This window comes from Toxorhynchites rutilus, chromosome 2 (assembly GCF_029784135.1).
Source record: "Toxorhynchites rutilus septentrionalis strain SRP chromosome 2, ASM2978413v1, whole genome shotgun sequence".
NCBI lineage: Eukaryota > Metazoa > Arthropoda > Insecta > Diptera > Culicidae > Toxorhynchites > Toxorhynchites rutilus.
The window spans coordinates 317830941-317903029 of NC_073745.1; the positions used below are offsets into that span (position 1 = coordinate 317830941).

Genomic DNA, 72089 nt, shown 5'->3' on the forward strand with positions numbered 1-72089 from the left:
ACCTTCTAACAACCACATTTTAGCATCAACATCATGTTGAAGCATGTTGATATAATCATCATAGTTAAGTTTACAGGTGATGCAAGATTGGTTGAATTATAATGAAAACTCGCTTCACAGGAGTTGTACAAAAATTGGCCCAATGTCACCCCTTAAGGGGGGTGTCATTGGGCCAGGTATCAAACTTATGAGAAAGGTTATCTAAAATGTGTAAATATCATATAACTATCATTCGTACACGTGAGTAAACTCACAACGTAGCCTCTATTCGTAAAATATGTGGAGAATTCCACCTCTATCCACATAGCAATGCGTTAGCTTGTGATAACCAATAGAAAATACAGATTTATATGAAAAGCAAAGCTGAAAGCTTTACAAAAGTACTAATTGGGAGAAGCCATTCGGAGCAGAGACCAAACAGCAACTTACAACGCTTTTTTTTCAATATGATGCATCGCATTTTTTTCTGGACAACGCGTTCTAACGTACTTTTATGTGAATGGGCGTGGAAACCCCCTGCGTAGAATTGAATGCCCCATTGATCACCCCACCCTACCTGCTGGAATGTCCTAAAATAAGGAAAAATGCCACAAAAATTATCCTTTATTCGATATCTTACTTACCATGCTGTTCAGTTCGCGAGCCAAGAATGATGAAATCAAATCTGTCACCAAACATGCGGAGTTTGATACAGTGATAGACATTCGTTTAGCCGCACTTGAAAAAAAAAACTTGAAACACTTACAAAATGTTCTTTTATGTTCTTATTATCGGGATACTTATTTGCTGTAGTGATAGTATATTTAAGTCACTTTTATTGAAAGAAGTGCGTCACAATCACACACACACAAGGCGGCATCGGTGGATATAAACATTCAAACATCGTTCTTTTCCCGAGACATACGTTTAGCCGCAGGGCATAAAAATCGAGTTTTCGTATATTCACCAAGCCTTTATCTGTGTTTTTTGAAAAAATACTTGAGAATGTTCAATTTGCAAGATAAATATTAGATGTGCAACGTGAGAAGTTGGTCAGATTAGTGATTTACGTAGAATTTAAAGGAATGGCGAAAGATTCCTTTAAATTCTACTATTGATGGAAGAGGGGCGGAAAATAATAAAGATATTCAGTGAACAAAAGTTTTCTAATCGCTCGATCGTAACAAAAATTGGTCTATCTGAGAAAGTGGTACGGAATTTCATCAAATAGTGCAAGAAATATGGAATACAACGACCAACAAATCATCTTAAAGGTCGAATAAGACACGAAGCAACCAGGAAACGATGTCCTGCTCATACATTAAGGCAGAATCGGTTGTTCCAGTAACGAAGGGGCATATTGCGCGCATCTTGAATGAGTCACCAAACATCATGTGAAAGAAACCTCAAGGGAAGTCAAAACTGACCGCCACCCATAAGCAGAACCATCTCATTTTCGCCCGGCAATACATGGAATGGAAACTAGAATAGATTTTCCGACGAAAAAAGTTCAATTTGGATGGTCCGGACTGTTACAGTTGCTATTGGTACAATTTAAGTCGACGGAATGTCGTGAGATCGAAGTGAAACTTTGGGGGCGGAAGTTTGACAGTGTGGGAGCCGTTTCTTATCACAGCAAGCTTCTCATTTGTTTCATTTTCATCCGAATGAACTCCGAAAAGTATCTTCAATTACTGGAGGACGTTTTGATTGGCCATATTGAGTATAACGCTACCAGGATGTCGTTTTTTTCAGCAGGACTATACATAGATCCACGTTTCCAAGCAATCGAAGGCATAGTTGGTCGAGAAGGACATTCCGCTTCTTGAATGACCTGCTGGCAGTCGATTGCAATCCTATAGAGAACCTATGGAGAATCTTGGCCGAGATGGTCTATGCAAACAATGACAACAATTTGACAACATTTCAAGTCTCAGGGCTATATGAATGTGGGCTATAATCAATATGGCAATCCTTCAAAAGTTGTATGACGCTATGCCAAATCGAGTTTTCAAAGTGATCCGAAATGGAGGTGGACATACTAAATATAAGTTACTAATTGGACTCGAAATTTGCCGCACAAATTTTCTTTCATTGAAATTTTAGGATGCGGCTGAACGAATGTCCACCCTGATTCCACATATTTGAATTACTTAGAAAACATAAAGTGAATTTATACTTTTTTTTTAGAATGAATTCGATGAAAATAAACAATAATCTTTCTTATGAGCAAAACTGTACAAAAAATTTACTTATTTTAAAAATATTGAGGAAAATAGGGTGCGGCTAAACGAATGTCTACCACTGTAGTGTACATGGTGAGTGTGTTGGTACTTACTGATAATTATTCGTGTGTTGGTGGAATCTCCACACTGAACCGATCGTTTTAGTTTGGCCCAAAGTCACCCCAATCAAGCTCAAAAATTACAGCATTCGGAAAAACAGCACAACTTCAAATAAAGGGTGTGTCACATCAAATTGCATCACGGAAAAAACGCTGTAGAAATTTAATTTTTAGGAATTATATCTTCAGCTTTCGCTTATAATCAGATAAGAGTGTATAGATCACGTTGGCCATGCTTCACTGTCAATTTTTCGTAAATTTAGAAAAATGTCGTCGAACGAAAAAGAGCGTCATGAATTAATCCTGCGCACTCATTTCGAGAATCCGGAGTTGTCACATCGGAACATCGGTAATGCGGGCGCTACACGATTCGTCCAACGTTTCACTCGAATGTTAGACTCAAACATTTGGCTCGATGAATCGACAAATGTTGTGACGAATGTTCTGCTACACGGTGAAGCGAATGTTCGATTCAATGCACTCGGTCCAAACATTCGGCGAGTATATGGATCGAATGTTTATTGTTTTTATTTACCATCAAAAACGTTAGGAAACTGGATGACGATGCGAGTATTGAAATTGCTGCCGTCGCAATTGTACTGATATCGAGCTGTAAATTAAAAATGCTTGAAATCAACATTATTAAACTGCAATATTTTGCCGAATATTTTGAATTTTATGAATCAATTTCATAGTTCCTTCATCTAAAACTTGTAAACAAACCAATCTGTCAAAGATAGATTCGGACGAATCGTGTAGCGGTGTATCGAATGTCATCGAGTGCCGAATCAACGAATGACAAAAATCCTTTGACTCGTGCCACTCCCGTTGGAAGGTAATCCACAACGAACGGATTACCTTCCAACGCGAATATTCGACACTCGACATTGGAGGTTCGTAGCTCGTCAGTCGACTACACGATGCGTCGAATCATCGAGCGTCCAGCATTCGAGGGTGTTCGTAGCATCGTGTAGCGCTGGCTTAAGATGCTGGGAATCGTCCAATCCACGGTCAGCAGAGTACTAAAACGATACTTCGAGAACCTAACTATCGACCGGAAAGTGAAGAACGGCAAAAATGGATGCTCCGTCAGTGAAAAAGATCACAAGCGCGTAGTTAAGCAGTTTAGAAGTGATCCGAGAAGTTCGGTCCGGGATGTCGCCAATAAGCTGAATTTGTCAAGTTCATTCGTCCAGCGGACCAAGCATCGGGAGGGCCTGCGTACATACAAGGTTCAGAAGGCTCCTAACCGCGACGAAAGGCAAAACATGGTGGGGAAGACGCGAGCCCGGAAGCTGTACACCGAAATGCTGACGAAGCCGCATTGCCTGGTAATGGACGACGAAACCTACGTCAAAGCGGACTTTCGTCAGCTGCCGGGTCTGTTGTTCTTCTCCGCAGAGGACAAATTCAGCGTTCCGGAGGAGATTCGCAAGCAGAAACTATCCAAGTTTGCCAAAAAGTACAAGGAGTGGCAAGAGATCTGCTCTTGCGGAAAGCGGAGCGCCCCCTTCGTGATGACCGGCACGGTAAACGGGCAGGTTTACCTTAAGGAGTGCCTACAGAAGCGCTTACTACCACTATTGAAGCAGCACGAGGGCCCGACCATCTTCTGGCCGGATCTCGCTTCGTGCCACTATTCAAAGGACGTGTTGGAGTGGTACGGAGCCAACGGGGTCACCTTCGTGCCAAAGGAAATGAACCCGCCCAACGCGCCGGTGCTTCGCCCAATAGAGAAATATTGGGCGATTATGAAGCAGGCCCTCCGGAAGAACCCAAAAGTTGTCAAATCGGAGGCGGACTTCAAGAGAAAATGGATTTCTGTTCAAAAAAAAACTACAACCTGACGTTGTACAGAACCTTATGGACGGGGTAAAGAGGAAGGTGCGAGCATACGGGCTTGGGCTCGAAGTATGAATAAAAAGAAAATGCCAAAAGTTGTTTAATAGTTTTTATTCTACTGTCTAAAATTTTCAAAAGGATCGGTCTACTGGGCGAATTTCTACAGCGTTTTTTCCGTGATGCAATTTGATGTGACACACCCTTTAGTTTGCTAAAACATTGTCGAAACATATCTACCTATATCTGTAAAGATGACAAAGTTAGATTTTTGATTTCACCGAAAATTTCGGTAACCTTATTCTTGACAGCATCAAAATGAGAGCTTTATCATATTTGTCGCTTTATCATATATTTTGAGAATAACTGTCGAGCTCTAGATGCTAATTTCCACTTAAATGCACTTCCTGGACCATTGTACATTAATGGATGGCTTCATTGTGTACTCACCGTGAACTCCAACATCGATACATGTATACGTGATACATGAGAGAGAGAAACAAATTCAGTCTGTGGGAGCCACTTCAATATGCGATGAAGTCCATTTGACAGGGAGAAATAAAATGAGATAGTCGAGTCGTAGAGGGAGATAGCAACTAAACGCCCGAATGACTGTTGAGTCATGTTGACGCAGAAACTGCTGGAAGAAGCAAAAACTCATTTCCAATTTAATACAAAGACGGATTTCTTTATAGTCCCCTGACTATCCTCAGTTGAACATGGCCTTGCCGAGCCCTGGTTCTACGTATTCAGCATCAAGTGACAAATTTCATTCAAATTAAAATATATTAAAACTGCCTTCATGTATGACCAAACCGGTAGAGTAAATCTATTTACAAATACGAAATCTTACCAAGTTTTATATCCGATCGGGTTCAGAAGTATGGTTGTATGATTTTATTTTATAATCACGAGGTTTTAGTAACAATTACTAATGGTACACCCAAAGTTAATTTTTAGCACATGTTTTGGCATTTTGTAATAATTAAATGAGCCAAAAAATAACAGAAAATTCTCTACTCCCCAATACGTGTATATTATTTGTGTAATATATATGCTAGAGTCAATATGAGCTAATATGAGCGAGCGAAACTGGAGACACATTGAATTGAAAGCATATGAAAATTTCTCGTATAGTTTGTCAAATACACGGCCCAGACAGAGAAATATATTAGGCTGTCAAAAAAGTCCTGCGGTATTTTTTTTTAATTTTCATTTGTTCATAAAATTAGTTACAATCATCTGTTTTAAGTCAAATATGCGCCGTTTTGTTCGATGACTTGTTCCCAACGAGATGCCAACTTCATAATACCCCTGTTATAGAAGCTCGCTTCCTTATTGGCAAAAAACTCGGATAGCCAATTTTCACAGGCCTCTTTTGTGGCTAACTTCTGACTACCTAGCTCGTTCGCCATGGACAAAAACAGGTGGTAGTCACTTGGTGCAAGGTCCGGACTATACGGCGGATGCAAAAGAACCTCCCATCCGAGCTCCCGGAGCTTCTGGCGCGTCACCAAAGAAGTGTGTGGCCTGGCGTTGTCCTGATGGAAGACAATGCGGCCTCTGTTTATCAAAGATGGCCTCTTCTTCATGAGTGCTACCTTCAAGCGGTCCAGTTGTTGACTGTTCAGGTCCGAATTGAGCGTTTGGCCATAGGGAAGCAGCTCATAATAGATTATTCCTTGACAATCCCACCAAACACACAGCAGAACCTTCCTGGCCGTTAATGAGGGCTTGGCCACCGTCTGAGCCGCTTCAGCGGGCTTCGACCACGACCGTTTGCGCTTCACGTTGTCGTAAGTGACCCACTTTTCATCGCCAGTCACCATCCGCTTCAGAAACGGGTCGATTTTGTTGCGATTCAGCAGCGATTCACATGCGTCGATACGGTCAAAGATGTTTTTTTGCGTTAACGTGTGTGGCACCCATACATCGAGCTTCTTTGTGAATCTTCAAATTTGTGCTTCTTCAAATGGTTAATAATGGTTTGATGACTTATCCCCAGCTCTTGGCCGATGCTACGGCTGCTACTATGCCGGTCTTTCTCGGTTAATTCAGCGATTTTGTTGCAATTTTCGACGACAGGCCTTCCGGAGCGTAGCGCATCTTTGACGACCTCTAAACCAGAACGAAAACGTTGAAACCATCGTTGTGCGGTGAAATGGAAACTGTATCGGGTCCATAAACTGCACAAATTTTATTGGCAGCTTGAGATGCATTTTTGCCTTTGTCATAGTAGTACTGTAAAATATGTCGGATTTTCTCTTTATTTTGCTTCATATTTGCGACACTATAACTCACGAACGACTTAACCAAACAAAACACGCAAAAATACCGTTCCAAAAAGCTATAGTATGACTCGATACAATGAATACAACTAGAACTACGCGCTTACAACGACAACTCGCGGAAATACCGCAGGACTTTTTTGACAGCCTAATATATATATTCTCGTTTATGCTCTTCTTTTTCCTCTTAGAAAACACTTTCCAACTTCATTTTATAATAAGGTGTAATATTATCACACTTTCATACAACAGCACTAGTAGCTATATGGATAGCGTGGTCGTGTGAAACAGCTTTGCATTCCAGCCGGCCTTGGTTCGATCCCCATTGACATCATTTAAACTTTTTTTTTGGTACAATCCCCAATGAAATAAAAAAAGAAAAGGAAGAGATGTCTGCTCCCATACGTACAAACCATTTTTAAGCTTTTAAAACAGCTCATTATTTGCGCACTTGACCCTCCAGCACACGAAAAAGCATTATTTCTGCCGAAGATTAAATGTTTTCTGCCAATGATCATTTGCAAACCGCGAGTAATCGGTTCTCTACTTCATTAACATTAGAATTAATGAAAAATGTTTTTAGATACTTGTAACAATACATATAGGAGTTTGGCTCTTTTAAACTTATGTAACTGAGCATGTAAAAATAAACGATTTAATAAAAAAAAAGAATGATTTTCTTTTCGACATCAAAGATACAATGTTGACATCTAAATATAATTATCTGTTTACTGTTTCTGTTATTATTTTTCTCATAAATGTTAGCTAAATTTTCAAACAATTTGCACTTATAACTCGTATCGTGACACAGTCTTCAGCATGAGGATTACGCGCATTGATAGACAAAGCAAAGGGGTCTAAAGGGGAAATTGGATTTAATTTGTTCAAGCAAATGTAAAACATCACTTCAGATATTTTATGTGGAATTTGAAAAGAAGCTTGAGATAGTCCAACCGGAATATTTGTAAAAAAAAATCTGTTCTCTAGATAATGATATTTTCCTAAACATTAGTAGAACTGATTATGAGCTCCAATGGACAATTGTTCAAACCTCGATTATGGACGAACTGAATTATAGGCCTTGTTTTAGGCTTGTGATTAGTTAGATGTCTGGACTCCAGAATGATGTCGGAATGTGAAAGAAATAAATAACGTACAGAAATAGGACAATATTGTTTTGTTTCTTGGTATTATTGATCACTATTGACGTATTTCATGTAATTCAGACATCCATCCTTCGACTTTGTGATGATCAGGAAAGTTTCTGGCCAGCATATAAATAACACTAACGTTTTATCGTGGGAGATGAAAATATATCAATAAATTCAGTTATTATACGTTATCATGAAAGTTCACTAAGCGATAACGTATTCAATCACTGTATTGGATGTAAAGAAGATCTTGCTAACTTAGAAAACTTTTTCAGATATCAGTGATCACTTAACAGATGATTGACCAAGAAAATTGTACAGACAGATAAATAAATCAACTGTTCGCCTAGGTTTTGAATGATTTTGTTTATGCAAACAATGAATTCAAAGGGTGTCCAAAATCAAATTGCATCACGGGAAAACGCTGTAGAAAATTACCCATTGGGTATTTTCTCTTTGAGTTCGAGTAGAAGTAGTTCAGAGTGTATTGTTCACACTGTATTTTTATCGCTGTCAGTTTTTCGAAAATTGGAAAATAATGGCGTCACCCGAAAAGCAACGTCGCGAATTGATTTCGCGCACGCACCTGGAAACACGTCGACTCTCTCATCGGGACATTGGAAAACCAGTCGGAATCGTGCAGTCGACGGTGAGTCGTGTGATTAAACGTTACTACAAAACTCTGAGCATCGAACGGAAGGAGAAATGTTGTCAGAATGGATGTTCTATTAGTGATCAGGATTACAAGTGTGTCCTGAAAGTGTTCAAGCGGAATCCCAACGCTTCGGTCAGGGATGTGGTCAAAAAGTTGAATCTGTCCACGTGTTTTGTTCGGAGAGCCAAGGACGGAGAGGGACTGCATACGTACTAAGTGGAGAAGGCTCAAAAGCGTGATGAACGGCAAAATACGGTGGGAAAGTCGTGGGCTACGAAACGGTACACCCAGATGCTGATGAAGCCTCATTGTTTCATCATCCGGGGCTTCTGTTCTTTACCGCCCAGCACAAGTTTGATGTTCCGGAGGAAATGAGGAAGCAGAAACTGTCAAAGTTTGTCAAGAAATACATGATTTGGCAAACGATCTGCTCATGTGACAAATGCAGTGCACCGTTCGTGACTACCGGAACTGTAAACAGGCAGATCTATCTCAAGGAGTGTCTACAGATGCATCTGCTCTCTCTGTTGAAGCAACACTAGAGCCCTGCGATCTTCTGGCCGGACCTAGATTCGTGCCACTATTCTAAGGATGTCCTGGTGTGGTATGAAGCTAACGGGGTCACTTTAGTACCCAAGGACAAAATTTCCACCATCACTGGAACATCTTCGTTATCCACTGACCCCAAAGCCAGATACAGTTCAGTAAGAGTAGATAATTTCCTCGTCAGATACCGTCTAAATTGCGAATAAACAAGTATAGTTCTCGGACAGACTATATGAACATTGAAATCTTTTTGTTAGACTAACTCCTACTCCCTGTAAACGTTATGAAAATTTAAGTTCACTTTAAAAATATATATTATGGATGAAAATTGAGATTGAACATAGCCCAACGTGAGCTGCTTTTCAAACGAAATGAACTTCATTCTCAAAGATGAAAAGAGGACAATTAGATTTAATCTATTCCCAGTCAAGCGGAATACTCGGAATGATCCTTTCAATACATAGTTTGAACGAGATATTCTTGGTTTGCAGCGAATCTGATTGCGATTTCCAATAGACAAGGTTCATACCCCGAGAATGTACGACCTGAAGACTCGGGGGAGGTGGTGTCCCGTAATTTCACGGTTAGTGCGGATGTAGGTGTTAGGATGATTTAATTGGTCAAAGATTTTCCGGGTTGGGAATTTCATGACCTGCGATATATTATGTTGGCTCATTTTGTTTTTTTTGTGTCTTGCTTATTAGTTCAGTAATAATTCTACGAATGAGATTTCTAACAAGTAATTATGTTAAAAAAATCATTCTCCTCATACCTCTATAACGAAGTGAGATTAGATACATAATTTAATCAGAAAAAAAAACAAATTTATGTACATATTGATTCCAGATAACTCACCTATCATCCAACCTCATTTTGCTAGAATGGTCAAGCAACTGTATTACTATAACTACACCTTTTCTTGCTCCTGGCGGCACAACTTAACTTTGAATTTTCACTGATCCTTCTTGGACCATAAAATATAAGGTAATCACAATCAATCATTCACGATAAGTCATGCTCGGCCACGAAAACTCATCGCTCACGACAATGAGAATAACACAACTCAAACCAAACCTAATCTATCCAATGACGAATTATTTCTCCCATTTATTTTTGTTCGGATTTTTTGTCAACAACTACAACATCCACAAACTAAGCAAGATTATCTCCGTTATTAATTGGCGCAGAGTTTTCTCCACAATTTCAATCATGCAGTCGCGGCCTCTCATTCATGCTGATTTCCGCGCGCTTGATTCCGCCACGATCTCTTCTCTAAATTGAAGGCACAGTTGCAGCATTGTCATAACCATACATCCCAAAGTTTCTGGAAGTATTCTTCAGACTTTGCTGTTCTCCCGTTTTCCGATTTCACGCAACTCTTAGTGGAACAGGAAACACATGCTGAAGGAACAGTTATGACAGTAATTCCTTGTCACCCGAAGATATTTGTTGTGCTTCGAACACTTTAAGTATGCACACAAAGTAGAAGTTTCGCTCGGCGCCTCCACTTGCGCACAAAAGTTTCGCGTATAGCCAGTAGCCAGCGGTAATAATTAAAACTCTTAATTTATTCACCATTCGCGTTGTTATATTTCACTAACTCGCCGAATGCTTCAACATCGTCGAAACGATTACACAATGGTCTTTGCACTACTGCGCTGCCTTAGAAGCAGCGTTAACTATTTTTTCCTTCTAATTTTCCGTAGAGTCTCGTTTGACCACAGCCACTCGTTGACTCGTCACTGTGGGGAGCCACCGAAGCGAGTATTTTCCAATCAAGAAACAGTTTTCCCGCTCAGCTCAGGAAAAACACATCCACCTTCGGTTCCAGTTACACGCAGACTGTTTCGATTCGCGGAACACCCTCGCTAAAGAAGCCACCCGCCAACGGATCGCAAGGTGAAGATCGTTCGCGGAGTTCTGAACGAAGTGCCTGCGTTAGGGAAAATCGCGAGCGGAGTAGGAAAATAAGCTGATCTCTCCGCGTTTTCGCTTCGTTTTCCTTCTCTCTGTCGTGAGTGGGTGGTAAGGCTTTGTTAGGTGAGCAGCAAGTTAGTATAAACAACCTTTTACACGTGTTCAGCGTGTATAGCACGTGTGATCAAGTCGTATCTGCTGGTGGTGTTTCTCACATGCGTCAAGTACCTGTACTTTGAATGTGTACGAGTATGATTGATTCCTTGATCGTTTATGTTTATGAATGAATTGATGTTTGGTGTACTTCTGTTGTGAACAACACTACCATTTTGCACTAGTTAGTTAGTTTGCTATGGAGAGAATATATAAAATCATCTCATTTGTCCCGGGGCAAATAGTAACAGAGTAACAGTTTTCAAATGAAGATATATCACGGTCGATATTTATAGCGCTTAGCGAATATGAGACACCCGTTTATGAGAGCCAATAACTTCACTCGACGAGTGAAAATGCAATAAAATTGTATGGTTTTATGTGTTAAAAGCTAGAAGACCTGAAATAAAATTATTTTTCACATGCATTAGTTTGGGCAATTGCAACCTCTGACGTAAGGGATCACCCTTGTAAGCTGGGAAAGACATGTTCATAGTAGGATTGGGGGATCTTAATAAAAAGATCGATCTTGTCGATTCGATTTTCGAAACGGCGTAATCGATCCACCGATTAAATCAGTACCAAAGAATCGATCTACGAAAAATCAATAGCTGGTTTCCAGATCTACTGCTTATTCTATAGAAGTGTCGTCTTTCCTTTAATTGAGCAATACCAATTTCATATTTCTTTTCATACATCAAAAGCATTTTGTTTTGTTCCTCAGCATTAAGGCCGCAACAAATTTCCAGATGTCGGAAAAAAAAACATTTTCCAGGACATTCATCTTGTGCCGTCAGCAAGTCAAGTGAATTAATTGAAGAAGCATTATTAGTAACTCAACAACTGGTATCTGGCCAGAACTCAGCTGACAACGATCCTATAATAGCGAATCATGCCATTCGCCTGTCATTTAGCTGAAGCTGATTCTTGATTATGGTGCCAGTTCTAAAAAAAACCTTTTGTCTGTAATAGTTGTCAACATTTAGTTCTGCTATCCTGTGAGCCACTGGTCACAGTACATCCCATCAGTAGCTGCCGCTAGTTCTGTCTTTGTCAGCATTTGTGTGGAAGTAACTCGTAAAAGGAGCGATTCAAATGTTGACATTAGGGTAGGTGGGGGTAGAACGGACATGTTAAGAAAAACTTCAATTATATCTTTTGAAACTCATGTTTCCCAAAACTTTGAAGCAGTTTCTTGCAATTCAATATATTGTTTTTCTACCTAATTGACCGAATATTTTACAAAAAAGTGTTTTTCAATGTTTTTTACTGAAACTAAAACAGACCGAGAAGTACAGCATTTTTATCGATGCCGGCAATATGGACATATAGTGGGGGTAATATGGACAGTTTTGTAATATACAGGCAAACCTGTTTTTGTGTGGGGGATAGGGATCGAACAAAAAAGTCGCATGAAAAAATCGTGCAAAACTTCACCAGCAGCTTTAAAAAATCACGTTCGGTACACATTTTGAAAAAAACTTTTTTTGTGCGGTAGATAGGGACCGCAAAAAAAAAGTTTCTCCCAAGAAAATAATTCCAATCCACGCCATTCAATTTCCTTTTGTTTCCCTGCTTAGCGATGGGACACTTTGCCTTTTCGGTTGCGCGTGGCTGTTTTGTGCTTTTAGTTACATGTCAAAACGTGTTGCTGTTAAAAATCATGTCATGCAAAAACTCAGAAAAATTTAGAGCATTTGATGAGAGGAAAGGAATGATTTCAGAAGTGGATGATTGAGACGCAAATATGCTTTTTTGGCACTGAAATGCATATAAACCATCGAAAAAAACTAAATGGACGATAACTTCGTCAAATATGCTTCTTTTCGTACACCGCAAAAAAAAACCGCACATGAACAGATAACCGCACATAAAAAAAATCGCACAAAAACAGGTTTTACTGTATGAAGCGTAGAGGTTTATCGATCGCGAGAGGAATAATGTTATTTAACCAAGAACTCATCCCGAATGTCCGTTAAATGATGGAAAAATCGATTAATGCACCTAGAAGTGATATCGTGCTTTTCAGCAGTATAAACGGACAGACCCTCAACTATTTTGCTTTTGGTTCCAGTCAGCTTCAAAACAGTCCAAAGTTGGCGATTTGATTTGCATTTATAGACGTAGGACATTGCTTAGGTATAGATTAAACAGACTTTTCACAGTCCATCTCACTCCAACTAGCAACTGTCCGTACAATTATTTCAATAATTTAAAATTTCTACTCAAAAATGAATTTACTTTTCCGTACATATCTAATATTGCTTCTCTGTTAACTCACAATCCGAAATATAACCATAGGCGAATTGAATGTTGATATTAAACGACTCAAAATGCTTAATATCGAAGCAGCTAAAAGTACTCACGTGGATTCATGTATGATTTTCGGTTTTTGGTTCCCTCTTCCACTTCTAATCAGTTTTCATTTCCATAGGGTGACTTAAATATTATAGAATAACATGTAGGAATTGTTCTCATTAACAGAAATCGGAAATTCAAAATGTAAATATAAAAATCAACCACGTCCGTATTACCCGCGGTTCCCCTATACTTAAAAAAAGTGGGCTGAGATTAAAATCAATGTAAACTGAAAAACAAATCTATAAAAAGTGTGCCTAAGATCGAAGAAATCGAAGCAAAAAAATCGATTTTCTCGAGTACAAAACAATCGATCCAAAAAATCGGAAATCGGAATAGAAAAGATCGATCTTCTAAAAATCGAGATCGCCCAATCCTAGTTCATAGGGGAGGCCGCCGTAATAAAGGTACACCAGGGCAAGTTGAAATACGGGGTAAGTTAAAACGGACGCCATAACTTTTACTAGGAATGATGGATTGACGTGATAAAAATATATATAGTAAACATTATCTTTCAACCCACCTTTTGACAACCATTATCAGAGTATTGGAATGCCTTAACGCAATTCGCGCCTTCGTTTACTTGTTCCATGAAATCAAAACAAACATTTTTGCGCGCAGACTCAATCGGTCCGAAAACACTGATTTTTTCAAAAATATCGCCAGAATTGCACGGCATGTAATCAAATAGGGATAATCAAGTGTAGTGGTTTTGAAAACTAAACTGTTTTTTTTCCGTATAGCTCTAATCATTTTAACTTACCCCATGTTTTTTTTCATAATTCGTTCCTCAGTATGTTCTACATAGTTTACAATACACTGACCTGATACAAGTCAAATTTGTTCATTTTGCAACTAGCGGTCGTTCAAATATTACGTAACGCAATTTGTTTACTATTTTATACTCCCTCTTCCCTACATAACGTGTAACAAATTGTCATTTGCATGAAAATGTTTAGACTTATTTGGATTTATTTCCAAACAGGTTTCCACAAGGCATCTCCTCCCTTCCCGAGTGTGTTACGCAATATATGAATATTTCAATGATCCCATAAACCTCATAAGTCGGCGTTTTGAAAGCGTCCTAAATAGATGTTTGCTTGTTATTGTTTTCTTATAATTATTCCTAGTATGTAGTGTCTATTTTGCGTGTATCAGATTACTTTCTCACATCTCACCTGTACCAAAACTCCTTTTTCCAATTGTTTATATGTAATTCCTTCAATTTAGTGTTTCATAAATTAGTTGTAGATGGTTCGAGAAGCAAAATCGCACATTAAACTCATGATCGTTCGCGTTTCAACTTACCCCACTCTACGGGACAAGTTGAAACAATGTATATGAAAACTACATTTATAAAATTCATATTTTTCGAAGTGTGAATCTCTTTTTTTTCGAAAGTCATCAGTCATACCTTGTATATGCTGCAAACAGATATCACTTTAATAATTTAGTGATTTTTCAAGATAACTTTCAAGTTGAACTTCGAAGAAACCGTTCAAATTGCCCCGGTGTACCTTAATTATTTTACTAGTAATTGCACTTTAGTTATTTTACTTATTATGTCTCGAATAATGTACGGTTTTTATCAGCGTAGGATCCTGTTTTTTGGAAGTCAATTTAAAGCAAACCCAAATCGGTACAATTGGTTAACTGTGAAGTCATGATAAAAGGTAATCAAAACGCATCAAGCGCGATTCACATACAACGTCTACGTCACGTTCACGTTCCGCCCCGTCACGTTGCGTCTGTTATTCTTCCAAGCAGTTCTTATGCAAACATTCACATACACCGTCAACGGCAACTTCGACTTGCCGTTGCTGGTTTGCTGGCAACAAAGTGTTTATTGTGACACGAAAATGAAAAATGAATTGCGCTCGAATAACAACTGTACTTGAATTTGGAAATGAATTTCGTCAGAGTTTATTTAATTCTTCCTAACGTTGAAGGGATGAATGCCCCTAGCACTGTGGATTGTAAGTAGGGTTCACAACAGACGACTTCAGCGGGCAATGATGAACGAATCAACATCACCGTTAGAATATGTTGCTACCGTGGGTTTATTGACTAACCCTTATTTGTTTCTGACCAGCTGATGTGAAGAGCTGAAGCCAAAGATTGACCAGGAATGCATCCACTCCATGGTCTGGATCTGGTACAAAGCACCCACCATATTTTTTGGCATTGGAAAAATTTCTATAGTTATTAGAAACTGCCACCGAGAAAAGATTGTAAGAAAATACGGATGGTTGTGTCCAGCACACGACCGCATTGTTGTAACAGAGCTATAAACTTATCATACTCAAAGCGTTTCTTTGTCAATTCGGATATTGTTTAGAATGTCTTGTAATGTTTGAATTAACTCTTTAATAGAATGTTTTAGTGGCCCTGAAAAGGGTCCATTATTTGTGTGGTTTCGTACAATCGGCAGAAGATGGTCATGATTATTCTTGACCTCGCAAGAACAATACATAAGCTGACCACTGAGACTGAGAGTGCGGTAAAAGTCACATGCTAGTTGAACTTGACCTAGGCGCATAGGTTGTGGCGGAGAGCAGCACCTCCAGTACACGGAACAAGGTCGACACACAAACGCACACCACCTTTGAGTGCTAGGTTTTCGTCCGCAGCTACTCTCGGAATCGTTGTTAGTCTTTTCCTCCCCTTATTTATATGCAGAAATTTAAGAGATAGCCACACATTATTTGAGGCCTATCAATCGACTTGTTCTCATATGATGGCACACACACGCTATAACTATCAAACTCTGACCAGCTGCTGATTGAACAATTTTTTTTTTTAATTAATCCGTTTATTTTTACAGGCTCAGTTACATAAGTTTAATGGAGCCAAACTCTTAACTATATTTCAACTAGCATATATCAACATGTTGTTTCCTTAATTCTATGGTTAATGAAATAGGAAACCGATTACTCGCGGTCGACTCGAGTTTAGAAGGGTGACACATTTTCATTAGGAAAAGGATGGGATGTAAGGAGATGTGTGTTTACACTCGCACTCACATTCACATTCACATTCCCATTCACACTGACACTTCACACTCAATTCTTAAAACTATCCTCACATCTAATATGTATTTACAATTTAACTTATTCTAATGTTAGTAGGAAGGGAACCGATAGCTCGCGAAGGACGAAAAGGAGGGGAAAAGGATGTATGAACAATCACACTCGAAGATCGATAGCTTTAAGGAAAACATATATTTGGGACATGTAATCAAGGTCTAACCGAGCCAACACATCTCTCACCGGCACATTGGACTGCTTTCCTCCAGTCCGAAGGGAGTTTTAGAAATTCGATCTGGCGACAAGATACAACTCGCACGACCAAACAACATGTTCGATGTCGTGGTAACCATGGCCACAACCGCAGAGATTGCTGTCGGCAAGATTAAAACGAAAAAGCAGCGCGTCTAACGAACAGTGATTGGACATGAGTCGGGAGAAGGTGCGAATAAAGTCCCGACTCAAGTCCAGACTTTTGAACCATGGATTGAGGCTAACCTTAGGGATAATTGAGTGGAGCCACCGGCCCAATTCATCTTCGTTCCATTTGCGTTGCCAGTTAACGATGGTATTTTTACGAACTAAAGAATAAAATTCATTTAAGGCGATTTGAAGCTGATAAATTTCGCCTCCAATTGCACCTACCTTTGCTAATGAGTCAGCCCTCTCATTACCCGGAATTGAGCAATGTGAAGGGACCCAGACAAAGGTAATGACATAACAGAGTCTGGATAAAGCACTCAAAATTTCTCGTATTCTCTCAAGGAAGTACGGCGAGTGCTTTTCCGGCCTCACTGAACGGATAGCTTCGACAGAGCTCAGACTATCCGTTACAATGTAATAGTGTTCAACAGGTCGTGAGGCGATGCTGTCCAGCGCCCAGTGTATTGCTGCCAATTCAGCAATATACACTGAGCTAAAAAATTTGTTGAACACTCCAAATCCTGTGGACTCATTCATAGAGGACCCATCAGTAAAGTACATATTATCACAATTGACACGCCCATACTTTGCTTCGAAAATCGTAGGAACGATCCCCGATCGATGATAATCTGGAATTCCATGGATATCCTGCTTCATGAACAGATCAAAATGCACAGAGGAATTGATGTAGTCAGGAAAACAAACACGGTTGGGAATATACGAAGAAGGATCAACCTGCATGGAGACGAATTCATGATATGAGCTCATGAATCCAGATTGAAAATTTAGCTCGATCAGCTGCTCAAAATTTCCGATCACCAATGGGTTCATAACCTTACACCGGATGAGGAACCGAAGAGATAATAAATTGAAGCGATCTTTTAGTGGGAGTACGCCTGCCAAAACCTCGAGACTCATGGTATGCGTTGAGGGCATACATCCCAACGCGATACGGAGACAAAGATACTGAATTCGCTCGAGTTTAATGAGGTGTGTTTTGGCAGCTGATTGAAAACAGAAACTGCCATACTCCATCACTGAGAGAATAGTTGTTCGATACAACATTATAAGATCTTCGGGATGGGCTCCCCACCAGGTGCCGGTAATTGTACGGAGAAAGTTTATTCTTTGTTGACATTTTTTACTCAGATACCTAATATGGGCCCCCAAGTACATTTGGAGTCGAACCAGACCCCAAGATACTTGAATGACATAGCATGAGTGATCGGTTTACCCAAAAGTTGAAGCTTTGGTTTTGCTGGTCTATGCTTCCTAGAAAAAACCACCAACTTTGAATAAGTTCAACAAGCGATGTTTCGCCACATCAGGGAGGTTTTTCAACAAGTTGAACTTAATTCGATCCGATCCCGGAGCAGAATTGTTACATGAAAGGAGAACAAGAGAGAATTCTACCATCGAAAACTCAGAATCAAGATCGCACCTATCTTGTGGTATATCTCGAACAATTTTTTGCACGGGAGTGGAATCGGGACAAACCTTTCGTGCAAAATTAAAAATCCATTGATGTGAATATTCTTCGCTTTCATTCGTTGAAGAGCGATTTCTCATGTTTCGAGCCACTTTCCATAATTTTTTCATTGACGTTTCTCGTGACAAACCTCCCACGAAATTTCGCCAATAAGCACGTTTTTTCCCTTTGATCAAATTTTTGAACTGATTCTCAAGGGCTAAATACGTTTGAAAATTTTCAGGAGTTCCACGTTTCCGAAAAGCTTTAAATGCATTCGATTTTTCTATATAAAGCTTGGAACATTGGCTATCCCACCATAGATTTAGAGGCCTTCGGGAAATGGTGGAAACTGGAATGGGTTTCGTTTGAGCGCGAACTGCGCTGTCATAGATTAAACGAGAAAGAAAGTTGTACTCCTCCAATGGAGGTAAACCATCTCTGGAATTGATGGCTAGAGAAACCGCGTCCGCATACTTTTTCCAGTCAATGTGTCTTGTGAGGTCATATGCCATGTTTATAGATTCAGAAGAATTCGACCCAATGGTGATGGAAATTTTGATTGGCAAGTGATCACTACCGTTGGGATCCTGGATTACATTCCACTTGCAATCTTCTTCTTCTTCTTCAATGGCACTAACGTTCCTAGAGGAACTTCGCCGTCTCAACGTAGTATTACTTGCGTCATTTTTTATTAGTACTTAGTTGAGATTTCTATGCCAAATAACACGCCTTGAATGCATTCTGAGTGGCAAGCTCTAGAATACGCGTGATCACAGTGCAAGTCGGAGGAAATTTCTTTGACGAAAAATTCCCCCGACCAGAACGGGAATCGAACACCCGGCATGTTAGTTATGACGCTAACCACTCGGCCACGGGAGCACACTTGCAATCTAACGATAGTGAATTCGAGCAAAGCGAAAGGTCAAAAGCACTTGGGTTAGCAGGAGGTTTAGGTACAGGTGTTGTTTCACCAGTGTTCAAAACGGTCATATTGAAGCTGTTACAAAGGTCATATATCAACACTGAACGATTGTCGTCGTACTGTCCCCCCCAGGCAGTTCCGTGAGAGTTGAAGTCTCCCAAGATCAATCGTGGCTCAGGAAGGAGTGAGCACATGTCAACAAGTTGCTTGCGGCTAACCGCAGCTCTCGGAGGCTAATACAAGCTGACAATACAGAGGTCTTTGCCTCTGATGTTTGCATGACAAGCAACAGCTTCAATCCCTCCAATAGGTGGAAGGTTAATTCGAAAAAATGAGTGGCACTTATTGATCCCCAATAGCACCCCTCCGTATCTGTCATCACGGTCCAAGCGTATAATATTGAAATCATGGAAAGAGAGATCATCTCGCGAAGAAAGCCAAGTTTCGGACAGAACAAAAACATCACAAATGAACTTATGAATTAAAAATTTGAATGTATCCAATTTAGGGATAATACTACGACAATTCCACTGTAAAACAGTGATATCTCCGACCTCCTATTTAAATTAGACATCAAGAGAGATAATCATTGCAAGGAGGGGCCATGTTTGCATCAATTGTTGCAAAATTATCTTTAATACTGGAAGCATTGAAATGACAATGGTTCTGATGGAGTCGGAAACGTTAAAACACTTGAAGATTTGATCCAAAAGGTCAGACAACTTTATAAATCCCGATTGGGAAGTTGAGCTGGATGGAAAAATAGGGACAGTTGGGGTTTTTGATGTCCCCTCGAGTGCTGGGTCGTTCGAAGGTGAACTATTCCCACGGAAGCCAGGAGGAACCTGATTTTGCTTGTCCGCTGCACTCGTTTTTTTAGGCAAGCTAACAGGGGATATCACCGGAGGGACTTCCCAGCAGTTAGTGAGGAGGAAACATCAGATTCAATGTCCATATCAAGAGGATCGCACTATGCCATTTTGGCAGATATACAATTATACTTTTTCTTTTTTTTTTAATCCTTAACCTAATATATATATATATATATATATATATATATATATATATATATATATATATATATATATATATATATATATATATATATATATATACATATATATATATATATATATATATATATATATATATATATATATATATATATATATATATATATATATATATATATATATATATATATATATATATATATATATATATATATATATACTAAAATACTTGAAGCGCACGGTGCGGATGATTTGTAACGGTGCTCCAACGAACCACGTGATGATCGCTTGGCACAACAGCAATGGTGCACCACAATACGATGACGATGGAACGGCACACGCTCACAGCGCCCGCAGTGGAGGACTTCTCCCTCCCGCTGGTTGTGATTACTTATCACTTCACTCTCGCAATAAAGGAAACACCGTTAGGGCGAAACAATCACTTCAGCGAAACCGATAACGGTATTGTTCAAACAGAATAACGGACACGAACAACTTTGCGTCCGGCGGCTTCGGACTGCGCGAGCTGACTGTGAACAATTTTAGAGGGTTACAATAATATTTAAAAATACACTTTTACTTTATGTACTCACGGTACATACTCTCGAAGTTTTGAAGATAAAGAATAACAGAAAAATATAATTTGTTACAAAACATGTAACAATTTAATACTGTATTAACCAAATGTGACTATTTAGAGAATATATGATACGAATAAAATATATTGCAGGTGTGAGAAAATAATATTAAGAAAACTGGCATTCCTGTTGTTCGATTTGGCCAAAAGAAGAGTAAGAAGCAAGTTGTCACATCTCAGCACTCAGTAACGCAAACGGTTTCTTCTTTTTTGTATTATAACTATCTTAGCGGCATTTTTTCAGTTGATACATCCTCGGTCACAAGCAATTAGGGGAAATCAGAGTAAAACCGACACCCTAAGGACCTCCGCATAGCGATACATACTACAAAATGGCGCAGCTTGGTCGAAAACATCCCGATTGGGTTATTTAAACTGATTGAGAACTAAAGATGACCTATGAATTAGAAACATATTGTAATTCATGTGAAATTGATGTTAATGTTGTAATCCTTCTCCATCTGGTTCTATAGTTATGAAATGCAGTGTATTAAGAGACTATGTACTATAAAGTGTCCACATAGACTTTAAGAGGGGAGAGGGGGGATAATTGCAAATTGTATGTGATTGGATTGCTCAGATTTTGAATGATAAAAAATCGAACAAATTCATGTAATACAACTGCAAGAAAAAGCTGTTCACTAATGGCTTTTTTTTGGCTAACATTTCTACTATTTTGTTATTTGTCAATAAGAACAAGAGATTCTATGGAGGAGGCATCCAAAATGTTCATTTATTTGAGCATTTTATATTCAAACGAAAGATTCGTTATTGTCTTCGAAACGTAGTCACTGACACAAACGAAAATGACGAGGTGAAAAAATGTGCAGATGACGGGTATTAGTAATCAACTGATATCTGTTATCTGTACCCTCCTATCCCTCCTTTGACTCCACTTTTTGGGTGATGGTACGGAACACTTAATTTTTGGTGGGATAAAAGGAATAATATTTTTAATTCAATTTTGCGAACGTCCTTGTGCTTGCCAAGGACCCATTCAAGTAATCTAGATATGTAAATTATGTAAATTCGTTGAATTTGGGGAAAATACTGCTATCAAAGAATGAGTTACATGTTAATTTGTTTTAAAAGTTTGTGTTTAAAAAGAAATAACGAAAACGTTACAGCGAGTCTACTATCAATAAACCAATATATGTACAGAACCAAGAGAACCAATCCACAACTTTTGTTGAGGTCTGAGTTTGCTGAAGCATTAAGATGAATTTAGTCAGTGCAATACATTTTAGATTTTCTGTCCATGTGTACATTTCGTGGTTTAATTTCAAAGTGACCAACAAAACCTTTTAAAAATTTGCAATGGTAACGCTCCTCTGCTTCAACATTCATTTCAGAATTAATACAATCGAAAAAAAATCCCTCGAACAGGACATACCCAAGGATTAAAACAGAGAGGATCAATTTACACACGTTTCAGCACGCCGTCATGAAGACGATTCGAAGGTTACGGCGCCTAGAGAAGTCAAGCTCAACTCGCATCTCAACACCGCGTGCTCTCCCATCCGAGAAACGTTTATCATAATTTATTTTCAATTTTCATCTGCGAATTAAAACTCCCCTCATTTTCAATTCTTCAATGAACATATCACAGCCGATGTTAGGGTTACAAAATACAACTCGCGAGCCATGCTCCGATTGCGGGCTGTGGTCCGTCTCGTGGTCGACATTGAAAAACGTGGTTTAAAATGAACGGAAGGATAGCACAAAATAAAAAAAAATATGAACGATGGCCACGATAGGCACCCTCACTTACATGCGACTACTAGTGCCTCAGATAAACATGGTTCGGGGCGAGGTGCAGCAAATGATTGATTTAGGCGATAAGAACCGTGAGACTTTCGCAATCATAGTTCAACCTCCATCAGCAACTGTGTCACACTTTTCCCCATATTGGAAATGAGATATCCACCGGAACCAATGTGGCTTTGAAACAACAGCGGATACGTCAATACGTTCATCGATTGCTAAATCTTGACCGCGGAATAAATCGTTCCCAAGTGTTGGGTATACCTATGAGCACGAATAATCAGAAACAGATGAAACTGTTACAAAAGAATCGTCAGATTGATCTTTTTTTTTACACCTACTCAGAAATCATAGTTTCTCATTGAGGAAAACGGACAATATCCATTTCCAACGGATAATGCAAGAAGGAATACTATCGTGTGAATCTCCCCGCTCGAAACGGTGATTATCATAGAGTTTATGATACCTTTTTTGCGCTTGCATAGCATGTAATGTACAGACTCACAATCTTATTAAAAGCCGACGCCACCGTGGAACTCAAGACTGCATTAAATGACACGGTGGCGTCGGCTTTTAATAAGATTGTTCTATCATAACCAAGTGTTTTTGCTCTATTTGACGACAAAAAGTGATAATAAATTTATTATATAATAAAGGAACACCGCATCCCGCTTATTTTCAATTATAGCCTTCTATCAATGGACGATTTTTATGGACAGCAGTGGTATAGCATCTTGTAACATTGTCTCTCCATTGTATGATCTTTCAGTATTGTTGAATTTATATGGCTCTACTCGAATAGCAGTCGCCTAGCGTGGTATTAGCGTGTCTGGGACATCAATTATTTAATTTTCATCTCTTCGTAAGGGTGGGTTTAGACTAGTATATTCATGTGAAGAAATATTATGAGATTTATAGAAATCGCATCAACCGTTTACTCTAGCGTGAACTTCTATAGTGAATATATTCATATTTAAGGTGAATTTATTCACCTGAAGTAGAACTGCATCCAACTTTAGTGATTTCTCACCAGTGAGAAATTCACAAGCGTGCTCATATGCTGAATTTATTCAAGTTATATATACCTCGAATAAGTATATCATATTTATTCTCACCCGTTTACATCTATTTTCACGTGAATAAATCCATCTATAGCTATAGATCTCTCTAATGTAAACCCGCCATAAGAGTAGTAATATTCTGGGACAGCATTTTGGAAAGATGTTTTTCAAACATTCAGCATTCCCATTAGGTTTCCTGGTTGATTTTGCGTAATCCTCTGTTCACAAAGCGAAAGTAACGCGAGAGTAAGGGCAGCAGAAACCATTTGCCATAGCAATTTACTCAGAAGGAGTCCTGTTATTCGTAAATTCAGCGCTAACCTTTCAATATATCCGGTGCTTAGAGTTGGTTTGAAACGATTTGTTTTCATTCACATTCTAAATTATATTTCTATATATAAAAATCTTGTGTCACGGTTTTTGTGGTCGAACAACTCCGAAACGGCACGACCGATTTTGATGATACAGTGATTTGCCTCTAAGTGGACATATCGAGACATCACTCAGTATCACATTAGAGGCGACTGTGACCTGTAAATGGACATATCAGCAAACACAACACAATGTGAGAAACAAATTAAAACAGAAAAATCATAGAAAATCTAACAAATAACAATTAGAAAAGAGTGCAAAATACATAATCTATTAAAACGGTTGTAAAATTGTTGGAAATACCCCCTAAAAATTTATTGTGTTGTAGGAACTTGCAGAGCTGAAATCCATCACCGTCAATGTCACAAAAAAGCTGACCATAGTCACTCAATTCCTCTCACGGCACGTGAGATCCAAAAATTTAGTAGTGATACTCACTCTTTTGTTTCTGACACCTAACCAAATGACGGTTGGTTCTAATGCCTCTCACTGCCGATCGCTCTGTTTACAACTTTACGTTACGAGAGCGGTGGTTGTGGCGTATGATGGTAGTAGAAATGTGAGTGATCAGACATTTCCAATCATTTTTGACAATCGCGACGGTTGTTTAAATTTGTTCGTTGAAGTAGAAGTTGTTGCTGTTGTTAGAGATGTCTAAATTTTTCGTTTATTTGATTATCGATTAATCGTGGGGCCAATATTCGATTCATTCGAACAATTGTCTTTCAGTATTCGATTAATCGAACGAGTATTTATTTCTTGTAGTTAGAATGAACAGACATTTATAATTAAAAATATTATGGTGTCATAATTTCAAAAATCACATAAAATATAATTTTAAAATAAACACGGTGCAGCATAATGGTTTTTGAATGAAATGGTATTTAAGTATATTGATAAAATTATCATTTCATGATTATATGCGGATCATGAAAACTATCCGGTTAAAAACCGACAAGGCGTGTTCTTTTTATTTAGAGTTAATCATTACCAGAACTATTGAAGTTTAGTTAATAAACGTGAGATGAACACACAAATTTAAAATTCAACTCGATGTGGTAATTACTGCTGATGGTCCTGATTTCCACCTTCCGGTTCGCGGGCGTTGTGAAGTTCATTATATCATTGCGTAGCCGTTTCGCGCCCGATTGGTAGTTTCCGCAGCAGACACATGATGCGAGTTTTCTTACTGGCCTGGAAGGACCGTATAACATGTGGGAAGTCTCCCTGGGAGCAAAGATTAATCAGATGCGTAACTTGCGTTTTGTGGCAGTCCAGTTTGGACAGCTGGCGCGGTCGGTAGCGGTCAACACAGAGAGACATAGTACACAAAACTATTTGATGTATAATGTATACAAAAATACTTGGTGACTTGTCATTTTCGTGTTGGCCTTTGTCAGAGTAAATGTCATCATCTCCAGAGATGCCAGATGATTTTTTGTGAAAGTCTTCGACAAAAAACTGAAATGTTGATGTGTATAAATGGCAGATATTTTTGTAACCGCGAAAATAGCAAAGTAATGTATGAAAAAAGGGGTTGTTAGCGCAGGGAATCAAGTCATAAAGAGTAGAAATACCATATCCCTGCAGTCTGCAACTGAAAATATAAGTCTGCAACAGAATAGACAGGACACTAAATATCAGTAAAATTGCGAACATGTCTGCTGATTTAGTATCCTTGCAATGATGAGAAACAAATTTGGTTAAAAAATCGAAGTCGAACGGGTTACAAAATGCATCATTTTGCTAATTTCAAACCCGATCGGGAGCCGGAATAGAGGGGATACGCAAGGCGTGTTATTCCACAAACTAAGCACTAATAAAAATGACACGTGTATTACTACGTATAGTCGGCGAAGTGCCGCTAAAAACGTTAAGGCCGTCTGAAAAGTTGAAAAGAAAATACATGCCTGAAAACACAATATTCTTCAAATTGTATTTAAAATGAAACTGTATATTCACATCTGGCATCCCTAGTCACGAAGAACGAACACAAAGAGGCGAATGTTGTGAATATCGCCAAACACCAAACCATCAACTAGACTTTTGAGTGTCGCACTATTCTGACATTTCAGCGACAGGACACTCACCAAGGAGCTCGGATTTCTACTGTCAAGTAGAAGCTCACCATGTGTTAGTGTTGTGATAATACTCTTCTCACACTATTGGACTGGCTTTGGGATGGTCACCAAAGATAATCGTAGCACAAAATTTGTTGATTATCTTTGTGTGAGTACCATCACTTGATTCTCACGACAAATCGCAGCTCTGGGAACTTGTACAAAGGACGTTTATAAAAACGTCCGAGTAGAGGATCAAATGTCCAATTATTCGTGTCGCATTACAGGTATATCTAATTAGCTAAATGTCCATTTAGAGGCGAATCATAGTATTATACACAAACAATTTAGTAGGAATGAGAATAGGTCATAAAATATATATTATACCGCTAGGGTACCGATTATCTAATAGTTAAAGTAAGGACAAAAACAAGGAAAAATAAAGTTAGGACAAAAACAAGTTAGGACAAAAACAACTACAGGGTGGGCCATTTAAAGTGGAAGGATTTGTTTTTGCAATAGCAAAGTAAAGAAGTGGAATTTTAAAATATTTTTTTTGAAATTCATTTATTTTGGTCCAAGGAGATTTGTTCTAACTACTTTTTGATTATGATATCTCGTAAATGACCACCTCTGGCCTTGACCGCAAAATGTGCCCTTTTTTCGGCATTTTCCATCACTTTGCCCAATGTTTCGGCCGATATGGCAGCAATTTCTTGTCGGATATTGTCTTTCAGCGCAGCCAGGGTCCTTGGTTTACCAGTGTATACCTTGGATTTTAAATATCCCCATAAAAAAAAGTCAGGAGGCGTCAAATCAGGTGATCTCGGTGGCCAGTCATAATCGCCGTTTTTCGATATTAATCTTCCGGGGAACATTTCGCGCAATAATTTGGTCGTGGCAGCCGCTGTATGGCATGTAGCGCCGTCCTGTTGGAACCAGTAATTGTCCAATTCATTTTCACGAACAAATGGTAATAAAAAATCGGTTATCATTGTCCGATAACGCTCCCCATTCGCGGTTACCGTTGCTCAATTTTCGTTTTCAAAGAAGTACGGGCCGATGACTATATCGGCATAAATGCCACACCACACAGTAACTTTTTGGTCGTAAAGAGGTTGCGTTTCGATGAATTGAGGGTTTTCAGTAGCATAAAACCGACAATTTTGTTTATTCACTCCTCCATTCAAGTTGAAATGCGCCTCATAAGACATTATGATTTTTTGCCAAAAGCCACGTTCATTTTTGGCCATTTCGATGGTCCATTTCGCAAAATCAAGTCGACGTGGTAAGTCAGATGGGTTAAGTTGTTGAGCCATTTGAATTTTATACGGAAACATTTTCAAATCAACACGAATTATGCGTCGGAGAGTGGTTCGAGCGATGCCTAACTCTTGCGAACGATGGCGACCTGATGTCGATGGAGTCTCTGCAACACTGGCTCGAATTGCATCAATATTCTCGTCGAAACGTCTTGGTCGTTGTCTGGACAGATGACTGGCATTACCAACACTACCAGACGATATAAATTTGGCATATAATCGACTTATAGTGTTGTCTCCAGGCGATGTTTTAACTTTATTTTTATTTTTCCACGCACGTTTAGTTAACACAATTGAGAAGTTATTTTGAATGTACAGCTGAACAATTTCAGCGCGTTGTTTAGGTGTGTATTGTTCCATGGTTAAAATTGTACTGAAATGACGCTTCCAACGCGGTATGACATTTGTTAATCTGACATCTCTGTCAAAAGTTATGGGGTTGCCAGATGCTTCCACTTTAAATGGCCCACCCTGTAGATGTGTTAATACAAAATAACTAACAATCTGAAAGAAAATATTAAAACGGAAACTTTAATGGAGAAATATCGACTCTTATAACTAATATGTTTAATTGAGGTTAGCATGATTACGGCAAAAGGTGGAGGAATATTTAATCCATTGCACAATGGTCCAGGAGATGCATTTATTTTATTATTTTATTGTCGAACTATGTTTACCTCTATCTCTAAAGATAAGAAAGTTATATATTTTATTTCATCGACAATTTTGGTCGCCCTATTTTTGATAACATAAAAATGAGCCTTGATAACATAAATTTTGTCTAGAGAATAACTGTCGAGTTCTAAATGCTAATTTCCACTTAAATGCATCTCCTGGAGCATTGTGCATTGCGTTTGTGGGTGACACTATCCTACCCCAGCTGGCGGGCGCCTAGGAATACCTACGCGGGCGACCGGTAGACCGCGGACTACCGTTTGGCCATCCCTGGTATAGACCATAGACTTGACGTAGCCCCACAGGAAATAGTCTAACGGCGTCAAATTGCCGAGGCCGAGGCGGTCAATTGACTGGGCCATTTCGTGAGATAACACACTCACCAAACTTGGTTTTCAATAAATCGACTGTTAAAAGCGCTGTGTTGCTTGTGGTGCCGTCCTGTTGATACCACATATTGTCCAATTCACAGTATTGGATTCGATTCCCATTCACAGTAACGTGCTGGTCTCGCGGTCTTCATCACGGAAGAAGTACGGCCCAATGACGCCGCCGGACCATAAACCGCACCAAACCTTATTTTATTCGGGATGGATTGCTGCCTGACCAATAACGAATATTTTGCTTATCGACGAAGCTATTAACACTTTCGTTGCCCAGTGCGATTTGGTCGAGTTTCTTGCGGGGGCCAAATTCAACTGGAAAATAAGAGAAATAAGCGAGCAACGATAATAATCAATTCGGGTTCGATTCAGGACTACTTTTCTGTTTAATCCGAATAAAATCAACCGACTGCTGATTAGAAAACTTATGCTTTCTATACTATAATCGATGACGATGAATAACTACAATTTTATTGGAGACAATGGAGTATTCTGTTTAATCGATTGCGAAGATTCGGTGAATATATCATACCAATAACATATGTCACTTTTGTGTGAAAATAATCGTCATAAACTATATCACATTTGGCAACTCCGACTTTTCACGTAATTCGTTTTCATTGTTCTTTACGCTCGGTAGATAAGCAGCTAAAAGAAGAGGCAAGCTGCAAGTTTTTTTTTCTGAGAATGATAATAATAATTGCGCCACTCGAATAGGCCCCTGTTTGTTCCAAAAAGTGTTTTTCTTAGATGCACATGTGTTTTTTTTCATCCTCAAAATGTTCACCGGACGGCATAATAGTAAATCTGCAAGACTGATTTGGGGTGGAATCGCTCTATACGGGAGTTGTAAAAATAAAAGTAATTGGCCATTTTGAACTTGGGTTCTTCATTATCTAATGTGTTCTACTTGTTAGACCTTTTCATTTGATATCCATATTGATTGGGTTTTGAAAAAAAAATATATCGCCATTTTGGATTTGCATTTTCACAAATAAGTATGTTCTACTAGTCCAGCCTTTTCGTTCGATACCCATATTGATGAACAGAAAAAAATGTCGCCATTTTGAATTTGCATTTTCATGAATAACTGTGTTCTACTAGTCAAGCCATTTCATTCAATACCCATATTGATGGGGTTTTGATAAAATATGTAGTCCGCCATTTTGTAGCGGCCGTCATCTTGGATTTTCGAGATCATGGAATACGCAGTTTTATAACGATAGCAGAGATTACGGCGTGTTTTAAATTTTAGATCAATCGATCATCAAAGGGATTTAAATTTCTATTGATGTGGTACAACCCTACAGATAAACATACAAACATATTTTCAATAGGTCATCATGCTAAAAACCGTTTAAAAGTATTGTATAGAAACTATATTTTTTTATGTTTTAGATTTTTTGATTATTCTACATATCCCATATTTACATTTAAGTGCCTATTCTATCAAATTCCGTTTGAAAATCCTATTCGAATTCAACGAGAAAAGTGTCACCCAGATCTGGGTGACGGGGCGTTTAAAATGTTAAGCCAGAAATGAGCCTCATCGCTGAAGATGATTTTTCGATGAAACCTCGACCATTTTCAAGTTGTTGCTCAGCCCAATTCACGAAAATACGACGCTTCTGGTGGTCAAGCGGCTTCACTTCTTGCGTCAATTTTATCTTGTAAATTCGCCACAACGACGTCACAGAGATGCTCAACGCTTGAGAAGACGTGTGAGAGACTGATTTGGGTCTCACTCAATTGATGCGCTAGCGGCAGCAATACTTTCGACACTAAGGGCACTTCTTTGTCTCACTGACACGGGAATTACAATTTTTTTTTCAAATTCAATTTTTTTCACTAGACGCTCGATTGTTGATCTGGCAGTACGATTATGACGACCATAAATTGGACGCAGCGCTCTTAAAGTTGAGGCCATTGACTCCGAATTGCGGTAGTAAATTTTAATAATTTCGACTCCGATGGATCGGTTGGATCGTATACCTTACCTTACTGAAGAGAAATGTCAAAAGAGCGGGAAAAAATATGGCGTCGTTTGCTGTCCCTATCGGTCTACTTTTGTAGCGTCTCTATTGAAATACCTTTCACAGCATTGAAGAGAGGATATATTGAGTATTTTTATTGAATTGTTTTTCACCTTAATTTAATTGTTTTCAATAGTTTGCTATCATGACGAAATATTGTACACCTGACATTGAAAAGCCTTAGGTCTTAAGTTGCACAATACAGAAATAAATGAAATAAAATGATTGCATTAAGTTGAGCACTTTGTAAACTATATATGGGTAGTAGGGCCAAATTGGTCATGGGGGGCAAAGTGGTCAACTGCTTGTTTGGTAGTATAACTATTGACTATGGATTTATCTATTTATTTACAATGATTCAACATCCAATTCAGAGATTAGGCATGGCTGCAGTTTTCCAACTCCCGGCTGCACCGATTCTTCCCAAGTCCTGCTCCACCTGGTCCAAACACCTCGCTCGCTGGGCTCCTCTCCTTCTTGTTCCTACCGGATTCGATGCGAACACCATTTTTGCAAGGCTGCTGTCCGACAATCTTGCAACATGCCCTGCACATCGCATTCATCCAACCTTGGCGACTTTCTGGATGTTGGGTTCGCCGTAGAGTTGCGCCAGTTCGTGGTTCATTCTCCTTCTCCATACTCCGTTTCCGTGTACACCACCGTATATTGTTCTGAGCACTCGGCGTTCGAAAACATCAAGCGCTTGTGAGTCCTCTTCAAGCATCGCCCATGCTTCGTGCCCGTAGAGAACAACCGGTCGAATTAGGGATTTGTACATGGTACATTTCGTACGGAGTCGGAGTTTGTTGGACCTCATGGATTTGCGGAGCCCATAGTAGGCACGACTTCCATTGACTATGCGTATTCGAATTTCACGACTGTTGTTGTTGTCAGTTGTTAGCAACGAGCCAAGGTAGACAATTTCCTCTACCACCTCGAGCTCGTCGCCGTCGATTACAACACTAGACCAAGAAGAAGAAAAATTCTGTTGCGATCAGTCCCTCCTGCTAGCATGTATTTAGTCTTAGACGCATTGATCCCAAGCCCAATCAGCCCTGCTTCGTGTTTCAATCGGGTATACAAGTCGGCTACCGTCGCTGGGTTCTTCCGATTATATCCACGTCGTCGGCGAAGCAGATAAATTGACTAGACTTGTTGAAAATTGTGCCCCGCATGATGAAGCCAGCTCTCCGCATAACACCTTCCAGCGCTACGTTGAAGAGCAAACAGGAGAGTCTATCGTCTTGTCGAAGTCCCCTGTGAGCAGACTTCCTGTGCGTGCGCTTTATTTTCAAGAGACGAGTATCGATTTTCTCTTCCTCACAACCCTAACATGTGCAAGCGGTGTGATCGGGCTATAGCACACGGGCTTGGGATTGACTCTTTCTCTTTTCTTTCGTAAAATATTAAGAGGTGTTCAGACTTCCTGTGCGCGCGCGCCTAAATTTCGAGAGACGTGTATTGATTTTTCCTTCTTCTTCATGAGCAAGCGATGAGACCGGGCTTTAGCACACGAGCCTGGGCTCGGTTCCTTTCGTTAAATATTGAGATGCGCTCAAGAATACCTCGTTGCACCTCACATGAGCGATGCACATGTGTTGGTTGGTGCTCGCGAGACTTTCTCGTGTACCTGCCTCAAAGTGACATTTGGTGCTGTCGGGGGGAAGTTGTGCTTCTGGTGTTAAAATTTTAATCGTCGTAATATGGGACGTAGAACAATTGTGATGAAGAACTGTTTCACATAAATATCGCTGCTAAAGTCATCCAATCAATTCATTCATTTGTTGCACACAGCGCGCAATCATTGTGTGAGATACGTGGCTGATTAGGGCATAGCACATTGTCTCATAACATAACACATGTGCATCGTTCGCATCGAAACATGACGAGGCATTCCTACCCGCATCACAAAATTTTACGTAAGAGAAGAGAAAGAGCCAATCCCAAGCTCGCGTGCTAAAGCCCGGTCTCATCGCTTGCACATGAAAGAGTTGTGAGGAAGAAAAAATCGATACCCGTCTCTAGAAATTTAAGCGCGCACTGGATGTCTGCTCTCTCAGTTGCGTTCTGCCTCGCTCATTTGTTGCAGACAGCTCCCAATGACTTTTTTGAGATGCGAGACTACATAACGCAAAGTGCATCTCTTTTGCATGCTGTGCGAGATCTCGGAAAGTCTACTTTTAACACATTTCGGCTGGTTCGTCACTTTTACTTCCATTTTTTGGAAGAATATCGGGAGTGAGAATTTAACTCTTGATCTCTGCGTGAGAGGTATGGATGTTACCACTACCCCAGATCGCCTCCATCTTAACCATGCCTTTTTGAGAAAATTCTCACCAAATCATAAAAATCCCATCTCCAAAGCTGCGGGTCCAAAAACTAATGTAGAACCTAATCCCATGGGTTTCACTATTTCAAGCAAACTTCTCCGATGAAAAGAAATTCAACTTGAATAGAAATTTTTCATACTGGAAGGATTTACGGAACGTTTCATGTAATTTTTCAACTCGTAACTTTGCAGGCGGCAGTGAGGTTTGAGGACATTTTCAAATGGCCTGATTCAGATAGTTTTTCATCAACATGAGTGAACAGTCAGAAGTGCAACGAAGTACTTCAGAATCATTTACTGCTGTTTTTGCTTCAAAAACACCATGGTATTTGGGTAATTCGGCATCAATTTATAAAATCCGGAAAGTTATGGCATGGTTTCATTGGGCTTCAGATTCTGAACTGGTCAGCTTGTTTACTAGATCAAAACCACCCCAAGAACTTATGAGGAGTATTCGTACGATGCGTAGATGCAGCTTACAAGCAGTATGAGTGATTTGAAGTGCTTAAACGAGTAGTATCCTCTCTAGCTAGTTTGGGAATGTATTTTATCCTTAAAACAACTAGCTGCTACTAACGAAGTTAACCTATACTGGGTGCCTGGTCACTGCGGTATAGAAGGTAATGAAAAAGCCGATCTCTTAGCAAGATTAGGATCTTTAACTAAAATCGTCGGGCCTGAGCCATTTTGTGGATTATCTACATCATGCATGAAATCGGAGCTCAAAACCTGGGAAATATCAATGATTGAAGCCAACTGGAGGGCTTTATCAACGCCAAGACAATCCAAATTATTCATTACAGCTTGTAACAGAATAACACGCAACCTACTCAGCTTGAATAAGGCAGATTTGAGTACATTAACCGGTCTATTGACCGGACACTGTCCGAGCAGGTATCACCTTAAAAAAATCGGAAAACTGGCAGATGATAACTGTCGTTTCTGCAATTTCGAAGCTGAGACTTCGGAACATTTACTGTGTCAATGCAGTACACTAGTTCAGCGAAGACGGCGAATTCTTGGAAAGGGTATTCTTATGCCTAACGAGATTTGATCTGCTGAACCAAAACAGGTAAGGAACTCCATGAAGGAAGTCATACCTTCGTGGGGGGATATGCAAAGTCCTGGTGCGACTATCACTTATTCCCTGAGTGATGGAACGAACTGACACTACATACATAGCAAACTGGAGTGCACTACAATAGATCACACTAATAGTCGCAGTGGTACAATGCTCCTACAGAAGAAGAAAATCCTCTGCGTAGACCGAGATACACACTAAAACATGGCACAACTTGATCGAAACCACTCCGAATGGGTTATTTGAAATGATTGAGAACTAAATATGATCTACGAGCTAGAAACTTATTGTAATTCATGTGAAATTTATATTGATGTTGTAAAGGAGTGAGAGTTTTTCCATCTGGTTCTATAGTTATGAAACACTGGAATGTGTTTTGAATAAATATTGCGCTTCTGGACACAACAATGAAGTTCAAATGGCCAATTGTATCTCTGAAAACTCCGAAAAATAAGTGGTTCTATAGTTGTGAAGCGCAGTGTAGCACTAAACTTCAAGTTCGTTTGTTTTCGAAATCATAAAAATCGCATGATAGGATTTGGTTCTGATTATATGGTGGTCACTTCCCTCGGATATCTGATCCGGAACATAACTAGATTACATCAATGAAGCCATATAGGCTTCAACTCATCAGAAATAAGCTAGTTATGGAAGATCATGAAGTTTGATACTGCAAGCGGTGGGTTTTGTGTATTATTGGGTTCTGCAATCTATGGCCCCTGAACTTGTTCCGGCCATATCTCCGGAACCCGTGGACCGATTCTGACAAAATTGGTAAGGGTTCTAGGTTCTTTCAAATGAATCTTGTCACGTCCAATTCGGTTCTTAATGGCGATGTTACATTTGATGTGACGGATTGTTCTTGAAGTTCTTGAGTATTGTATAATATTGCATGACCATTGAAATCATTATCTCTCAATTTAAAAAATTAGATATTAATATTAAAAAATTAAAAATTATACTTGTAATAATCGGATCGTTTCTGAATTTAACAGACTGTTTTTTTTATCCAAAATATATATTTTATTAAGACTCATATGGCGTCAGCCTAACGGGGCCGGGAGTTCAATATTTCGACAATGTTTGCTTACAACTATGTTAGTAATATGTAACCGATTACTCGCGGTTGGCTCGAGGTTAGTATTACAAGTGTTCTCATTATTGGTATGTTGCAGTCTTCGATGCTTTTTACGTGTGCCCGACACGGGATACTTCCTATTGGGATGCAGCTGACCATTAATCAGCAACGCCCCCCTAGTCTGTACCCCATATCTAGCGTGGTGCGTCTTTCTCGACTCGAGGAATCCAGGATAGAATGGTCACTAGCCGGCGCAATCATCAGCTCGTGTAGAGTTGTCATGAGCAGTACAACCTTTGGCTCTTGTTGAATGATCAGTGGACTGCACAACCTTCGGCCCGTGCATCTGTAAAGAGTATGTGTATGTATTGCCGCGACTAAGTAAAAGTTTATCGATCGGATAGGAGGGATATGAAACGGGGACACAACGAAGGAAACATCATTAAACGTCGACATCGGCGTTTCTGAGGAACAGGTATAGATGAAGCAGAAGATCAGGATCCCGGCTACCTAAGATATCCCGGACGGGGATATCCGATTGTCTGCCTTTTGCTCTCAGTGCTCTAGAGAGCTGAGAGCGAGCAGCATGGAACCGGATACACGACCAGACAATATGCTCGATGTCGTGGTAGCCATCGCCACAAAGATTGTTTGCTGCGAGCCCAATGCGATAGAGATGCGCGTTTAGGTTGTAGTGATTGGACATAAGCCGAGATATCACGCGAATGAAATCACGACCTACATTCAATACCTTAAACCATGCACTCGTCGAGACCTTAGGGATAATCGTGTGTAACCAACGACCGAACTCATCACCACTCCACATGCGCTGCCAACTTACGAGCGTGTACTAACGAGGAATGTGGAAAAATTCATTATAAGCAATTTGCCTTTCAAAAAGTGTGCCTTCTGAAGCGCCCACCTTATCTAGCGAGTCCGCTTTCTCATTCCCCGGAATCGAGCAATGAGAGGGAACCCATGCTAAGGTAATCTTGAATAATTTTTCGACCAAAACACTCAATAGTTGTCTTATTCTTATTAGGAAATAAGATGAGCGTTTATCAACTTTCATTGAGCGGATTGCCTCTATTGAGCTGAGACTGTCTGAAAAAATAAAATAGTGGTCGATGGGCAATGTTTCAATGATCCCTAATGCGTAATATATCGCACCCAGTTCAGCGACAAACAAGGAACAAGGATCTTTGAATTTGAAAGAGGCACTGGAATTTTCATTGAAGATGCCGAAGCCAGTGGACCCGTTTATGAATGAACCGTCAGTAAAGAACATTTTATCAGATCTAACTTTCCCATATTCTGCCGAAAATATCGGCGGAATAGAATCGGAGCGTAGGTGATCTGGGATTCCATGGATGTTTTGTCGCATGGACAGATCAAAATTGACAGAGGAATTGCAGAAGTATGGGAAGCAAACTTGGTTGGAGATGCCTGGTGAAGGGTGCACGTCGTGGGTAAGGTACTCATGGTATAAAGACATAAAACTTGACTGAGGAGTCAGCTGGAGTAGATTTTCGAAGTTATCAATCACCAATGGATTCATGATCTTGCAACGGATGAGAAATCTGTAGGATAATTCTGTGAACCGAAGAGTAAGCGGGGGTACTCCTGCCAAGACTTCGAGACTCATCGTATGTGTCGAATGCAAACACCCCATTGCTATACGCAAGCAACGATATTGTATTCTCTTCAGCTTGAGAATATGAATCCTGGCAGCTGATCGGAAGCAAAAACTGCCATATTCTAACACTGATAGTATCGTTGTTTTGTACAACTGAATGAGGTCTCCTGGATGGGCACCCCACCATGTTCCGGTAATTGTTTGGAGAAAATTGATTCTTTGCTGGCATTTCTGTTTCAAATACGCAATGTGTCTCCCCCAGGTACACTTAGAATCAAAATATACACCCAGGTATTTGAAAAACATAGAGTGTTGGATCGTTTTGCCAGATAGGTGAAGCTGGAATTAGGCGGGTTCGTGCTTCCTAGAAAAAACGACCATTTCAGTTTTCTCCGTAGAGAATTCGATACCCAGCTTGAGGGCCCACGTGAACAGATTGTTCAGGGTATCTTGCAACGACTTTTGCAGAACGACGGGATTAGTACCCGTGATGGAAATAACTCCATCGTCTGCAAGTTGTCTCAGCGTGCAGTCTCTAGTTAGACAATCATCCATATCATTGACGTAAAAACTGTACAAGAGGGGGCTTAGGTAGGCCCATAAAACTGTAACGAGAAGATTTCGAGCTGCCATGAGAGAAAATCATGTGCTTTTCTGACAGTAAATTGTACAGGAAATTATTCAGAATTGGTGAAAGTCCACGATTATGAAGCTTCTCTGAGAGAATTTCCATGGAAACTGAATCAAATGCCCCTTTGATATCGAGGAAAACGGAAGCCATTTGTTCTTTGCGAGCAAATGCGATTTGGATTTCAGAAGATAGTAGCGCGAGACAATCATTTGTCCCTTCACCTCGACGGAAGCCAAACTGCGTATTTGACAGCAAATTGTTCGTTTCGACCCACTTGTCCAAACGAAGTAGAATCGCAAGCCGGCTTGTTGGGTTTCCGTATGGCTATCACTCTCACTTGTCTCCAGTCATGCGGGACAATATTCAGCTCCAGAAATTTGTTAAACAAGTTCAGCAAACGCTGTTTTGCCAAGTCGGGAAGATTCTTCAAGAAGTTGAATTTAATCTTGTCCGACCCCGGAGCTGAATTGTTACATGAGAGGAGGGCAATTGAGAATTCTACCATCGAAAAATTCTCATAATCGCATTGGAGCGGAATATCGCGTACGACGCTTTGTGCAGGAACAGAATCGGGACAAACCTTCCTTGCAAATTTGAAAATCCAACGGTCAGAGTATTCCTCACTTTCATTGGTATGGTTCCAGCCACGCATTCTCCTAGCCGTATTCCAAAGAGTACTCATAGCGGTCTCCCTTGACAAACCATTGACGAATTTCCGCCAATATCCACGCTTTTTTGCTTTAATCAAACCTTTTAGTTTGGCTTCTAGAGCTTGGTACTTTCGAAACCATTCCACTAATGGTAGCCGGTACACGTTTCTTTTGAGCTTGAAGTGCGCTATCGTAAATCAAACTTGATATAAAGTTATACTCTTCAAGGGAAGGAAGTTCATGCATCGAAATGATTTCTTCAGATATTAATTCCGCAAATTTTCTCCAGTCAATATTCTTCGTGAGGTCATACGCAATATCGACTGACTGACTAGATTTTGATTCATTGGCGATCGATAAAATTATTGGTAGGTGATCACTACCGTGGGGATCTTGGATTACCTTCCACATGCAATCCAGGGATAATGAAGAAGAGCAGAGAGATATGTCTAGCATGCTTGCCCGTGCAGGAGGGCTGGCTATCCTAGTTGCTTCCCCAGTATTTAAAACTGTCATGTTGAAGTTGTCGCACAGATCATAAATTAACGTGGCACAGTTGTCATCGTAGAGTGGCCCCCATGCTGTTCCATGGGAGTTGAAGTCACCTAAGATTAACCGCGGCTCCGGCAATGCCTCGATAATATCAAAGAACTGATGGCGGCCTACCGTAGTCCTGGGAGGAATATATATCGAAACAATGCAGAGTTCTTTGCCATTGATTTGTATCTGGCAAGCGACAACTTCAACTTCAGACTGTTTTGACACCTCTAAAATTTTATAGTTATGTTGATAGTTGGACTTATACGAAGAAAAACTGAACTGTATGTAACAAACATTATTTATTTATACAGTTCCTAACAAAATGTTAAATTTCCAGCTTTAAAGTTTTCAGTCAATAAAACTCTCAAAACCCAGTTATTTTCTTTCCTGTCCACTACAATACGGTATTGGGAAACATATAGAGTTCGCGTTGCAAAATCATTTTGTCGTATCTCGTATCTTCATATTTAGTAATATTCAGAATAGTAATGTTCTGAGGCTGGTTTTGGACCAGATTATATATTCTATATTATATATAAGGATATTTGATGGAAGACTCCTTGCAACATATTCTTTAGTGCTTGGTCCACAATAAAAAATTGATGAAATGAAATGTCTACACTCGACTGCCAATAAATGTTTATTCACACTCCGGAACTAAAACAATGCAAAAAAACCTTCGAAATGGCTAACGTTCTCGCTGCTACTCGCCGACAATTAATCCCGTGTCAAACGCTAGTGAATTTCCAACTGACGAACCACCCTCCTCAGGTCTCATGGTTGACATTGACATTGATCGCACCCCAGGTAACGAGCAGATTATCGCGAGTGCAAATATCAAATAGCACAGCCACAGATAGCTGCAGAATGAAAACGAAACATTAAACACAATGGTAGTGTAAAACTGAAGCCATTCTAGTGCACGATTTTACTACCTGTCGCTATTTAGAACATAAAGCCACAGCTTCAGTGCAGCCTTGGTCATCGCTACCCAGAGGAAGAAGGCAATCTTAAGAAATGAACCAATCTGCGTCACAGCTTTGCCGAAATACTCAGAGGCTCTCATCCATCCGGTGCGTTTGGACTCTTCCGCGCGGAGTCTATCTTTCTCGGTGGTTTCCAGTAACGAGCGAATATACTGCACGTGAGGGCAAGGGTCGGCGGAACAGGAACAGTTCATGTTTTTTTCTTTATTCACAATAATTTGGTTTGCGGAACGAATTCGTTTTTTTCGGCTGTTTACATGTAAATAGTCTTATAATTAAAAATCGTCAGCTGTGTCTAGCATCGCCTGCTCCGGTAGATCACAATAACGGGTGAAGATTATTCGCTTGATAAATTATGGTTCGTAGGTCTCGTGGAGTTACCAAAGATTTTTCCGGTAGAACCTCGCATGGTTGGCTTTCGTTGAACTGAGTTAGTTTGCATACAATTATCATGACCTTTGAGGGGAAGCGTTAAGTTTATTTTCATACATAGACATTGCTGTTGGAATCGGCTTCGCCGAGATCGCTTCCTACATCCGTCTCAGGTTCCATTGGTATCACCTCGCCCGCGAAGGGGGCTGTACTGGATCCATTGAACGTTGAAATGAAAACGTTTATAAGTGTGATTAGGAACACCCCGATGATGGACAGATCGTTTATCCGATCGGCCGATTTCATTTCACATCTTTTCCTTATGTTGAACCTGTGCGATGTCGTAGAGTTCTAGTACTTTAACTTCAAGTGTGTACATAATTCGAAAAATCTCACCTGCTATTGTAAATCAGAGCTAAGCCTACGATCAGTTGTAAAGCTAGGCTGAGAATGATTAGGAAGAAGCTGGTGAAAAAATACGGATGTTTAGACCCGATATCAATCACGTAGCGCAGTTGGTTGGTGTTGGCGGAAACCAGAGCCAAATCCATCATTCCTTGGGCAATGGATTTTTTCTGAACGAAATTCGACAAATCGTTGTTAGCCTTGAACAAGAAAAAGCGGATGTTTTATCGCCATGCTCTGATGATCGCTTTTTAACTTTTAAAATACTCACAGCATTTTGAGCTTCCTGATTGTGTGGTATGTTTAAAGCTATAGCCGGTTTCGGAAAAAAAAACTAGATGTCATTGATGTAAAACACATGTATCTTCAATATTCGAGCAGTTCAAGCAATACGCCCGTGAGTATGCTAGTAGCATTATCCGAGGACAATTGTTTCTTACCTGGTGATCCTGATGATCCAGTTTGTTCATGCTGAAATAGAAAATAACCAAAACCAGATTGTATTAGTAGATTTTAAATCTATATAGGGGAAGTACAGGTAAAGTGAACAGTTGCTTGTTTGGTAATACAATAACGTCTCCAGTATATTACGCTTAAATTTTTTTGCGTGATATAATGGAAACCTGACATGCTCAAAACTAATATTGCAAATAAAACTAATATTTTTTCCTCCATTATGAATGATTTAAGCATTATTTACCGCATGGAAACGTAAAATAACATAACATAACATAATACATATAACGAAACTATTGTTGCAGCGCTTTCCTCATAGCAATTTCTCGTTTTTTTCGCAAAATATATCAGAAGAATAAAAACTTGTTTTGTCCATTCTATCCTATCACTCAAACTTTCAATTGTCGTTCTGTGGGGATTGCGTTATTGGATTCATCAGATTGCCACTGTTAATTCACTGGTACTGGCACCACTATTTAACTCTCAGGATCAGTTATGTTATGTTATTTTTTTCAGAGCCTAGTTCAGTGGTTCTGAACATAGGATGATTGAAATTTCAAATTTTTTTGGGTATATTAGTACAGGGTACCTTCGATATAACGTACATTTCACTTTCAAAATTATACGTTGTATCGAATTGTGCGTTATATCGAATTATAATAAAGAATTAAGAAACGTAGCTTACCGCTTACCGTATTACCGCTTTGTCTCAAATTCCGAACACTTCATTTTTAAATGTAAATTTACTGAACTTTAATGTTATAAATAATTGAATAATAAAAATTCGGACATTCTTTGTTGGATAAGCTTCATTTTAACATCAGTTACAGGGCTCGATACTGCCTATAACTTATAATACTAAAAAAGGTGACAGTCAAAACCAGCGATAAAATGTTTGCGTTAGCAAATTCGGTATTTGAATCAAGTTTCGGAGCACAAAATTCAAATTTTTGGGAATGTTATATTTTTCCAAAGAAAAATAGCTAATTGGCTTTAATTTGATATATCGATTATCTGAATCGGTCTAGTACAGCTATACTCAACATGCGGCCCGCCCGGCTCTTTTGGTTGGCCCGCCTAGCCCGTTATCATTTTGTATGTGTAACAGTCACGAAAACTTAAGAAATCCTTTAGGGATCATGAGATGACAATAACGGAGTTCAACACATTACACATTACACATCTACACATTAGTTAGTTGTCTAGTTAAGTGGTATTAGTAGATTAAATATCTATTGAATACATTTAATCCGATCATTAGGCCAAAACCTGTCGGCATTAGTAAATAAAAATGAAAATATCAATATGAAATCATTACCTTTTTTGAAATAATACTACGTCTTTCAGTAATGGTACCAGATAGGAAAACTGGTCACGTTTTTCTATTAAATAGTTTTGCCGTTAATATTTATTTTAGTTATGAACGAATTTTGATGGTTTTCATTCCAATCGAACCGGAGATTCTTGAATTTTTTTTTGTGATTTATATATTACGGTTCCCTAACCCATAAATGATTTAAATTAAATTGATATAAAAATAAATAAATTGGAAGAATACACATTTTTTTATCTTGTTCTTGTGGCCGAGTATGGGAGGTACAATATTAAAATATCACTGCTAATAAGACAGGCGTAAGGGGGTCTTCGTAGCCACTTGGTTACGCGTTCGCTTACCAAGCGATCGATCGTGAGTTCAAACTCAGGGCCCTCAATTGACCATCTTTGTGTTGTTACAGAATAACTGCGTCCACACAACAATCATCATCGATGGAGATCGATCCATGGTCGAAATGAGATCGATTCATCCATACAATGCTCTGCTCTGCAAGACACATCGGGCTGCTGTTCTATAAATAACTCAACAATGATCAATATCAACTGTCTTCGCTGTCCGGTCTGCTGAACAATGGAAGAACAGAAAGAATACCCTTATGCCTAAATGGCTACCACTGTGTGATTTACCATAATGTAATGGAACAGAATACTTAACGCCTAAATGGCTACTACTAACTACTGTGTAATTTACAATTTATAGAAACATAAACATATGTACATGTACACGATTAAAACCCGGCTCTGTTACAGCTAAAATGCTAATGAGCCTAATAAATAAATAAATGAGATAAAAAAAAAGACAGGCGTAAATTGCTCGCTCTAAATGCAATTGCAGTATTCGTTCTACGGATAATGTGGATAGAGATGATAATGCAATCCTTGCTCCCCCGTATTCTATTCATTGAGTATAAACAAGTCATTCACGATTTCAAAGCACAGTATTCACAATTCATCAGTCATTTCGGTAGTGACCAGACGGCAGCGAGTCTTTCGAACAACCTTTCTCAAGGTCGAGTTTAATTGAGTTTTCCAAATTGGTCTTTTTCAAGGCTAGAGGCGAATGAACTCTTTTGAAGAATTTAAAAGCCTCTGTAATTCAAAATATCATCATCATCATCGTCATCATTCAAGTCGTCTCGCTCCAGCTACCGAAAAAGCAGTCTTTCTCAATGGTGATGTCACACACAATGGTTTTGCTCGATCTAAGGAAGAATGAATGATAGATATCGCACTGTATGGTGCAAATTTGTTCAGTGGGGGCACCGCATCGGAATGGTGAAGAGTGCCTCTGTATTTTCACATTACATTATATTTGAATCTGTACTGGGGTGTAAGTCTAAAATTTCTGAAACAAGAGCATTATGTTTGGGGGTGCAAAGTTTCGAGCATTAACACCTCGTTGTCAGTTGTACAAAGCGGTATGTCAATCACTACAAGATAAAAGGTGTATGAGTAATACTGTTTACTAATTGATCCAAAACTTGTTTCAATATCTCAAAACTGCTTCGAAAGCAAACTATTGAAATCACAAAAATCTATAAATATGAATACCTGCTTGAAAGTCTATCTTAGTCAAAATTTTTCGATGCATGTCGTTGGCTGTTAGCGAAGGATCTCTGAATATTGTGGTCGCCCTGGCGAATCTCAGTTTCAATTTTGCTACTGTGTTGAACATTTTTTTTTTAGCTACAGAATACATTTTCGGAATATTCAAGATGCAAGCATAATGTAGAGCGGAATCAATGTAGAAGAGAAATTATTAACAGGAGGTACGTCGTCGGTTTTCATACCGTGGAGATTGTACGAATTGTTGATTTTATGTGTTAGGCGTTATCAAATAGATAACAATAATTTGGGACAAATATATAATCGCCTGGAACCGCACTTTATGTAGTACGGGAAAAATGTCGCGATACATACTGAATGAGTTACGTGTATTTTTCTGAGTGCGTATACTGTTTTCGCGGGAACAAGAATGAATCATTAATCAACCATCATCAGCTGCGTATACAAAACAACGCAAACTCATCGGTCCTTTCCATGGCCACTAAAACTTTCGACTAAAGAGCTATTTAAGAATTTTCAATGCATTCTAAAAATCTATTTAATATTTAAGTTTGCCTGAAGAGAGCTTCTGTGAATTCAGGAACACACGTTTGGGTTTATTGATGTAATGATGTTGTTTTGAATTGTAGAGGGTTTAAACTTTCTCAGTTTATTCGCCTCTAGCCTTGAAAAAGACCAATTTAAAACACCGAACTAAACAACCCGGCCTTGAGAAATACTTTTTAAAAAGCTTTGCTGCTTGGATGACTGATAAATCGTTAATGACTGATATGTGTTTTTTTCAATCGATCATTTAACTTTCATTTTTATAATAATTATAATAATTATTTTTTTCAATGTTCGTGCTCACTGGCAATAATTTCTTAGTTTTATGTTAACAGTGCGGTCGTGTCTCGAACATCACCCTTCTTCATTTATCCTTTTCTTCATTGCGGCACCATGACTTAGACGTGTTTGTGGCCCCTAAGAAAAAAAGATCGAGTACCGCTGGTCTAGTAGCTCAAAAGTTATGATTTCTTTTAAATAAATTGCATTTTTGCTGTTCGGAATTTGAGACAAATCTAATCAAACATATTTTAAGTTTTGACGTAGGATTACGTCTTTCGGGAACGTATTGGAATACAAATTGATAATCGAAAATCGAGCACATCGTGAAAATTGTCCAATTTCAAACGCTTATTGCTCAGTCATTTCATGATGGATAGATGAAATTTTTGTGTCAATCGATTTCGGCATTCCATAATATTTTTTTATATTGAATAGAATAATATATTTCATGAATTTCATTTTTTTCTAACTATCGAACAATTGAAAAATCTCAACCCCTATCCTAACGGAAATATCCACTTCTAATTGGTCTAAATTGAAGACACACGCGGCGGTTCCCTAACAGAGACATCACATCCAAGCTACCTGGGGGAAATCAACATTACAAATACATGAAAGTAGGGGGTGCTTTTGATCCCACCGAAATGTGTTCCCTAACAGTGACATCAAAACCAAGGTGCCCGAGAGAAATCGGCATTGCAAACATATGCAAGTCGGGGGCATTCTTATATTGATAGTGAGGTGAGTGATACGATTAATTCTAGCAAAAAAAAATTTGAAACTTTAATGTTGGTGGCATCGTAAAATTTTATATCAATAACCGATCGTGTATTGTGAAAAATTTAGCACAAGTGTAATTGTAGAATTGTATATGGTAGCAGTTGTGTTGAAAATAACTTGATATATGAAAAAAATTATATCAATTTTCATTAATAAAAACCAAGGTGTGTTCCCGTTCGTGAACGGGTCGTTCGGTTTAAGGTGTCTGTTTTGTGTTCATTTTCACCCAAGGAAAGTTCAAGCGGCGAGAAAAAAAGTGAAGAAATATTCGAAAAAGTGGTACCCCATATGTTCTACATATAGAATTAGGTGTTGTAAGTCCAATTAAAATCCGCATTGGGTTGAATAAAGAAAACTCAGAAAGTAAAAAAAAATATAAAACAAAATTACCTATTCCATTTCAAATATGTTTTCTCTATATTAAAGTAACATGTTTTTACTGATGAGAAAAATTGATAATTGTGTTCGGTATTGGTAATTATCTTATAATACATTGGTGAATTTTTTTTTCCTTATTTCATCCATACATAACACAGGAGGCATCTCGTCTAGGGTCACAGAGGGCGGTTTTCATCATATCTCATTCCACTTCGGCATCTTCTATCTGATACGCACAACCCAACGACTGTTTGCCATACTTTTGTCATAAACACTCGGTAAACACTGGTGGAGTGAACAAACAATACTCAACAACCAAACAAAACGGCTCTTTCCAAGGTCACCAAATCATTATAAAAGAGTTTAACGATGTAATTCTGCAAACATATCCAAAATCAACAAATAGCCTAACGGAATCTTACGTCAACTATGCGGTCGTATCTCGGACACAACCCTCTTTTGACTTTTTCACCATGAATATGTATTTGTAAATCAATTTCATGGTGGACAAATGAAAGAAAAGGTTCTATTGTATCCAAAAACCACATAAATTTCGCGAAAAAATATCATTTTGAGTAATGAGACACTGTTTAATGGCCAAAAATGCTCAAGTGTTCGGAATTTGAGACGGAATGATATTTTATTATGTTCAACTAGAAGACGAAGCCAGCCTTTCTCATAATGTTTCGCTTTGTACTGTTGATTAAAGCGTGATTATAACGATTATATCGTTATATCGAGTGATGTTATATCGAGGGTACGTTATATCAGGGTTCCCCTGTATTATGTTATGAATTACTCCCTGATTGGGAAATAGATACCGAATTTGACAGAGCAAATTCCATTCCTTCGTAGAGCCAATTTTTTAGTAGAAAAACAGCTGTAGTCTTTTTCGGGTCAGAAACTGATGAACTTTCGGAACAAGCTGACTTTGGAACCATTCACAAAATAGTTCCCGGTTCATCAAGGCGTCAGCGGATCTCGATCAGAGCTTGGAAATATTGAGCTTGTTAAGCAACATTGAAAATATATTTTTATCAGTGTAACGCGTTTATTTTGCTTGTCGATGCTACTGTCATTCATTCGACGGCAAACAAATTTACAACTGTGTTCATTCATATTCATTCTGTGCTCTCTGAGCTTTCCTCAAAGCTCGAGTCATGAGAATTCATTCACTTTTATTCATTGCCATTGAATTGTCAGGAATGTTGTGACTGTTCATTTTCAGTATCCCTATATGTGTGTGATTTTCTCATTGAGTCAGTGCCTTGCTTATTCAGTTGTTTTTGAAGTTACTCCGAAAGGGCAACGCAAATCGGTGGCGCAAGCGGAAATGCCAACAAAAGAGCAAGATCTGCATGCACACTCACAGCTAAGGATTGCTTAGGCTTGGACGGCCAGGGGGCATTCTGCAGAATCGATCCAAGCAGCGAATGCAAACTGTGTCAGCCAAAGCTGGATGTTGGCAATTTCATCCGCTAATCCTATAGCATAGTTTGATCCGTTTGCAAAAGGAAGCTCGGAATATTCCCGTTGCGGTTGTGTCTTGGACACCACCATTTTATGTTCGTGTGTTCAGAACTTAAAAAGAATTAAATGTTTGAAATTTGAGTCAAGACGGTATTTTTTACATCGGAATTCTTCTTTTGAGGCATTTCTGACAAGTGGATTTGGAACTGCATATTCACTATGTAAAATGAAAGCAATTTAACTGAGACGGAAACCTTGCATGCTTGAACAATTTAATTTATTGTCACTATTATGAGCATTCTATACTTTCTTATCTTCCTCAACGAATTTCTCCGTTTCGTCAGTGTCCGAGAACGATGCTGATAGTGAATGAACTGGTATGTTAATGTCAATGAATGACAAAACTAGGGATATTTTGTTTTGCTCATATTCCGTGAACGCAGAACAGAACGAAAAACAGAATGAAAAGACTGGATGAATCAACTGTGAGTGGCTTGCTGTGATTGTGAGGTTTGGCGTTGGTTCATTTTCGGTATCCCGAATGCAATGGTATAATGATCGAATGTGGCCGGAAATTCAGCTGAAAAGATTGATGTGATACAGATATTTCCAAGCACTGATCTCGATAGTACACTGGATGATACGCATCTTCAAACCATTGAGGGTTCTACGGTTTTCCAATTATCATCAATGAAAATTTAAGAGCACCAGATACATTGGGACACAGTTAGTTATCCGGTTTCTGTCAACTTTGATTTCTGCGACGCTGTTTTCCTCCAAGTTAGTTAATGTTTGTCTCAGTCATTTTGGAAAATAATCCAGATTCGTCGCAATTATATACCTGGTCCACGTTCGAATAGTAAGTCTTCAGGCAATTAAAAAACAGGAAGTGGGTTATATCTATGGTATAAACGTAATGGTGACGTAGGACTATCGTTGATTTAGTGATCATTTGTTTGAAGTTGAATCTGAATTCATTCTGAATGAATGAATAAATGAATATTTGGGGGACTTCGAAAACGAGAGCGTTACGTTGGAGGTACAAGGTTTTATGCATCCATTATTGGATACGAAAATGTCCTACTGATGGGGAAGAATAATCTTCAGAAGCTTTCCTGCTAATTGCACTTGATTGAAAAATCACAAAACTAAATGTATTTGGTTGCAGTATTATATGTATAGAAAACATTAAAATAAATTCGTTCGCTTGCATGTAATTTTCAATTCCAAGGGGAACTGGCTGATTATTTTGCAGCAACGACATCTTTCCGGATTCTCCTCGATTCTTCTCGAAATCCACCAGTGGTTAATGCTAACTCGATAACCAACTGTTGATTGTACTTGATTGAAAAATCACACAATTAATTGTATTTGGTCGCAGTATTAAATGGATAGAAAACATTACAATAAACTCTTCCGCTTGAATGTAATTTTCAAGTCCAAGTGGGACTGGCAGATTATTTTACAGCAACGATCACTTCATTCCGGATTCTTCTCGATAACCAGCGAACGTAAAGAGTTGCACGCGTGTATGCGTGTGGCAGTCGCTTCGATATCTCAAGCGGAACCAATTTTCGATGCTGATACTCTCTCGGTCGTCTTCTCTTCTCCTTCTGATCGATCGGCTTTTCTGCCCTCCCTCACAGTTCCAAACAAACTGCATGTCTTTCAGGTCAGGTCAGGCCAGGTAATGAATCCCTCGATCCCTCGCCGTCCAGCTAGCCAGCACGTTCAGCTCGTTCAATTACGATGTTGCCTTATCGATGTCCTCACGAAAAATAAATGCGTTTCACCACCAGAATATCGCTTAAGTATGCTTTTTGTGCGTGATTGAATGGAGAGAAGGTGTGGTTTACGATGGCAATTCGGAAGGCAAACTAGAGGGGAATGAACTCTCTGAGTTTGAAACTTTCGGCGACTGAGCAATAACCGATTGAACATTATATAATTTTCCCGATGTGAAACATTTTCCGTTGCGCGCGCATACAATATTGGATACGAAAATTTTCTACTTATGGGGGAGTATTATTTTCAGAAGCTCTCCTGCTAATTACACTTGATTGAAAAATTACAAAATCAAATGTATTTGGTCGCTGTGTTATATGGTTAGAAAACATTAGAATAAACTCTTTCGCATCAATGTTTTTTTCAATTCCCAGGGGAACTGGTAGAGTATTTTTCAGCAACGATTAGTTCTTTCCTGATTTTCCTCGATACTCGAAGCCCACCAGTGGTTAGTTCTAACTCGATAACCACCTGTTAATAGCACTTAATTAAAAATTATTTGGTCGCAGTGTTACATGGATAGAAAACATTAAAATGAACTCTTTCGCATCAATGTATTTTTCAATTCCCAGAGGAACTGGTAGATTATTTTTCAGCAACGATTAGATTTTTCAAGATTTTCCTCGATACTCGAAGCCCACTAGTGATTAATGCTAACTCGATAACCACCTGTTAATAGCACTTGATTGAAAAAGGTTTAGTAGCAGTGTTACATGGATAGAAAACATTAAAATGAACTCTTTTGCATGAATGTATTTTACAGTAACGATTGGATCTTTCCGGAATTTTCTCGATGCTGAATGGCATCCAAACGAAGAGTTCCGCACGTGTATGTGTGTGTGCGTGTGTGGCGGCTGCTCCGATCTCTTCCCGGGGAACTGTTTGTGGCATCACTCTCCTCCTGATGGATTCTCTTCTGGCCTAAGGTGCACAAACAGGCTCTTGGTGACATCGTTCATCCGCACTTTCATGATAAACGAAGAGCTTCACCATAATAGCGACAACATGCTCCAATCGCTGTTCAATTATAACTGAGTGGACTTCCAAGCGGCGCTCGCTTATATACCGATTGATGATTTCAATAGTCTGTTTTGAAAGCAATTTTAAGACTATTGAAACAAGTTTTTGGATCAAAAAGTAACAAGTATATAACGCGTAGACATTTTATCTTTCGAATGAAGTGTTTATCATACCATTTCGTTCAGTTGTTTAGGAGCTATTAACGCTCAAAATCTCGGTCTCCGGCGTAACGCTTTCGTTTTCGAAACTTTGATTTTACACCCCGGTATAGAGATGAAAGACGTAGTCCTACGTCAAAAAAGACGGGTGGGTAATGTCGGGGACATAACCGGAGTGACGTAGGACTATACAAAGGGGACAGCTTTTGTTAAATATATATTTTAAATGTATTGTTTTATTTTCTTCTCCTATGTGAATACCTATCTACCTGAAAAATGGATTAGTTTACTGTTTACTCTTTATGAATATGTTGATGGTTCTGAAAAGAACCTTTGGTGTTGTGTTTTTGTTATCACTCGATATTCCCATCATGTTCGGTTAAACCTTCCTGTTTAGCTATTGCGTTTGCCACTCGCCACAACTTTCACAGTTGGAAAATTTCTTCCCATACAGCTTGTGACATGTGGTTCAGTAAATTACATTTAATGCGACGTGCCGGAGAAACACTTTGCCACTCACTGAAACTAATTGTTGCCCTGATGAGCGCCGAACCGAAGCTGCTCTGTTCTTGATGCGGGTTTTCTGATTGTCGTGAGCAGCTTTGCATGCCAACTCGAGCACTCCGACGGCCGAAACTCTATAATCGCTGTTAGGTATACTGGTGCTCCGGCACCAATCCGTTCGGCCTAGTTACCCTTGAGGAGCAATCAGTGAATGCGACCAACAGGGAACGGCACACCTGCACGATTCGAGTGGGACTTTGCCTTTCCCTTAACTTGTCCTCCTTTGTTACGTCCACGATGCCGATGCCGTACAACCACACGGGTTTACGGTTTGAAAGAAAATAAGATATTTTTTTGGGGTCCGCGTGTTTTATACTCTAGCGGTACACACTCACAGGATAGAGACAAATCGGCAGACTCAGCCAGAGGGGCGAGTCCAATGAGACGAACGAATGAGCGTTAAAAGGGAGCGATGGCAAAGTTTAAAGCCTCTTAAAAACAAAGAAAGAAAGAAAGAAAAATACATTCATTACGATTTGTTCGCTCGTTGGATTCACATGCAGGCTAAAAAGGGTCCTTTTCAGGATCACAAAATTATCTTCAATCTAAAGAGTTTATTGTTTTGTTATCACTCGATATCCTCATCTTGTTCGGCTAAACCTTTCTGTTTAGCGATTGCATTTGCCACTCGCCACAGCTTTCACAGTTGGAAAATTTCTTCCCATCCAGCTTGTGACATGTGGTTCAGTAAATTACATTTAATGCGACGTGCCGGAGAAACACTTTGCCACTCACTGAAACTAATTATTGCCTTGATGAGCGCCGAACCGAAGCTGCTCTGTTCTTGATGCGGGTTTTCTGATTGTCGTGAGCAGCTTTGCAAGCCAACTCGAGCACTCCGACGGCCGAAACTCTATAATCGCTGTTAGGTATACAGGTGCTCCGGCACCAATCCGTTCGGCCTAGTTACCCTTTCGGAGCAATCAGTGAATGCGACCAACAGGGAACTGGAGACCTGCACGGTTCGAGTGAGACTTTGCCTTTCCCTTAACTTGTCCTCCTTTGTTACGTCCACGATGCCGATGCCGTACAACCACACGGGTTTACGGTTTGAAAGAAAATAAGATATTTTTTTGGGGTCCGCGTGTTTTATACTCTAGCGGTACACACTCACAGGATAGAGACAAATCGGCAGACTCAGCCAGAGGGGCGAGTCCAACGAGACGAACGAATGAGCGTTAAAAGGGAGCGATGGCAAAAAAAAACATTCATTACGATTTGTTCGCTCTTTGGATTCACATGCAGGCTAAAAAGGGTCCTTTTCAGGATCACAAAATTATCTTCAATCTAAAGAGTTTATTGTTTTGTTATCACTCGATATCCTCATCTTGTTCGGCTAAACCTTTCTGTTTAGCGATTGCATTTGCCACTCGCCACAGCTTTCACAGTTGGAAAATTTCTTCCCATCCAGCTTGTGACATATTTTACAGTAAATTACATTCAATGGCACGTCGCATTACCACCACTCAGTATCGGATTGGAGGTAATTTTAACCTGTAATTGAACATTTGCGATGACAGTGGTACAGTGTCGACTTTCAATGTGGGGTCATAATTTGGACCCCGAACTCTATGTTTACAAAAATGTCCAACTAAATATGTCGCATTACAGGTCCGTCCAATTAGCTAAATGTCGAGATAAGTGTAAATTACTGTACTTTCAATCTAGAAGCAATTTAAGAATTGGTGACAATCAATAAGCTCAGAACAACTGCAAAATTCACATACTCATCAGATCCTGGCAAACAAATGATGAAAAAATCAATTTGTGTTTTATTATTTTTTGGATAATGTTTTAGAAAGCATTGAACTGTATTTCCTAAACTCTTTTTTGGAAGGTTTAATGGCCCTGAAAAGCGCCTTGTTTTATGGAATGGTTCCAATTTAGAAAACTCAGTACTCGTGGTTTTGAAAAAAACCATTTCGAACGCCCTCGATGCCGCCTTGTTCTGGATTTGCCACCAAAGCAGTTTGTATAAAGAACAAACTTTTTTCTTCTGCTACCTGATACCGTTTTGCGATTGCGTTTGCCACTCGCCACTCGCTGCAACTGCCTGTTGTCTTGATGTCCACCGAACCGAATGTGTTCTGTTCCGAATGCGGGTTTTCTTATCGTCGCTAGCAGCTTTGCCAGCTAACTCGATCACTTCGGCGGCCGAAACTATATAACGCCGTCTAGGTGGACTGGTGCACTGGTACTAACGCGCTCGGCCTGGCAACCCTTGCGGGGAACTCCAGATCAACACGAGCGGGATTTTGCCTTTCCCTTCACTTTTCCTCCTTTACCATGTCCAGACATGGCTGCTTGGGTTGGTTTGTTGATGTGTTGTGATGCGAACCGATGTGGTGTACGGTTTGGATGAGAATGATCGTTACGGCAGCGGAGCGGGGATTTTTAAGCTAACTGGCTGGCTCGAGAATTACGCATGTGTGAGACTGCGACCAATGTTTCGTTAATTTTTTTCTTTTTCCTTTCCAATCGTGGTTCATTCTATTTCGCTGCTGCTCTGGTTGCCCGTTTTGGTCGGTACGATTTGAGGAGCACAAAATGGACCAATCAAAAATGGGCACATAGTGCATTTTGACAATGCTTGATATTTCACAATTATTCAATTATTTATCTCAAGAAAAATGAAATGTTATTCTTTATGATAGATGCGTAGATATATTTCCTATCAATTGATGCAAAAACCTTTGCGATCTATTGAGAAATGCTCGAGTTATAAGCGTTCCAAATCTTGCATTTTTTCCTACTTGTTCAGTGCCTAGATTTCCATTTCACCCCCTATATCTTCCGGTTAGACGTAGTCCTACGTCAAAATCATCTCTTATCCGTATATCATCCATTGCACGAAAATCGGCCTACACCAAGTGTCACTGAGCTTAATCAACACAGGTATTCTAAAATAAGGTGCAAGCGTCTTATCCTGCAAGCGAATCATTTTAGAAGAAATGCTGTTGTTAAGCTCTTGTTACTTGAGAAACCACATGTATACAGCTGTTTGTGTTTTGGATAAGTCACTGTCTTATCTCGCCTAATTGTCGCTATACAGGAATGAATTGGAACAAGCTATCACAAAAAAAGTATTGCATTATAATGAAATTTCAATAGTTTTCGAAATAAAATATTCCGTCACTGCCTCTTCCACGGTTCAAGCGGGAGGTATGCATGTAACTTCACCTAGCAAAGAGGAAGTCGCTCAGAATCACCCATAAGCTTATGAAAATAGTATGAGTATGATGCTATTATCAATATCATCTCATGTTTGAAGAGCTTTATATAAGTCACCCTGTACTTCAGTTGAGCTGTCACATATAAAAATATAAATAAATACAGAAATCGCTCTCTCGGTAGCCATTCGACCGTAGATTTGAGGGCATTTCATGATGATGATGATGGTCCCACCTCCTTCCTTCAAACCTCTGTAGAGCAAGACGAGTTATCTAAAAGATAATTTATTTATTTTTTCTCAACATTGAAATCAGTTTATCAAACACAAAAAAACGCACTGATTTTATTCACAGATATAAGTTCAAAAAAATTGCAATTTCCAAAGACAAGCCAATACACAGTCATGTCCGCCACAGAGCCGATACGGCCCCGACGAGGCCCTTGCCGCCAAAGGGTCCACCAGAGCACAAGTCCAACCGCCAGCCTTGTTTTGGATTGACAATGAATATGAATATGAATATCATTCAGAGAAATCGAGAAAATTTCCTTTACGAAAATTTCCTAGACCGGCACTTAAAAATCTTTCAATTTAATATCCTTTATATCTGTGGCACGCGCGCGACGCTCAAACTTTTGTAGACTACTTTTATTTTTTTTCAACTAATACAACTATAAAAACAACAAAATAAAAATAAAAATAGTCCATCATCACCAGATCATGACAGACATAATAGGGATCAATACTAATTAAAAAAAGATAATTTAAAAAAAAAAATAGATAGTCTACATAATATAATCCGTTCAAAAAACTTCGTCAGGTTACTCGAAAACATTGAAAAACAAACTACCAAAATTAATTAATCCGTTCGTATAAAACTTCGTCAATAAAAATCTTCGTCATAAAATAAAAAAAAATCGTTCGACTGTTAATAAAACACAGTTTTCACGTGTGAAATACAGTGCCTCTTAAATTCTGTAAGTGTTGTTGCGCATTTAATATGTCTTGGCATCGAATTGAAAACATTTATTCCTTTGAAGTACAACGAATTTTGTGAAGCACATGACAAGAAATTAGGTGTTCTTAATTCATTCGCGTTTCTAGTGTTATATCTATGGAAATCACTTCCTCTTTCAACTCGATCACATAATCTCGAGGCAGCAAACCGTGAACTACTTTAAAAATGAACATCATAGTTAAATAAACAATTCTTTGCTTCACGGATAACCATTTTAGAGCGTCCAGCATCAAAGATGAGGAAGTGAATCTATTACATTTTAGAATCAACCGCATTATTTTATTCTGCAAACGCTGTAATCTCGATATTTGTGTATCATTGGCTAAAAATAATATGGAAGAACAAAAGTCTAAATGAGGAGAGATGATTGATTTGTATAGCTGTATTTTACTGCACATAGTTAAATCGTTTTTCAATCGGCATAAGATTCCATACTTCTTGGCAATTTTCTTGATGACATTGTCAATGTGAGTATTGAACTTGAGTTTGTCATCAATAATCACGCCAAGATATTTAATCTCCCGAACGCGATCAATGGTCTCATCATCAATTATAATAGAGACGTTTTCATTAGAACGATTTCGCGAGATTACCATAAATTTAGTTTTATTTATATTCAACTTCAATTGCTTATACTTCAACCATCTACTTAAAGAACGCAAATCTCCATTCAAATGTAAAACGACCTGATTCAAATATTTAGCTGCAATGAATAACACAGTATCATCTGCAAAAAGGTTAATATCACAAAATCGTAAAACTCGTCGCATGTCGTTGATGTACATAATAGAAGGGGCCCTAATACACTCCAAGATATACTCCAAGATTATTCCCTACGAGACTGGAAATTGAATCATTAAAAATAGTCCGTTGAGTTCTGTCATACAAATAACTTTCAAACCATTTATATGCAGTACTCGTAATTCCAAAGCGCTTAATCGTATTCAACAACAAGGGCCTAGAAATTGTCTCGAAAGCGCGTTTCAGATCCAAGAAAACAGCAATGATGGTATCTTTACATTCTAATTTCTCTTTCCATTTTGCTAACACCAAGTTCAATGTGGTTTCACAGGAATGTCCTTCTCGTTATCCCGATTGTTCTGGTATTAGCAAAGCGTTGAGATTTAAATATTGCAACAGCTGGCCTTTAACAACTAATTCTAATATTTTCTCTAATGTGTGCAACATGTTGATGGGACGAAACTCTTCGGCTTTAATCGTTCCAGCAACCTTTTGAATAGGAACTATGAAAGATTCCTTCCACACCTGAGGCACATGCCCAGTTAATAAAGACTTATTAATAAGGTCCAGCAAGATGTGATCAATGACATGAAAGCAATCTTGAATAACTCTAGCATTGACATTATCCACTCCAGCCGTTTTACCTAAAGAAAAGCAAATAGTTCTAAGTTCATTTAATGTAATTGGGTGAAATCTTTCAAATCTACAATTACTATCAACCGGCTGTCTTATTTCATCAGGTTCATCGACCAATTCAATGGACTGATTGATCAATGAAACACTATTGACGAAATAATCATTAAACTTGGATACTATAGCCTGTTCAGACTGTTCAAGTGTGCCATGAAAAGCTATGGACCGCGGTTTACTATTACTAGGTTTCAATAAAGATTTCAAAATTTTCCATAACTCTTTGCTGTTGTTTTGATGCTGATCAATCTTCCTCTGAATATATTCACAACGAGTTTTCTTAATCGATCGTGAATATTTATTGCGCGCGATCGTGTACATATTCCAGTGATTTCCATCATTTGTTCTACGAAATTTGTTGTACCATTTGTCTCTCTCACGTTTAAGGCGCAAAAGATCCAAATTCATGGAAATACTCGTGAAATTTAGTTGTTCGACCTGATATCTTCGACAAATCATCAGTTTAGACGACTGTTCAAATATTCTAGGATAGGCGAACATAACTTTTGTTTAATTTCAGCGATTAATTCGCATTGATATCACTTTGTTACAGTGTTGGGAAAATGATGATTGATCTCTTTACTCCCACTACCGCTTAGTTTTCGACAGAGTCTAGAAATTGGCGCCACATTTTGTTACTGTTATCAAATTCGAAGTAGAATCTGTGAGGGCTCTGCGATAGGTTGCAGAGGTAAACTATGTTTAAGTCCTTTATACCCTGCTTAAATACGAATCAAAGCTGTTTGCCCTGAGCGTTTTGTTTATCCGCTTATTTCGGATTAGTTGAGTATTTGAACTGAATGTTCCCAGCTTCGCACCAATGCCTATCATCGACTAAACGCGTAGTTTGAGGCTTGACTAATGACCCATTCCATGAGGTTATGCACCAAAGAACCAAATTTCAAATCAAGTCTTAGGAAAAAATTGGAAACGTTATCTGAACAAGCACTATTTGTAGCATAAATTCTTTGAAACGAACTTAATATTTGTGCACTAACCTTTGGGAGAAGCTAATTTAAAAAACTACATTATTATATTTGAGGGGCTCAGAATGCAAGGGGTGTAAGTGGCTTGATCGATTTCTCTTCATCAACTTTTTATTTAGTTAATAACTCAACTGCAAAAACGTTCCAATTTAAGTTTGCTATAGAATCCGATAGATGAGGTTCTGACCTATATTCCACATTGTCAAATACAGCTGGGAATGTATTCGCAGCTAAGTTATGACCAAAAGAGAGAGTCGATGTAGAGAAATCGATCAAATCACTTACACCCCTTTCATTCTAAGCCCCTCATTTAAAATATTTTAGGTTTTTCATTATTGTTATGTTTCTTGAGATACATCTGCACTAGCTTAACCAAACTGTAATGTCTATATACCATTGAATGGATAATTAAATACTTGTTTAAAGAGCCGTGAGTAGATTTAGGATCCATTTTGTAATGCATGAGGAACAAAAAACAGGAATTTTGAAGCGTTGTTACGTCATCAAAATAGAGCATTTTTTTAGTTTTTCAGATGAACTTAGGTTCAAACATTTTTTGAATTGGGTTTCTCTTAGCAAAGAATGATGGTCAATAACCCAAAAAAATTGGTCCGCAAATAGAGGGGTACCTACTGTCTCAAGAAGTTGCTGTCACGTCAGGCAAACTATACGATCCATTCCAGCGTGACGTGGTAAGATTTTGACACAATACAAACATTTTTGTGGCATTTTTATGTATGAAACACACAAAATCAAACGATGTTTTAGGGAAATTGAGAAAATTTACCTACAAAAATCATCAGTTTGAGAATATTTTATAAATAGATTCACTTGTTGTCTGTCAAATACTTTTGTGACGAAACAACACCTGACTTTTTACTGTTTCGGACCCCCCGATTTGCATGTCTTTGCCATTCCGAGATCCCCAGACACCTTCGTTAAGAAGTCTGTAATAGGTAAACACATTTCAGTCGGATTAAAAATGCCCCTGAATTGCATGTATTTGTAATACCAATTTTCCCACGCTCCTTGGATTTGAAGTCTGTGTTAGGGAAACACATTTCAGTCGGAACAAAAATACCCCCAACTCTCATGTATTTGCAAATTGGATTCCCCCAGGCACATTGACTTTGAAGTCCGTGTTAGGGAAACACAGCTCGGTTGGAACAAAAATACCCCCCTACATGCATGTATATTTGCTAAGCGGATTCCTAAAGGTACATTGATTTTAAAGTCTGTGTTCGGGAAACCGTAAATCGAGCCAATCAAAACAAAGCAGTTAGGGCGTTTAGATAACGCTTGATATTTCACAGTTATTCAATTGTTTATCTAATGAAAAATAAGATTTTATTATTTGCGATAGAAGCGTAGAAATATTCCGTATCGATTGATGCAAACATCTTTCCGATCCAGTAAGAAATGTTCGAGTTATAAGCATTTGGAATCTTTCATTTCTTCCTGCATGTTCTGTGTTTAGGCTTTCATTTTACCCCCCATATACTCCGGTTAGACGTAGTCCCACGTCAAAATAATCCAATCCAGTGCTTCAATCGATATATAATAATTTATTTGCATTATTCGGAGAAATTTACAATATCTGTACTTAAAACAATAGTCATTCATTAAAAAATGCGTTTTAAGCATACATATCAACTAAAATTTAGGACCAGTTCCACGGTTGTTTCGACCGATTTTTGAAGAAAATTTATTGTTTCTAGATGGTATTTTGTGTTTTTCGGATCATGGTAAGTATTGATCGTGTAAACAAGAAGTATGTAAGGTTCGAATTCTAGTTGCAAGCAGCGAAAAATTGGGTCGCGCTATTACTTACACGGAAACACAGCGGATGGTCGTCCGTAAAGTGTCTAAGGCAGACAGCAGCCAACGCGAAATCGCAGAGTATTTGGGACGATCTAAAACCTTTATGTTTGATGTCACGACCGCAAAAAATTCGAAACGACTGGACGCCCAAGGAAAACGACCGTGAAGGATGACTCTGCCATGAAGTGTGCTTTCAAGAAAAATCACTTCAAGGCCTCGAAAAAGATCCGGGATGAATTGAACATGTACGTGAGTTCCGGACAGTTCAGCAGCGACTTGTGGAGCAAGAACTAGGCGGTGAAAACCCAAGGAAAGTCCCGATACTGACGCCGAAGCATCTGAAGGCGCGGCTGAGGTTCGCGAACCGTCAAAAAGAGGTTCCAGGATAACAAAGTCGACGTCATGGAGTGGCCAACGCTGCGGGATAGGACCCAAGCTTGTTGGTACACCATCCCAGTCACCACGTGCTAGAAGTTTATGGAATCCATCCCGAACCGGGTGCGTGAAGTGATGCGTAACAAATGTTACAAAACCAAATAGCTAGAAGGTTTTCACGGTAAGAATTTTTTTTTCATTTCTTTCACCACAAATTTTAAAACCGGTCTAAATTTTTGTAGCGTCATTTTAGTTGCTAAGTATGCTTAGAACGCATTTCTTTAATTGATGAATATTGTTTTAACTACAGATGTTATAAATTTCTCCGAACAATGCAAATAAATTATTTTAAATGGATTGAAGCACTGGATTGGATTATTTTTTCTCAAAGTTTTATCATTTCATTTTGCTTTTGCTTTTGCTTTGGTCTCAATGTTCTGTCCGACACTGTATAATTCAATTCCAAAATATTTTCAAACTCGGTCTTGAGCTCAATATTCAAAACAAAATTATCACAACGGATGACAACATGCCTACACACACAAGCATAGTTCTGTCATTATCCAGATCTGTAGCGCCGAATCGCACCTTCCGTTTTCAAGTGCACAACTTTACGTATGCTTCCTTCTGATAAGATAACGACAGTTTTGGTTGAAAACCTACCGATTTTGGTGGGTGTACTGGTTCTGTGGGGGCGTCAAACTCCCTTGATTGGTCGCAAAAATCTTCACACGAGTCCATGCAGCTGCTGTAGTCACCATCAAACTCATCTATCTGGACCACTGATTGGTATCTAACTAGCACATGGGGATGATTCGCGTGGTTCGCTTCGGTGTGACCACTCATTGGTTTCGCAATTTCCATTTTCTCCCGCTGTTCTTCCACATGAGGACTGGCCGATTTCTTCTTCGAATCCTTGTACTCAGTTAATTTTTCTAGCAGTTTTTCACTCGCGAATTCCAGAAGCTTTTCTTTGGCGGACATTGGTTTATCCATGATTTGATTTTAATTGAGTTGATTCCTTGAATTAAATTGAACTTAACACACCGGCATACAGGAGTAAATTAACTGAATCCAGTACTTTTACGTATCGCCGACCTGATTCGTATGTTATCTGTAACCAATTCCCGATATTAGGCCGGTTTGACCGAGGGGCTTTAAAGTGATAAGAATCATTATTTATATGCTGTTTATTGATTAAAAACGTGTGCTTCTATCTTAGTGTTTATGATAATAGAAGTATGACATATAATCATATCTCTTTTTAAAACAGGCAACGCATATTATGCTGATTAGTTTCTGTTGTAAAAGCTATTTCCAATCACTTACGAACAATAGGAATGGTTTAGAAATTCATTAGATATAATCGCGTAAGTCGCTAGTGTTGAATAAGAGGCAGATGAAGATAAACATTTGAAAAATACAGTGGCGGGGAAATAATAAATACACGCTCTATATGTACACTTTTTCTGATTTCGCATACAAAAAAGGTTGTGATCAGCGTTGCCAATGTTCCAGTATAAACAGGACTCTTCCCGATTTTTTCTTGATCCAGTCAAACAGTTAATCATAAAACCTTACAGTTTTTTGAAACCTTATCCAGTAATCACTTCATTCGAAATATAAAATGTCAACTCGTTATACGTTTGTATAGCTTAAAAATTGCTCTAAAAACAGGTTATTGAATCACACAAATCTGTATATAAGCGAGGAAATCCATTTAGTTGTGATTGCAAATTGACGGAAAGATGGTCTCGCTCGCATCGATACTATTCAGTGAAAGCACGATTATCCGCGGAATAGTCTGGCAAGCTCACCGCGGATCTCGAAAATCGCGGATAACGCACTAAATGACTAAAAATGAGGTGCAAACACCAAAAAAAAGAGATTTCAGCATGAAATCAATACCGGAACCATTCAACTATCCATTTGTAAGACCATGTACACCAGTGGTCAAATAATGTAAAAGTCATGACCAAAACGAAAAAACAAAAGTGTCTTTGTCAAGGCAGGAGGAGAAAGAGTTTGGATTGAGTTATCTCCAAGGGGCCTCCTCAGGGCTAGAGACGAATGAACTGCAATTGTTGAAAGTATCTATAATTCAACAAGAAGAAGAAGGAATGTGGTTGCGAAATGACATGAGAATGGTTTCACTAATTTGCCAAGCGTTATGCTCTTCCAATCCCATTTCTTTTCAGCCGCCGGACTGAAGTCGCATTGTTTGGCGAAAGCAGCAGTTCTATTATCGAATGCTCACAAATACAGCTATCTACCGATGATTCCAATTGTCCGGGTCTGGGGAGAGGGTATTATTTGCGCTGGTTATTTGCGAGGAGGAATCGATTCCTCCTATGAGCATTAATAATTCTTTTCCGGCTAAACGAAGTGGTATGATAATCACTTTATTCGAAAGTTGAAATGTCTTAAAGTTATATGCTTGTTACTTATTAATTGCCAAGCCAACAGTAGTTCTACGTCCACCTTGTGGCTGATCGAAGTGGTATGATAATCCCTTGCGGAAGGTGAACAGTGTATGAGTGATGTTTGCTACTTATTGACTCCAAAGCTTTTTCCAATAGCACAAACACTGCTTTGAAATCTATAAATATGCTCGAAAGTTCATCGATGTGAGTCATTGGTCATTGCACAATGATCCAGGAGGTGCATTTAAGTGGAAATTAGCATCTAGAACTCGACAGATATTCTCTAGACTAAAACTGTCTTCGATAAAGTTGTTACATATGATAGAGCGCTCATTTTTATGTTATCAAAAATAGGGTGACCAAAATTGTCGATCAAATAAAAAAGTCACAGGAGGGTTGTGTTCAAGACACGACCGCAGAGTTGACGTAGGATTCCGTTAGGCTAGCTGCTGCATGCTGATTTTGGATATGTTTGAAGAATTACATTGTTAAACTCTTTGATAATGATTTGGGTCTGTTTGGTCTGGTTGTTAGGTATTATTTGTTCACTCCACCAGTGTCCATAACCGAGTGATAGTGATAGAAGGATGGTGAATAGTCATTAGATGGTGCGTATCACGTACCAAAACCGCCCTCTGTTGTTCTGGACGAGATGGCTTCTGTGTTATGTATGGATGAAATAAAGAAAAAAAAGTTCATCAATGTAATATAAGATAATTATCATTATCGAACACAAGTTTTCTCACCAGAAAAAAGTGGTTTTTTATTTTCTGGATGTTTATTCAATCCATTTTCTATTCGCTTTAAACCCAACGGAACACGATGATACATGCCTCAATGCGATTTTCAATTGGGCTAACAGCACCAAATACAATATGTATTTAGAGCATATGTGAAATCACTTTTTCGAATACTCCTTCATTTTTCCAATTTTGCTCATCGCATGAATTTTCCTTGGGGAAAAAGTCACAGGAGGGTTGTGTCCGAGACACGACCGCATAGTTGACGTAGGATTCCGTTAGGCTATCTGTTGATTTTGGATATGTTTGAAGAATTACATCGTCAAACTCTTTGATAATGATTTGGTCGCTCTGAAAAGGGCCGTTTTGTCTAGTTGTTGGGTATTGTTTGTTCACTCCACCAGTGTTTACCGAGTGATGATGACAGAAGGATGGTAAACAGTCGTTGAATAGTGCGTATCAGATAAAAGATACCGAAGTGGAACGAGATATGATGAAAATCGCCCTCTGTGATCCTAGACGAGATGCCTCCTGTGTTATGTATGGATGAAATAAAGAAAAAAACTCACCAATGTAATATAACATAATTACCAATACCGAACACAATTATCAATTTTTCTCATCAGTAAAAACATGTTACAAAACATATCTGAAATGGAAAAGGTAATTTTCTTTTATAATTTTTTACTTTCTAAGTTTTTATTCACCCAATGCGAATTTCAATTGGACTAACAACAACTAATACTATATGTAGAGTATATGGAAAATCACTTTTTCTAATGTTTCTTAACTTTTCCAATTTTTCTCGCCGTAAAAACTTTTCTTGAGTGAAAATGAACACAACAAAACAGACAGCTTAAACCGAACGACCCGTTCTCGAGCGCTTGGTATTTATTTATGAAAATTGAAATAAATCGTTTCATATATGAAGTCATTTTTAACACAACTGCTACCATATATAATTTTTCGCTTACACTTGTGCTAAATTTTTCACAATATACGATCGGTCATTGATATGAAATTTCACGAGGCAACCAACATTAAAGTTCCAAATTCAAATTTAAATTGCTAGAATGAATCGTATCACTCACCTTACTTGCAATATAAAAATGCCTCCGACTTGCATGTATTTGCAATGCCAATTTCCCCCAGGCAGCTCGGTTTTGATGTCTCTGTTAAGGACCCGCCGCATGTGTCGTCAATTTCGACCAATCAGGGTATTCCCGTTAGGGTATGGGTTGAGATTTTTTAATTGTTTGATAGTTAGTTTATTGACATATATTATTTTCTTCAAAAATTGTTATGGAGTGCCGAAATCGATTGACGCAAAAATATCATCAATCCATCATGAAATTACTGAGCAATAAGCGTTTGAAATTGGACAATTTTCACGATGTGCTCGATTTTCAATTTTCGATTTGTACCCCAATATGTTCCCGAAAGACGTAATCCTACGTCAATAAACAGTATTTTTGATCGGTTTTATATAATTTTTGTGGTAAGTGGAAAACAGTAAAATAAACTCTTTTGTTTCAAAACAAATTGATAGTCCTGAGAAGGACTGGAATGGTTTAATGGGTTGTACGGAATCTGCTGCGTTTCAGCAGTTTAGTTTTGGGAGCGGATTCGCTGATGCTTTCCTTGACTTTGGCGCCATCGGCTTCTGTGCGTCGATTTGCGAGGGTTTGATTGGCACCACCACGACGAGCTAAACGACGGATAGCGGGTGTGATACGATGCGATGCAATGCACTTCGCTCCTCTGCCTCCTTTGCCGCATCCAATTGTTGATGTGAAGAGGAACGCACCAGCAATGCACACTAGATTTAATTCGATGCTCTCCGCTGCTTCCTCTTCTTTGCTCCCTTTGCCGCACCGCATCCATCGTTGGTTGCCGATGGCTTCCTCTCCTTTGCCGCACCGTATGGTGTTGGTTGATTTGTAGAGCACTGCACACTAGAAGCCCAGATGTTTGCCGATCTGAGCGTTGAACGAGAATGAGAAATCCAAAAATGCTACCGTCCTTTTATATCAGTTGGTATGTGAGAAATAGGCGCCCCCCACTCGCTCGACATGCAAATATTTGACTTATCGAGGAACGAAAGAAGCGAAGCAGGCGAAAAAGAAATGACGTCAATTTCGACCAATCACTACCGTTTGGATAGGGGTTGAGATTTTTCAATTGTTCGATAGTTAATTACATGATATATATTATTTTATTCAAGGTGAAAAATTGTTATAGAGTGCCGCAATGTTTTGATGTAAAAATCTCATCAATCCGTCATGAAATGACTGAGCAATAAGCGTTTGAAATTGGACATTTTTCACGATGCGATCGATATTCGTTTTTCAATTTGTACCCCAATATGTTCCCGAAAGACGTAATCCTACGTCAAAAATATCGTTTCATATTTCAAGTCATGTTAACACAATAGCTACCATATACAATTTTACACTTACAGTTGTGCTAAAAGTTTCACAATACATGATCGGTCATTGATATGAAATTTCACGAAGTTACCAACATAAAAGTTCCAAATTTAAATTTTATTTATATTCTATCAAGCATAAGTTCTATTCAGTTTATTGAAACATCATTCTTCAATCAACCCATAGAAAGATTCTTTTTGGAACGAAAATAACAAAAAAAAATTAGTGGGTTATATCTATGATATAACCGCAAGGTTCACGTGGAACTACCTTAGCTGAGCAATCATTCGTTTGTATTGATTAAATTCTTGATTGAATGAAACAGTTTCCAAATTCAATTGAGTTCAATATATTTGCTCTGTGAGTGAAAAAAATGAACAAATGCCGTGTAAAGTCAATTCATTTATTGTGATTGATTGTTCTTCGTTACAAGTAAATTTAATGACGGACCTTTTACGTTTGGTATGATGACTAGAACAAAATATATGTACGGAAGAATTATCAAACGTTTGATGAACCAGCCTAAGGCTGAAAATCTTTCCAATAAAGACAAAAAAAAATTATCAAACGATTATTTTATTTTACATTTCCCTCTGAAGTTTACATCCCAAAAGTGTACATACTTCTCGAATCTCGAATTTGCTTGAAACTGGGAAGTTCATTCGCTTCTAGTGGCTGCACGATTTTCCCAGGTTCCTAAGTTTAGAAGATCATGTTAGGACAGACATATTCCACTCTGCACAAAGGCAAGCGAGGACAAAAGTACTCGCAGTTTGCATTTATTTGCAGAGCCGATTTCCCCAGAAACCACGGTTTTGAAGTCTGTGTTAGGGAAACACATTTCAATCGGAACAAAAATACCCCCGATTTGTATGAATTCGCAATGCCGATATCCCCACGCTTCATGAATTTGAAGTCTGTGTTAGGGAAACACATTCCAGTCGGAACAAAAATACCCCCGACTTGCATGAATTTGAAATACCGATTTCTCCAGGCACCTTGGTTTAGAAATCTCTATTAGGGAACACATTTCGGTGGGAACAAAAGCTCCCCCTACTTTCGTGTGTTCTTTTTCTTCTTTTTGGTTTTAAGAGGGTTTAAACTTTTCAGTTCACTCGCCTCTAGGCTCTTTCGTGTGCTTGCAATGCCGATTTCGCTGCTTGGTTTTAAAGTCTGTGTTAGGGAACATTTTTCGATGAGAACAAAAGTCCCCCTACTTTCATGTATTTGCAATGCCGATTTCCCCAAGGCTGCTTGGTTTTGATGGCTGTGTTAGGGAAACCGTAAATCGGGCCAATCAAAACGATGCAGTTAGGGCGTTTAGATAACGCCTAATATTTTACAGTTATTCAATTGTTTATCTAATGAAAAACAACATTTTGTTAGTTGCGATAGATGCGTAGAAATATTCCCTATCAAGTGATGCAAACATCTCTCCTATCCAGTACGAAATGTTCGAGCTATAAGCATTCGAAATCTTTCATTTTTTCCTGCATGTTCTGTGTTTAGGTTTTCATTTTACCCTCCATATATTCCGGTTAGACGTAGTCCCACGTCAAAACACTCGTTCATCGCTCCCAACTTATTCGCCAGCACGTATGCAATCAGCAATGTCCACGCTAGATACAATGAGCACTATCCATTTGTGTGCGTCGTTAGTTAAACTATCGACCACGAGGGTATTTACATGCGGATTTCCCTAGACACATTGGATTTGTAATCTCTGTTAGGGAATACATGTCGGTGGGAAAAAAAGCTGCCCCTTCATTCATGTATCTGCAATGCCAATTTCCCTCAGGCAGCATGGTTTTGATGTCTCTGTTAGGGACCCGCCGCATGTGTCGTCAATTTGACCAATCATAAGCGGGTATTTCCGTTAGGATAGGGGTTAAGATTTTTCAATTGTTCGATAGTTAGTTTCATGACATATATTATTTTATTCAATCTGAAAAATTGTTATGGAATGCCGAAATTGATTGACGCAAAAATCTCATCAATCCATCATGAAATGACTTAGCAATAAGCATTTGAAATTGGACAATTTTCTCGGTGCGCTCGATTTTCGATTTTCCATTTGTATCTCAATATGTTCCCGAAAGACGTAATCCTACGTCAAAATATACCTTTCTTATCTTTATAAATAGAGGTAAATATAGTTCGACAATGTTTTAGTCGACGGCGCCAGTGGTTGTGTGGTTAGCGTAACAGCCTCACAATCCGATCGGCCTGGGTTCAATCCCAGCTGGCGTCGTTGGGATTTTCTGAGGCGAAAAATCTCTGGTTACGTCTTCCTTCGGAGGGGAAGTAAAAGAAGTTGGCCCGGCTCATGAGTTGTTGAGTCTGATAGGTAGGAACAGGTGGAGTCGCCTCCCTGATGTCGGTGATTGGCACTGAAGTGGCGGAAATAGGCCGACGAAAAATAAGCGAAGATAAAAAAAAAAAATGTTTTAGTCCCAATTATTTGAGATATCTTTGTAGAACAATGTTTTTATCTATCTCTTGAAATACTCGATATAGCGCCTTTTTTCTAAGTTACGTTAGGGTCACCAAGAAAGAAACTGTTTTTTTTTTGCTCTAACTTTTATATTTCAAATTCTACATGCATACAAACATTTTTCGATGCAAAACATGTCAATATCTTAACTTCACTCAAAGTTATTGATATTTCTTCCCAAAAAAACACGCTCTTTTAATCTGCTAGTCATTCTTTTTGGGGCACACATAAACAAAGTTTATTGGCGGCATTTGAAAGAGCATATTTCATTCTACATGATGTTTGATTTTCAAAACTATGTTATTTTTCGTGTTTGAGTAAATTAAAATTGAAATCATGAGTTCTTGGGTAAAGAACCATCAATAACTTTGAGTAGGATTAAGATATTGACATGTTCTGCATCCCAAAATGTTGGTATCGATAACCTTTAAAAGTCGTACGAAGAAAGTTTTGATGTTGAATTTTAAATATAAAAGTTAAAGCAAAAAACAGGAAGTGGGTTATATCTATGGTATAACCGCAAGGATGACGTAGGACTATCGTTGATTTAGAGATCATTTGTTTGAAGTTGAATCTAAATCCATTCTGAATGAATGAATAAATGAATATTTGGGAGACTTCGAAAACGAGAGCGTTACGTTGGAGGCACAAGGTTTTATGCATCCAATATAGGATACGAAAAACCTTGTTCTGAAGAATAATCTTCAGAAGCTAACCTGCTAACTGTACTTGATTGACAAATCACAAACCCAAATGTATTATGTGGATATTTTATGGATAGAAAACATTAAAATAAACTCTTTCTCATGAATGTAATTTTAAATTCCCAGAGGAACTGGCAGATTATTTTCAGTAACGATTAGATATTTCCACATTTTTCTCGATACTGGAAACCCACCTGTGGTTAATGCTAATTTGATAACCATCTGTTAATAGCACTTGATTGAAACATATTTGGTCACAGTGTTACATGAATAGAAAACATTAAAATAAACTCTTTCACATGAATGTATTTTTAAATTCCCAGAGGAACTGGCTGATTATTTCCCAGCAATGATTAGATCTCTCCGGAACTTTCTCGATGCTGAATGGCATCCAAACGGAAAGAATTCTGCGCGTGTATGTGTCGATCCTTCGCCGTCCACCTCCTCCAGCACGTTAGGCAACGATGTTGTCTTGTCGATGTCCTCACGAAAAATGAATGTGTCTCACCACCAGAATATCGTTTAAGTATGCTTTTTGTGTGTGATTGAATCGAGAGAAGGTGTGGTTTACGATGGCAATTTGGAAGGCAAACTAGAGGGGAATGAACTCTCTGAGCTCGGAACTTTCGGCGACTGAGCAATAATCGATTGCGGGCGCATACAATATTGGATACGGAAATATCCTACTGATGGGGAAGAATAATCTTCAGAAGCTATCCTGTTAATTGCAATTGATTGAAAAACCACAAAACCAAATGTATTTGGTCACAGTGTTACATGGATAGAAAACATTCAAATAAACTCTTTCACATGAATGTATTTTTAAAATCCCAGAGGAACTGGCAGATTATTTTCCGGATCTTTCTCGATGCTGAATGGCTGAATGGTCCAAACGGAAAGAATTCCGCGCGTGTATGTGTGTGTGTGTGTGTGTTTTTTTTTTTGGCAGACTTATCTCACTTCTTAACTAGGCGAACCTAGCCAGAATTTTCACCTGCCCCCGGGCTTCTGAATGCCAAAGGGGGACTAGGCTCTGCGGAATGCACGTATCTGCATGCTCGTGCTGTTTTAGTCCTGACCGAGGAATTGTCGGACAATCGCGCAGGTGCTAAGGATGACCGACTTTTGGATGCCGGCCAATTCCTTCTCGATGTTCAACACCTTTAGCGCTTCCAGAAGTGTCTTCGGGATAATTCCAGTTCCAGAGAGAACGACTGGAACAATTCTTGGGACCTCCCTTAGCCCCCACAGTTCCTTGAGCTCCACGGCCAATGGTCGGTACTTGCAGATTTTGCGACCGTGGGTCTCCTCCAGATTCTGGTTCAGTGGAATAGCGACATCGATGATGGTGACTTTGCGGTCGCTCTTGTCGTAAACCATTATATCTGGGCGGTTGTGGTGGATCGAGAGGTCGGTCAGAACAGTGCGATCCCAGTACAGCTTGAAACGGTCATTTTCCAGGACAGGTGCAGGCAGGTACCGGTAGTTTGGTACGTTGTCTTCCAGTAGAGCACATTGGAGCGCCAGTTGTCGATGAACAATACGGGCCACGTTGTTGTGGCGCTCGGTGTAGGCTGCGTTGGCCAAAACGGGACAGCCTCCCATAATGTGCTCTATGTTTTCACCTGGTTGATGGCACATCCGGCAAATGTCATCAACGTCTTGATGCCAGACGTACCGCCTGCAGTTTCTCGTCGGCATTATCCTGTCCTGGATGGCTATCATGTCGGCTTCTACTACTGAAGAGAGTTCACCATGCGTTAGCCACAGATTAGATGCGGCCTTGTCGACGTGTGGCCGGTCCAGTTGATGGGGGTGGGCACCATGCACTGCCTTCTGCTTCCAAGCTGCAATCTTCTCCTCCACTGTCTGCAGATTGCAGTTGAGTTGGTACTCCGCTTGCGCCAAGTGCAGAGCGCTGTATCCTCTGTCGGCGGCGCAGACAGCCCGGTATAGCGCGTTTTAGTTGGCGCGTTCTGCGAAGTACTCGCGCAGTTGTCGTACCTGGGCAACACACAGTGCAGAAATGTCGACGATTCCAAGTCCCCCTTCTTTGCGTGGTAGTGAAACTCTCTCCAGTGCCGATTGAGGATGGTGCATTCCGGCCTCTTTGAATGCTTTCCTCATCCTCCTCTCAAGGTCCTCTAGGTCAGTTTTGCTCCATTTGACTACACCAAAACTGAAGGTCAGCAGGGGAACCGCGAATGTGTTGATCGCGCGTACCTTGTTCCCCGCGTTGAGGAAAGTCCTCAGGACACAGTTCACTCGACTCAAGAACTTGTCTCGCAGCTCCGTCTTGATGTCGGAGTGGCGAATCCCGGTGAGCTGTCGGAATCCAAGATATTTATAGGATTCGCCACGAACCATGTCTCTTATAAACTCGCCGTCATAGACCTCGTAGCCTCCGGATTCGGTAAGTTGTCCTTTCAGCAGGTGGACACAGCGACACTTGTCGAGGCCGAACTCCATACAGATGTCCCTGCTTATGTCTTCGACAACCCGGATAGCTACACCTAGACGCTGACGTGAATCAGCGTAGACCTTGAGATCGTCCATGTAAAAGGTATGGGTCACTTCTTCGTGGGCGCCGTCGCCATACCTTATTTTATAGCCATGACCGTTTCTATTGAGCGTCCTACTGAGGGGGTTCAATGCCAGACAAAACCAAAGCGGGCTGAAAGAGTCGCCTTGGAATATCCCCCTCTTTATCTGCAGCGTTCTAGACTGCAACACATTTTCCCCATCACTAAGGTGCAGAGACGTGCTCCACTGCCTCATCGCAAGCTGCAGGAACCTAACGACGACGGGATCAATTTTGTAGAGCTCCAATACCCGGACGAGAAACGAGTGAGGTATGGAGTCATAAGCCTTCCTGTAATCGATATAGGCCATGCTTAGGTTCCGCTGGTTATAAACCGCCTGGCCGACTATGGCTGCGTCGATGATGGCCTGGTCTTTGCAGCCATGCGTATTTTTTCTGCATCCTTTCTGCTCTTCTGCGATGATATGGTGTTGTTCGCAGTGGGCAGAAACTTTGGCGGTTATGATGCTGCTTAATATCTTGTACAGACTCGATAGGCACGTTATCGGCCTGTACTTTGATGGGTTCAATTTGTTGCTGTCTTTCGGGAGGAGGAATGTGACGCCACGGGTGGCGAATTCAGGGAGGTTGTGTGGGTCACGTAGCACCTTGTTGAAGCACTCAGCTATCTTTTGATGTGCGACGGTCAGCTTCTTGTGCCAAAAGTTCTGGACACCATCGGGGCCCGGTGCTGCCCAGTTCCTCAGGTACCGCGAGGCTTCGCGGACATCGTTCTCTCCGACGATGATAGCTGCCATCTCTCCAATTTCACCACAACTCTCCTCCTCCCGTCTTAACCACATTTGCCCGTCGCGATGTTGTACTGGGGTCTCCCAAATACCAGCCCAGAAGTTCGTCACATCGCTAATATCTGGCAAACCTTCGCGGTAGTCGGGCTTCTCGTCGCTAATGTGGTCGTAGAACGCTTTTTCGTTATCTCTGAACATCCGATTTTGTTCCTGGCGCTTTGCAGAGTCAGAGTAACGTTTCAGCCGTTTAGTTAGGACGCTCAATTGCTGTACCAGTGTGTCGAGTTTTTCCGTCAGCTGGTGAGCTCCCAACTGGCGAAGTTCAGTAGGCCGCACGATCACAGCAACTTAGCGACATAATTTCGCCGATCTGCTGCCTCTTTTGTACGCCATCAGTCTTCCAATTGCGGCGCGCTTGTTTAGGATCCGTTGCTCCAATCTCCTTCGCCATGGAGGCTCACGCCTTTCACGGAGATGTTGGGGCGCGACAATGGGTCTGTGTCGCGGAACTGTGAGATCGCCTCGTCGTAGTGGAAGACCAGATCGCGTAGTAGTTGTTGATCTGGCTGTGGGTCTTCCGGCTCAGGGGGTTGTAGTACTGTGGCCTCCACTGGTGCTGATTCGCGTGCCCCACTCGCGAATGAATTGCTCAGCCGTACTGAACTTCGTCTCGACACATCGCTTGCTCTGTTGTTCCTGGAGCTTATTTCTCTCTGCACCTGCTGCTTG

General features: G+C 39.4%; 3 protein-coding genes across 3 annotated transcripts in view; all 3 read right to left on the reverse strand.

Moving 5' to 3' along the window:
• LOC129765583 (uncharacterized) overlaps positions 1-10628 on the reverse strand; it is a 55132-nt gene extending 44504 nt beyond the window's left edge. The window contains exon 1 of the mRNA XM_055765991.1: positions 9658-10628. Within this exon, the coding sequence (XP_055621966.1) occupies positions 9658-9674 (17 nt within the window). The 5' untranslated portion in view covers positions 9675-10628. The remainder of the gene's footprint in view (positions 1-9657) is intronic.
• A 28392-nt stretch (positions 10629-39020) lies between these two features.
• On the reverse strand, positions 39021-39555 carry LOC129769659 (uncharacterized). Its single transcript, XM_055772048.1, has 2 exons — positions 39273-39555; positions 39021-39197 (listed from the first exon to the last, which is right to left on the reverse strand). Exons 1-2 carry the CDS (start codon positions 39515-39517, stop codon positions 39041-39043), a joined length of 402 nt encoding a protein of 133 aa, XP_055628023.1. The 5' UTR covers positions 39518-39555; the 3' UTR covers positions 39021-39040.
• LOC129769658 (ninjurin-B-like) lies at positions 39555-60285 on the reverse strand. The gene is made up of 5 exons (XM_055772047.1): positions 59904-60285; positions 40541-40571; positions 40372-40409; positions 40092-40300; positions 39555-40026 (listed from the first exon to the last, which is right to left on the reverse strand). The coding sequence occupies exons 1-5, from the start codon at positions 60234-60236 to the stop codon at positions 39807-39809; spliced, it is 831 nt and encodes a 276-aa protein (XP_055628022.1). The 5' UTR covers positions 60237-60285; the 3' UTR covers positions 39555-39806.
• Between the last annotated feature and the right edge of the window lie 11804 nt (positions 60286-72089).

What these genes read in the sequence shown, in the direction of transcription:
- LOC129769659 (XM_055772048.1), bottom strand. Translation starts at nt 39,517, where the DNA reads ATGAACTGTTCCTGTTCCGCCGACCCTTGCCCTCACGTGCAGTATATT. An exon ending in TATGTTCTAAATAGCGACAG is followed by an intron (nt 39,198 to 39,272) that starts GTAGTAAAATCG and finishes TTCATTCTGCAG; the next exon opens with CTATCTGTGGCTGTGCTATT.
- LOC129769658 (XM_055772047.1), bottom strand. Translation starts at nt 60,236, where the DNA reads ATGGATAAACCAATGTCCGCCAAAGAAAAGCTTCTGGAATTCGCGAGT. An exon ending in TGGATCATCAGGATCACCAG is followed by an intron (nt 40,410 to 40,540) that starts GTAAGAAACAAT and finishes AACCGGCTATAG; the next exon opens with CTTTAAACATACCACACAAT. An exon ending in GCTCTGATTTACAATAGCAG is followed by an intron (nt 40,027 to 40,091) that starts GTGAGATTTTTC and finishes GACATCGCACAG; the next exon opens with GTTCAACATAAGGAAAAGAT.